The sequence below is a fragment of the Bombina bombina genome, chromosome 8 (assembly GCF_027579735.1).
Source record: "Bombina bombina isolate aBomBom1 chromosome 8, aBomBom1.pri, whole genome shotgun sequence".
In the NCBI taxonomy this organism is placed as follows: domain Eukaryota; kingdom Metazoa; phylum Chordata; class Amphibia; order Anura; family Bombinatoridae; genus Bombina; species Bombina bombina.
The window spans coordinates 14,155,887-14,227,975 of NC_069506.1; the positions used below are offsets into that span (position 1 = coordinate 14,155,887).

At 35.6% G+C, this 72,089-nt stretch overlaps 1 pseudogene; it reads right to left on the reverse strand.

The window, feature by feature from the left end:
- Positions 1 to 19,754: 19,754 nt before the first annotated feature.
- LOC128639344 (uncharacterized) lies at positions 19,755 to 19,896 on the reverse strand (annotated as a pseudogene).
- Positions 19,897 to 72,089: the final 52,193 nt, after the last annotated feature.

Genomic DNA, 72,089 nt, shown 5'->3' on the forward strand with positions numbered 1-72,089 from the left:
ATTATTTGCCATGCTGAGGAAATCATTTTCTCTGTAAGATATATATTGCCCATTTGTGTCTGAATCTTCATACGGACACAGCTGACTTGGAGTTTCTGATCTATATCCAGTGACTCACTATATAACCGTGCTGATTAAATTAGATTAAAATAAAAAGGTGCACTGAGGTAAAGTCAGTGATATATTGATAACCTGAGACTTTTTGTTTAGGTGTACAAATCAAGGGAGAAATGTATCTTATCAGTGGGTTTGTCCAAATATAAATTTCTGAAGCCATATTTTTGTATTATTGTTTAAATACACGAGGAATCAATTTTAGTTTTTATATTGAATCACATTTTTTAATGATAAAAGAAAATACATTATGCATTCATATTTTTTTACTAAAATATCCTACCTTTTTAGTAAATTTTTTGTTTTTTGATTTTATTTGGTTGCATGTGCTATGTGTGTAGTTGTATTAGTGTATGGTGTCTGTGTGTGTGTTTGTATAGTGCATGGTGTCTGTGTGTGTGGATGTGTGCTTTTTTATTGTGTATGGTGTTTGTGTGTGTGCATGTGTGTGTTTGTATTGTGTATGGTATTTGTTTGTGTGTCTGTATTGTGTATGGTGTTTGTGTGTGTGCGTGCATGTGTGTGTTTGTATGGTGTCTGTGTGTGTTTTATAGTATATGGTGTCTGTGTGTGTGCATGTGTTTGTTTGTATTGTGTATGGTTTTTGTGTGTGTGCATGTGTGTTTTGTATTGTGTATGGTGTTTGTGTGTGTGCATTTGTGTGTTTGTATAGTGTATTGTGTATGTGTGTGTATTTGTATAGTTTATGGTGTTGTGTGTGTTTGTATAGTATATGGTGTCTGTGTGTGTGCATGTGTGTTTTTGTATAGTATATGGTGTTTGTGTGTGTGCATGTGTGTGTTTGTATAGTATATGGTGTTTGTGTGTGTGCATGCATAGTATATGGTGTTTGTGTGTGTGCATGTGTGTGTTTGTATAGTGTATGGTGTCTCTGTGTGCATGTGTATGTTTGTATAGTGAATTGTGTTTGTGTGTGTGCATGTGTGTGTTTGTATAGTGTATGGTGTTTGTATAGTGTATGTGTGTGTATTTGTATAGTGTATGCTGTCTGTGTGTGTTTGTATATGGTATGGTGTTTGTGTGTATGTGTGTGTTTGTATAGTGTATGGTGTTTGTGTGTTTGCATGTGTGTGTTTATATAATGTGTGGTGTCTGTGTTTGTATAGTATATGATGTTTGTGTGTGTGCATGTATAGTATATGGTGTTTGTGTGTGTGCATGTGTGTGTTTGTATAGTGTATGGTGTTTGTGTGTGTGTGTGTGTTTGTCTAGTGTAGGGTGCATGTGTGTGTATTTGTATAGTGTATGCTGTCTGTGTGTGTTTGTATATGGTATGGTGTTTGTGTGTATGTGTGTGTATGTGTGTGTTTGTATAGTGTATGGTGTTTGTGTGTGCATGTGTATGTTTGTATAGTGAATGGTGTTTGTGTGTGTGCATATGTGTGTTTGTATAGTGTATGGTGTTTGTGTGTGTGTGTGTGTTTGTCTAGTGTAGGGTGCATGTGTGTGTATTTGTATAGTGTATGCTGTCTGTGTGTGTTTGTATATGGTATGGTGTTTGTGTGTATGTGTGTGTATGTGTGTGTTTGTATAGTGTATGGTGTTTGTGTGTTTGCATGTGTGTGTTTAAATAATGTGTTGTGTCTGTGTGTGGACATGTGTGTTTGTATAGTGTATGGTGTCTCTGTGTGTGTATTTGTATAGTGTATGGTGTCTGTGTGTGCATGTGAGTATTTGTATAGTGTATGGTGTTTGTGTGTGTGTGTGTGCATGTGTGTGTTTCTATTGTGTATGGTGTCTGTGTGTGTTTGTATAGTGTATGCTGTTTGTGTGAACATGTGTTTGTTTGTATAGTGTATGTTGTTTGTGTGTTTGCATGTGTGTGTTTGTATAATGTATGGTGTCTGTATGTGGGCATGTGTGTTTCTATAGTGTATGGTGTTTGTATAGTGTATGGTGTCTCTGTGTGTGTGTATTTGTATAGTGTATGGTGTTTGCGTGTGTGCATGTGTGTATTTGTATAGTGTATTGTTTTTGTGTGTGTGTGCATGTGTGTGTTTCTATTGTGTATGGTGTTTGTGTGTGTTTGTATAGTGTCTCTGCGTGTGTGTATTTGTATAGTGTGTGCTGTCTGTGTGTGTATTTGTATAGTGTATGGTGTTTGTGTGTGATTTTGTGTATGTTTGTATAGTGTATGGTGTTTGTGTTTGTATAGTGTATGGTGTCTGTGTATTTGTTTAGTGTATGGTGTCTGTGTGTGTATTTGTATAGTGTACATTGTCTTTGTATGTGTTTGTATAATGTATGGTGTCTGTGTGTGTGTTTGTATAGTGTATGGTGTCTGTGTGTGTTTTTGTATAGTGTATGGTATCTGTGTGTGTGTGTGTATAGTGAATGGTGTCTGTGTCTGTGCATATTTGTATAGTGTATGGTGTCTGTGTTTATATAGTGTATGGTGTCTGTGTATGCATGTGTGTATTTGTATAGTGTATGGTGTCTGTGTGTGTGTTTGTATAGTGTATGTGTCTGTGTGTGTGTGTATTTGTATATTGTATAGTGTTTGTGTGTGTACATGTGTGTATTTGTATAGTGTATGGTGTTTGTGTGTGTGCAAGTGTGTGTTTATATAGTGTATGATGTGTGTGTGTGTGTTTGTATAGTATATGGTGTTTGTGTGTGCACATACAGTATACAGTATGTGTTTGTATAGTGTATGGTGTTTGTGCATGTGTGTTTGCATAGTGTATGTTGTCTGTGTGTGTGTATTTGTATACTGTATGGTGTGTGTGTGTGTTTGTATAGAGTATGGTGTCTGTGTGTGTGCATGTGCGTATGGTGTGTGTGTGTATTTGTATAGTTTATGGTGTGTGTGTGTGTGTGTGTGTTTTTGTATAGAGTATGGTGTCTGTGTGTGCATGTGTGTGTTTGTATAGTGTATGGTGTTTGTGTGCATGTGTGTCTTTGTATAGTTTATGGTGTTTGTGTGTGTGCATGTGTGTATTTGTATAGAGTATGGTGTCTGTGTGTATTTGTATAGTTTATGGTGTCTGTGTGAGTGTTTGTTTAGTGTATGGTGTTTGTGTGTGTGCATCTGTGTGTTTGTATAGTGTATGGTGTCTGTTGGTGCATTAGGGATGGGTGACACATGTGTTTAAATTCAAATGATAAAACAAATATTATTGTAGAAATTTGATTCATATAATCGAATGTTGATAAGAACGAATATTCTTATATAAATTATTTTATTGAATGTTATTTACAGTTTTCTAATGTCACATTCAAATTCGAACAAACGAACAAATGTATCAAAATTTGTTTTAAATTTTGAATTTTTAGAAACATTCGCCCATGTGTTTGGTGTTTTTGTGTGTGTGTTTGTATAGAGTATGGTGTTTGTGGAGTGTATAGGGGGGTAGTTATCAAGCCGTCAACCTCAAATACGCTGGAATTCCGCAGCGTATTTGTGGTGAGGCTGATTCGCCTTAGTTATCAAAGGCTCGAGACCGGCAAAAGTAGAATTTTGTGACGTAAGCTTCGATCCGCCGGACTCAGTCCGACACAGATCGATTCTTACGTCACTCCAGATGTAGGGGTATGTGGGTGGTGGGTTTTAATGTTGGGGGGGGTTGTATTTTTCTTTTACAGGCAAAAGAGCTGAACTTTGGGGCATGCCCCCACAAAAGGCCCTTTTAAGGGCTGGTAAGGTAAAAGAGCTTTGAACTTTATTTAATTTAGAATAGGGTAGGGCATTTTTTATTTTGGGGGGGTTTGTTATTTTATTAGGGGGCTTAGATTAGGTGTAAGTAGCTTAAAATTGTTGTAATATTTGTAAAATGTTTGTAACTTATTTTTTTATTTTTTGTAACAGCTTTTTTTTGTACTTTAGTTAGTTTATGTAATTGTATTTAATTGTAGTTATTTGTAGGTAGTTTATTTAATTAATTTAATGATAGTGTAGTATTAGGTTTAATTGTAACTTAGGTTAGGATTTATTTTACAGGTAATTTTGTATTTCTTTTAGCTAGGTAGTTATTAAATAGTTAATAACTATTTAATAACTATTCTAACTAGCTAAAATAAATACAAAGTTACCTGTAAAATAAAAATAAATCCTAAGATAGCTACAATATAATTATAATTTATATTGTAGCTATATTAGGGTTTATTTTACAGGTAAGTATTTAGTTTTAAATAGGAATAATTTATTAAAGTATAGTGTAGTGTTAGGTGTAATTGTAACTTAGGTTAGGATTTATTTTACAGGTAAATTTCAGTTTATTTTAGCTAGGTAAGCTATTAAATAGTTAATAACTATTTAATAGCTATTGTACCTAGTTAAAATAAATTGAAAGTTGCCTGTAAAATAAATATAAATCCTAAGATAGCTAGAATATAATTATTATTTATATTGTAGCTATATTAGGGTTTATTTTACAGGTAAGTATTTAGTTTTAAATAGGATTAATTTAGTTAATAATATAAATATTATTTAGATTTATTTAATTAATATTTAAGTTAGGGGGGTGTTAGGGTTAGTGTTAGACTTAGGTTTAGGGGTTAATAATTTTATTACAGTGGCGGCGGTGTAGGGGGGGCAGGATAGGGGTTAATAAATTTATTATAGGTGGCGACGGTGTAGGGGGGGCAGGATAGGGGTTAATAAATTTAATATAGGTGGCGACGGTGTAGGGGGGGCAGATTAGGGGTTAATAAATTTATTATAGGTGGCGACGGTGTAGGGGGGGCAGATTAGGGGTTAATAAATTTATTATAGGTGGCGACTGTGTAGGGGGGGCAGGATAGGGGTTAATAAATTTAATATAGGTTGCGGCGGGTTCAGGGAGCGGCGGTTTAGGGGTTAAACTATTTATTTATTTGCGGCGAGGTGCGGGATCAGCAGGATAGGGGTTAATAACTTTATTATAGAGGGCGACGGTATAGGGGGGGCAGGATAGGGGTTACTAGGTATAATGTAGGTGGCAGCGGTGTCCGGGAGCGGCGGTTTAGGGGTTAATACATTTATAAGACTTGCGGCGGGGTCTAGGAGCGGTGGTTTAGGGGTTAATACATTTATAAGACTTGCGGCAGGGTCTAGGAGCGGCGGTTTAGGGGTTAGTAACTTTATTTAGTTGTGGGGGGCTCCGGGGGCGCCGGTATAGGGGTTAGAGCAGTGCTTAGTGACAGGCTAGCAAGAAAGCTGTCAAACAGCCGAAGAGCAGCGAGATCGGATGAGTGATAACTCTCACAGTCCGCTGCTCATCTCCCCGCGGCTTTTTGACAGCTTTTTTTGATAACTTAGGCGTATTTTTTCAGGTTTTAAATTTTCATTTTTAATACTTAACTTTGTAGTACTTCCAAAAAAATACAGACAATTTAAATGTAATATAATTTCCAGGCATAAAGGTTTTCTACAAACTACCAAAAATGTAAAAAAAAAAATCAAAGTTAGAAGCAACTTTGAGCAGCCTGGCCAACCTCACTCTACTGTATATGATTCTATAAGCATTTGACATCAAGGAAAGGAGACATTCAGACACCTGTAGTATGTGCAATTAAAAAGTCCAGGGCTTATTAGAGATACATACAACAGTACATCAGTCATAGGCATGCTCCAGGCCAAAACAGTCAGCTGATCCGATGTGATTCCTGTGCCTCAAGCAAGCTTCCTCGGAGATCTAGTCTGGTACCATAAGGAGGCATTCAAGAGAGATGGAATTAGGTGTGACCAATCATCATCACTCAGTACATTAATTAATCAGGCCACATCTGGTTAGGCATCGTAGATATATATACACACTAATAATATTTAAAACTTAATAACAAATATTCTATTCAAAACAAAACACAAGTTTACAAAAAAATATTGAATAAGTATAGAATGAAAATGCTATCATGGGAGAGAAAAAAAGGATTTGGCCTATTTCAGCCTACTCAATCATCATGAGTTCCCAGATCCAAGATCATCTGCTGACTTCAACTGGAATGGTGAGTTTTTCACCCAACCTTCAGATGTAATCTATTTGTTTTTCCCTGACCCAACAATGGGCCAGATTGCAAGTGGCACACTATTTAACACTTTTGCTCTAGCATTAGCACAGACAGAAGTAAAGAATAGATATTACAAGTTGAAAGTAAAGTTTTTGCTCTAGCAAAACTCGATGCACGCTAACTTCAGGACTTCAGATATTATCGATTGTGCACTAACCCGACTGGAGATATTAATATTTCACATTCCAATGTTCTTCACATACTGGAAAATGTTGTTTTCATTTTAAATAAATATTTCTGTATGTGTATTGGAATTAGTGAGACATTCCTTGGTTGAGTTGGGGGTTAATTGAAAAACCCCAATCATGGCCCCAGAACTGACCAGTTTACTTTCAAATTGTAATATGTGTGCAAATTAATGCACCTATCTTATTTTAATATTATGCACTAACATTATTGTGCCACTTGTAATATTGCCCATTGTCTTTTACCTTTTGTTTACCATAAACCTCTAAGTCTTTAGTAAATATAGACAGCTTTTGTCTGTTCCTTGTTTCCTTGCCAACTAGTCTGTCATTCAATATTTACAACATAAGTTCCCAGTAGATATTCTCATGGTTAGAGTAACAGACTATTATATGTGCACACCCAACATGTAGACTCATTTTACCTGTCAAATAAATAGAAAAACTCTACTTAAGCCATCTGATGACAATTTATTCCATACATTATATAACTTGCCAAAGACTTTTGTGCATAGAAACAATCTAGCAAATATATAGTTTTCCAATTTATAATTTTCTGTGTATTTTGTGTCAGATTGTACTAATTTTAAGGGGTTAAATTGTTTTGTTTTTTCTATGAATAAAATATTATTTACTGGGAAACCACAAGAGGGGAATTATATAGTTCAGAAAATATATATGGAAATACATGGTTAGTCTCATTCAGTAAAAGAATGGCACTTGAATCTATTGGAATCAATCAATAATTATTTAATTTTATGGTCTAAAAAGCATAAATGTCACTTTTATGCCTACGGCAGGTTTAAATGGAAACATTGGTGGCTGAATAATGAATATCAGCACATTATATAGGTTAGAGTTTCCTTCTTCACTAAAGAAGTAACAAATGAGTATTTTCAAGCAGAATTAGGTATAAAAAAAGGATCAATGCCTAAAATTCAAACATGGGAGAAATATCACTGCATTAAACTGGAGAACAAAATAAGTGCATATAAAACGTTCAGCTTCACAAGTGTAAGACAACAGGAACCATAAACATCATCATATTTTTAGGAGCTAGCATGATTATATATATATATTAACTAAAGGTAGGTCACCAGCGCTAAAACTTCAACAAATCTTGACCAATATGCAGTAAAATTTACTGGTCATAAATTTAATATTACTCTGTATCCACCCCATCTATTTGTATGGGTAAGAGAAACAAATATCCTAATTGGCGGATGGTGTTAATATGTCTAATCGTGCTGCGTGTGATTGATACAGTGAACCCTTAACACTGTTAAAAATTGTAATAGGAAAGAGGAAATCAATACGTGTAAATCTGCGCACAGATAAAATCTTTACATATAGTGTATATCACCATATATCCAATTGTAAGAGTATATACCACTAGTATCTAACTTTAAAAATATATATAAATAGTCCAGTGTTGGATTAGGATGAGAAATAAATGGTGATCTTCTTACCAGATATTACCCCAATCATATGAGTAATGTATGCACTGAAAAGAAAATAGGGACACTTCTCCTGTATTCTCCCTGTGCTGCTCCCTTGGCCTGTGATTCTGTGGATTTTAATCCTAGGTCTGTTCTTAAACCAGGCTGCTGTTTAAGGGGTACTCCAACTCTTTGGTAGAAACGTCCAGCTTTTATTCCTTGTGGCTTTGTATCTTTGTATCCTCCAAGAGTAGGGTTGAGGTAGAAGGTCTCAATGAAATATCATAAAAGGAAAAGAAGAGATCACGTAGCATAACTCTGTATTAAAACGTATTTATTACTGTATTAAATAAAAAGATTTACACTTACATTTATAACCCTCAATCCTTAATGAGGTAAGCATTCAAGCATAAAAACATAGGTGGTTAAGTCCTGTGGAGCCTTTACTGGCCGTTTAAACTGCCTCCAATCTACGGGGTGTGTGTTCAACAGGAATCTTTACAAACCTTCTTTGTATGTTGGTTGTGTAAAAAACAATATAAAGGGTACAGTATTATAGTCCCATATAGTATAGTATAGCCTAATAGGTGTTTATAAACCCATGGTTGGAAATACCATAAAAATCAATCTTTTGTGTAAAATGCAGAAAAATAAAAATACAAACGTTACAAAAAACCCAAAAGTAAATTTTGGTAAAGTGCCACTATTATTTGCCGGTATCGTCAAGATAAGTTCTGTACACCCACTCAAGTTATCCTTAAGCGTTTCAAAGTGTGATCCACTTCTTAGTCAGAGGAAAAATGTGTGTACAGTATACCCGGCATTGGATTTAAAGGATGGCCGAGTGGGTGTATTTTTTCAGTAAGCTTTGGCGTAAGTACGTCATATGGATATATGCTGATATACACTATATGTAAAGATTTTATCTGTGCACGGATTTACACGTATTGATTTCCTCTTTCCTATTACAATATATATATATATATATATATATATATATATATATATATATTCAAAATATATATAAATTAAAGGGGCCTTTATAGTGAAGAAATGCATGCTGTCAATCTCTGCGTTTGATTCCCGCAAAGAGGGTTAAACACATAGAAAGTGCTACTCAGAAGATGAAGAGAACTGCCAATCAGCAGCGTTAGATGCACAGCTGTATTGTTTGACTTGCACTGCTTATTGGGTCAGCATCACTTTCTGCTCTGGACCAACAGTTAGTTCTCTGAGGTTCTTAAGTGGTGCATTACATATGTGTTTAACCCTTTTACAAAAGTTAAGCACATAGATTAGCAAGGTAAATAGTGATAAAATTAAAGGCTCAAACAATGAGATCATGTACTTTTTTCACTATAATGGCAATTTAACACTAAAAAAAGCAAAACAATGTTTAGATGCAGTTTAAATAACTTTTTAAATGTACCTCTATTAAATTTGATTTGTTCCCATGTTATTTTTACAAAATAACACCTAGATTACGAGTTTTGCGTTCGTGCTTTAACGCTGAAAAAAATGGTAATTTCAGCGTTAAAACAGCAACAGCTGTACCGCAAGCCTTTTCGCCTGTAACGCAACGTCAGTCGCACACTCAAAAAATGACGTTATTCCATGGGGTTCCCATAGCGCTGCCATTACAAGTTTTGCAGTGAGGCTAAAAAACTTGCGTTCCAGCCTATACCGACACGATCCGTTAAGCAAACTAAGAGCAGGAGTTATGAGTTTTACGCAACAAAACTGTTAAATAAAACTCATAACTAAACTGTTACAAAGTACACTTACACCCATAAACTACCTATTAACCCCTAAACCAAGGCCCTCCCGCATCACAAATACTTTATTAAAGTTATTAACCCCTAATCTGCCGCTCCCGACATCGCCGCCACTAATAAAATGTATTAACCCCTATTCCACCACTCCCCGACATCGTCGCCACTATACTAAAGTTATTAACCCCTATTCCCCTACACCCCGACATTGTCCAAACAATAATAAATAAACCCCTATTCTGCCGCTCCCCGACATCGTCGCCAATATACTAAAGTTATTAACCCCTATTCCCCCATACCCCGACATTGTCCACACAATAATAAATAAATAAACCCCTATTCTGCCGCTCCCCGACATTGCCGCCACAAAATAAAGTTATTAACCCCTAAACCTTTGGCCTCCCACATCACTACCACTAAATAAACCTATTAACCCCTGAACAGCCAGCCCCCCACATCGCCAAAAACTAAATTAAACTATAAACCCCTAAACCTAACAACCCCCTTACTTTAAATAAAAATTACAAGATCCCTATCTTAAAATAAATAAAAACTTACCTGTGAAATAAAAAAAGTTTAAACTATAAATTAAACTAACATTACTATTAGACTAAAATAAAAATAACTATTAAATAAATTTAATTACTCATTAAAAAATAACACTACTAAAAAAATTAAAAATACTAAATTACAAAATAAAATACTAAATTATAAAAAAATACTAAATTACAAAAAATAACAAACAAAATTATCCAAAGTAAAAACATTTACACCTAATCTAATAGCCCTATCAAAATAAAAAAGACCCCCCTAAAAAGGGCCACTTAAAGGACCTTTTGTAGGGCATTGTCCTAAAGAAATCAGCTCTTTTCCCTGTAAAAAAAATACAAAAAAAATACAAAGACTCCCCCAACAGTAAAACCTACCAACCAACCAACCCCCCAAAATTAAAAACCCAACACTAAAAAAAACCTAATCTACCCATAGCCCTGAAAAGGGCATTTGTATGGGCATTGCCCTTAAAAGGGCATTCAGCTCTTTTTCTTGCCCTTAAAAATGGCATTCAGCTCTTTTAAGACAAGCCCAAACCCTAATCTAAAAGAAAAAAAACACTCAAAAAAACCTCACAGCTGCTGAAGTCCGGCTTGAACGATCTTCATCCCAGTGGCTCTATTTTCATCCAGGCGGCTCCATCTTCATCCAGGCGGCTCCATCTTCATCCATCGAGTGACCGGTATCTTCTTCATCCCTGCGGAGGCGGAGCAGTCGATGCGCAGAGGTCCAGGTGAAAGTCCAAGTTGGAGGTCCAGGTGGAGGTCCATTAATCTGATGTGGGGGTTCTCTTGAGCCAATAGGAATGAGAGCTGCTTAAATCCTATTGGCTGATTTGAACAGCCAATAGGATTTTAGCAGCCCTAATTCCTATTGGCTGGTTTAAATTTTTCATCCAATAGGAATGCAATGGTACCCTCTGTATAAAAGGGGTACTTTGCATTTGAATTCTCAGTGTGCATGAAGAGGACCTCCACATCGGATCGATGGACCTCCACCTGGACCTCCGCCTTGGACCTTCGCCTGGACCTCTGCCTCCGCGCATCGACCGCTCCGCCTCCGCAGGGATGAAGAAGATGCCAGTCCCTCAATGGATGAAGATGGAGCCGCCTGGATGAAGATGGAGCCTTTTTTTTTTTTAGATTAGGGTCTGGGCTTGTCTTAAAAGAGCTGAATGCCCTTTTAAGGACAAGAAAAAGAGATGAATGCCCATGCAAATGCCCTTTTCAGGGCAATGGGTAGATTAGGTTTTTTATTTTTTTTTATTTTTTGTGGGTTTGGGGGGGGGGGGGTGGGGGTTTGTAATGTTAGAGGGGGTTTGTTTTTATTTTTTTTAAAAAGAGCTGATTTCTTTTGGGCAATGCCCTACAAAAGGCCCTTTTAAGGGCTATTGGTATTTTATTATAGATTAGGGTTCTTTTTTTTTTTTTTTTTTTTTTAAACAGGGTATTAGATTAGGTATAATGTTTATTATTTTAAATAATTATTTTGTGCAATGGTTTTTTTTTTCTTTTTGGGATGTTTTTTTTTTTTAGAATAGCCATTTTTTATTTTTAATGGGCAGAAAAATAGCTGAATGCCCATACAAATGCCCTTTTCAGGGCAATGGGTAGATTAGGTTTAACTTTATTTTTTATTTTGTGGGTTTGGGGGGTGGGGGTTTGTATACTGTTAAGGGTTGTTTGCTTTTCTTTTGTAGCAAAAGAGCTGATTTCTTTCGGGCAATGCCCTTCAAAAGGTCCTTTTAAGGGCCCTTGGTAGTTTATTATAGATTAGGGTTTTTTATTTTGGGGTGATATTTTTTTTTTTTAAAACAGGGTATTAGAATAGGAATAATTTTTATTGTTTTGGATAATTTAGTTTATTTTTTGTAATGGTAGTTTTTTATTTTTTGTAATTTTAGTGTTTTTTATTTTTTGTAATGTTAGTTGTTTTTTTTGTAATGTTAGGTTTTAGTGTTAGGCAGCTTAGGTTTTACTTTTATTTCACAAGTAAGTTTGTATTTATTTATTTATTTTTTGTCAAATAATTTTTTTGAGGTTCTCATATAAGCATACAAACAATTATCATCAGCAAGTTATAAAACATAACACAACAACAATTTACAGTATGCGTCCAAAATAAACATACACAGAGATGAACCTCACGTTTTCATAATTTTCTTAGAAATATTACCCTTAATGAGTATTTAAGACCTCTTGGGCCTAAATATCTATATAGAAGTTGCATAGGAAGATGTAATAGCAAAGTAAACAACCAATGTAAACTGAACATAAACAACCTGTTAAATTAAGGATAAAAAAAATCATTGCAAGAATATTACAATTTCTAAATAACCTATAAGGTTGTTAACATAATGAGTATAGGTAATATTGTACTAAAGCCAAGAGTAATACAGTAGACAAACTGCAGTATGAGGCTTACAATATATAGAAAGTAAAAAAGTGTTAGATTAGAGGGAATCTAAGCCACCTAATTCTGGGCATTTAGGGTAAAAGTTACTATTTCTATGGTTGCGGTATAGAAAAGATAAACCTCATAGGTAGTCCACCACCACTAGGAGGCTCATTATATGGAGGGGGGGAGGTGGTTATTTAAATGTGGTAGTTAGAGAGGATCGCTTACTCAAAAATAAAACACGCTACAGCATTACCCTCATAAGCGTATAGGTTACTAGAAGGAAACCACAAGGGGGTTGGTTACATACTAGACTATTGCCCTGTCTGGCATGGTGGACCCTTAAATTCTAAAACCATTTGTTTAGACATGATTTATGTAGCTCAGGTAAAGTATTATATGTAGGTAAACCATAGATGAGAGTAGCAATGTGGGTCCAGCCCACGCTAGTGACATGATAAATGTTTCATAGCAACGCTACGCGTTATCTTACAACAATGGCCATGTCATTAGGTTATTAGGTTTGCACATTATGTCACACATTAAAGAAAAAGAATAACAATACGAACTAGCTTTAGGAACCAACAGAAAACAAATGCAGGGTAATTAGAAGCGCCAAGCGCCACCCAGTTACATTCCTTCCAGACCTCTTAAATTATCAACTGTGGAGTGTAGCGACTAAGAATCATCAGGTTGATACTATAACGCTTGTTGATACCTTCTTGGACTCAGTGTCAATATGCAATGTGGCAGGTGTAAATGAGAACCTACCTGAGCAAGATGCTAGCCAGGTGACACAGTCAGCTTAGGGAATTTCCTATAAAGTAATATAGTTTAATGAGAATTAAATTGTCTCAGAACTAAAATGTAAGCATGTCAATAGTACTTATCTACACTCTTGCATATTTTATATAGTTAAAACTCACCACTCAAGCACGGGCCCTATACCCAAGTAGCAGGTCAGACAGATATATAGGTAGACAAGTATTTTTTTGTGGTAATCTACTTTTTGTTTATAGACAAAGTCCCTGATAAGCCTGTACTAATAAAGGGTCATCCTTAGCTGTAGTGAAGCTTTTGAGATTTGAGATCTAATAGGTCTAGATAAATAAGCTCCTAATCACAGGAAGACCTATGTTATTATTTAAAGTGGTAGTGATTGATAACATAAAGCTCTAAGCTTACTTTTATTCTGCATACAAATATAACTCGCCCCTATTTAAGGAGCTCAATATCTAATGAAGGTAACGAAAAATGCTAACCTTATCCTTAAATAATATTCTACGTAGCGGTGTCCATATTTGACCAAGTAGATGTACTGTGTTACTAAGAAAAAGTAACCAAAAGGGGAGATTAAGACTAAAACAGCCCCACTTGAGTTTCATTTTTAGCAAGGTAGCTGTTTCACCCAAGTGTGTGCAACTAAGGTATTTAGCACGGCAATCAACATGAGTAAAACGCTGCATAAGATAGAGGTACTAAAAAACAAAACTATATATAGCTTATTATAAAATTCTCTATATCAGGAGTTTTTATAGAATTGCAAAAAAAAAAAAGACATTATGAAGGCTGTTGCAATTTTAAAATACACAGTTGTCACAGATAACATTAAGATAATTTTTCAATAAAATATTATACAATAATCCGTACTTGTGTTGTTTCTCTGATACTCATAGCTCTAACATCCCTTGGCTGTTGAGTAGTAGTTATAAGCTGATAAGGCAGATGCTAGTTATATCTTAAGGTTGTCCAATAATTGCAGGATGAGAGTCTTATTGTTAATCACAATTTAATGAAAAGCCTGCAGTTTTCATAGGCGCTGTTCACAATAAAGTCTTACGACATAGTACTCTGCACCATATTATTTTTTTTTGGATAGTTATATCTGAGATCTAATATATCACTCAGCCCTATGGGCACTCATGAACCTGGGAAAATGGTAAGTAGCATATCAATATTCTATATTATATTTTCTCTTGCTGCACAACCATAAATGGAAATTAGACATGTGCGATTCGGTTCGGTTAGATTCGGAAATTCGGCAAATTCGGCAAATTCGGCAATTCGGATCGAACCGAATTTCTGAATTAAAACGTTGCAGAATTTTCAGAATCAAACCGAATCGAAACGATTCGTAAATTCGGATGGCCATTGGGATTACACTAGTATTATACAGTATGTTAGGTTAACACCTAATATACAGTATAATACTAGTCTAATCCCACCTAACACTTACCGAATTTCCGAATCTCCGAACCGAATCAAACTGAATCCAGCCGAATTTCTTCGAATCCGAATGAATCCGAAACGGATCCGAAACGAATCGATTCGAAATTATCCGAATTCGAATCGATCCGAACCGAACTTCGAAAAATTCCGAATCGATCCGAACCTAACCGAATTTTTTCGCCATGCACATGTCTAATGGAAATATTAGAACACATAATTGTTATGTAAGCTTACTGTGCGAGGAAGAGATCCATATGATGTGAACAATAATCAGAATGTGGTTGCAGTAAAGCTGCCACATGGAATAGCACTTACTAAGCTATATAATCTAAATTTATAATCTGTACCACTCAATTTAGTGCCTCAAGATAACATAAAGGAGTGGGACCACAAAGAGCATGTAAAAAAAAGCAGATATAATTACAGTAAACTTAAAATGAAATGCACCTTATTACAAGAGAAAAGTGGCATTTAGTATGTTTACTGAATGTCCATATATTGAGTCAATCTGTATAATAGTCTAAAATAGGAGACGTGGTAAACCCAAAAGGATTAGTGTTAAACTCGGTGGGTGATAGGAGCAAAATCTTCATGATATAGCGTTGGTTAGCCACACATGTATTAACCTACCCCTGTTTTCACAAATTCCACAGTGAGTATATAGAGCAAACCTTCCTCTTTGAGCGTAGATTTGTTACCATCCTCTGCATCATGATGTGTGATGTATTGCAGGCGTGATGGACACCATATCCATTGCACTGGAGGGGTACGTGATCTCTGGTGTCTCTTTTTCTTTGCAGCCTGCTTGGTTTTTGAATGGTACAGTCGCTTCATGTGCTTGTTATGGGCCGCTGGCTTAACGGGCCCCCTTGTTATTGGTGCTCCACTGGGCTTACTATGTGTATCGAAGTGCCCGTTGTTGAATGGCAGACTTCCTCCAAGGAGTCGTAATTTATTGCGTGTGCTCCCTCCGGATAGCTGCATTTCTGGATAATAGGCTCTAAGCATCTCTCTAACCTAGAGAAATGGTCAATCAGGAGCTTCTCTATAGTCCTCCATAAATCCTTCGGGATGCCCTCCATAGTCATTGCGTAGACTTCAGCTCTGTGAGAAGCCCATCAATGAATTGCAAACTGCTTCAGTACTTATAGTATTGATGCGCAATGAGATCAAGCAAGATGGCGCTTCCTTTCCCCTCGACCGTATCTTTTAAAGCCTCAGCGTTCACATTGCAACCTACTTGCGGTCGATTTGTCAGTTCTAGCCTGAAGCTCTATGAACTAAGTCATTGGCCGGTATATTGTAGAGCAGTGTTCATGCGGATATTATGAATTGAGTACCCCTTTGTCTATTTGTTTGCACGGAGCAAAGTGACTATGCAGCCTTCTCCATTGTCGGTCAAACTCCGCCCCCCAGTTTGTATTTATTTTGCCTAGGTAGTTAGTAAATAGTTAATGTATTATTTACTAACTAGTCTAGCAAGTTAAAATAAATACAAACTTACCTGTGAAATAAAAAATAAAACCTAAACTAGCTACAATATTACTATTAGTTATATTGTAGCTAGCTTAGGTTTTATTTTTATTTCACAAGTAAGTTTGTTTTTAGTTTTTATTAGTTAATAATTAATTTAGTTAATTTTAATTAGTTAATAATTGTAACTTTAATTTAGGTCTATTTTAATTATGTTGAAGTTAGGGGGTGTTAGGGTTACGATTAGGTTTAGGGTTAGGTTTAGGGGTTAATATAGATTAATTTAGGTTGTTGCGATGTGTGGGGGCTGGCGGTTTAGGGGTTAATAGGTTTATTTAGTGGTAGTGATGTCGGGGAGTGGCGGAATAGGGGTTAATATCTTTATTATAGTGTGGGTGATGTTGGTGTGTGGGGAAATAGGGGTTAATAACTTTATTATAGTGGTGGTGATATCGGGAGTGGCAGATTAGGGGTTAATAGTTATTTCAGTGGCGGCGATATCGGGAGCGGCAGATTAGAGGTTAATAACATTATGTAGGTGTCGTTGATGTCGGGGGCAGCGGATTAGGGGTGTTTAGACTTGGAGTTTGTTAGGGTTTTAGGTTTAAACATAACTTTTTTTCCCCATAGACATCATTGAGGCTGCGTTACGGAGCTTTTCATTACGTGATCGCAGGTGTTAGATTTTTTTCTAGCACTCTCTCCTCATTGATGTCTATGCGGTAAGCGTGCATGAGCACGTCAAAGCAGCGCTTTTATTTTGTGCGATATGGAGTTCAACGCAACCATATTGCATGCACAAGCCGGCTTTTCAAAAGCTCGTAATGGCAGCTCTATGGAGGGTGAAATAACGCAACTTTTGTTGCATTCGTTTCGCACCCTCTATAGCGCAAAACTTGTAATCTAGGTGTAAATAAATGAATTGTGAAAATGTATTGCAACATTTCTAAATGATGTATAATTAAACATTATCTGGGGAATGAAATTTTGAGTTATGTTTCTGTAAGTCACTCATTTAGGGTTAGATAACAAGTGGTGCTAATGTTAACGGACATGGGATATTAATATATCGCCCACGAGTTAACTTGCACGCGTACTGCATATTGAAAGTAAATGTGACTAAATTTGTGGGGCAAGATTACATATACTGTGTCGCCTGCAAAAGTATCACATATACAGCCACGCATATAAATGCGGCACATATATTTCACCCGTCGGCCACAATTTTTACTCCAATAAGTTAACATAGAACCGCATCTCAAATCAGTATCACATATTCAGCGCAAAGACTTACTCAGCGAAAATGGATACATTTTACTCCATTTTCACCTCATCACTCATAGGCAGGCTTAGCAAACCTTGCGGTGAGTATGTGAGCACCGTAACTCCCGCAACTGCCTGAAAATATTAATTAACACCTAACGCATGCGCAATATCTATCTACCTCCTGAAAATAACTAACACCTGTCAACCGCAAACCCCCACCACAATAACTAATAAAGTACATGAACCCCTAATCCGCCATTAACCCACATCGCAATAAACCTAATAAAGTATACAAACCACTAATCTGCCATTAACCCACATCGCAACAAACCTCATAAAACTATTAACCCCAAATCCGCCAAATCCACACAACACAATAATCCTAATAAATCTATTAACCCCTATTCCACCAACCCCCCACAACGTAAATAACTAATTCAATTACTAAGACCCTTAACCTAACACCCCCAAAATTAACCACAATTGCCTAAAATAAAAAATACTAAATTACAATTAAAATAAAAAGTTAACATTACTTAAAAATAAAAAATCCTACATTTAAATTAATCTAAGATTACAAAAAATAAACCAAATTATCAAAAATAAAAAAGCCCCTCCAAAATAAAACACCCCCCCAATCTAATGCTAAACTACCAATAGCCTTTAAAATGGCCTTTTGTAGAGCATTGCCCTAAGTTAAACAGCTCTTTTCCTTAAAAAAAATACTAAGTCCCCCTCTAACAGTAAACCCCCCACCCACCAAACCCCCAAAATAAGAAAACCTAACACTAGAAAATCCTAAACTACCCATTGCCCCTAAAGGGGCATTTGTATGGGCATTGCCCTTAAAAGGGCATTCAGCTCTTTTACTGCCCTTAAAATGGCATTCAGCTCTTTTAAGAGTGCCCAGAAATCCCTAATCTAAAAAAAAACAAACCCCCCAAAAATTAAAAAAAAAGCCTAAGCCTAACCCCCCAAATAGGTACTCACCGTTCCGGAAGTCCGGCGGAGAAGGTCCTGTTCCAGGCGGTGAAGTCTTCTTCCAAGCGGCCGACATCTTCTTCCAAGCGGGAATCTCTTCCTTCTTCATCCAGGACCAAGCTGGCGTGGAGCGGAGATGAGCAGGACCGGTGGCTGCGGAGCCATGGAGCATGGAGGATCCTCTTCGTACAATCCCTTCCGTACACTGAATAGTGAATTCAAGGTACGCATTTAAATATGGTGTCCCTTGCATTCCTATTGGCTGATTTGATTCTTCATCTCTGCTCCGCGCCGGCTTGGTCCTGGATAAAGAAGGAAAAGATCCCCACTTGGAAGAAGATGTCGGCCGCTTGGAAGAAGAGTTCACTGCCTGGAACAGGACCTTCTCCCCCGGACTTCAGGAAAAGTGAGTACCTAGTTGGGGGGTTAGACTTAGGCTTTTTTTTAATTTTTTGTGGGTTTGTTTATTATAGATTAGGGTTTTTTATTTTGGGGTGATTTTTTTTAAAAACAGGGTATTAGAATAGGAATAATTTTTATTGTTTTGGATAATTTAGTTTGTTATTTTTTGTAATGGTAATTTTTTATTTTTTGTAATGTTAGTTGTTTTTTTTTGTAATGTTAGGTTTTAGTGTTAGGCAGCTTAGGTTTTATTTTATTTTCACAAGTAAATTTGTATTTATTTTAACTAGGTAGTTAGTAAATAGTTAATTTACTATTTACTAACTAGTCTACCAAGTTAAAATAAATACAAACTTACCTGTGAAATAAAAAATAAAACCTAAGCTAGCTACAATATAACTATTAGTTATATTGTAGCTAGCTTAGGTTTTATTTTTATTTCACAGGTAAGTTTGCTTTTAGTTTTAAATAGGTATTAGTTAGTTAATAATTGTGACTTTAATTTAGGTCTATTTTAATTATGTTGAAGTTAGGGGGTGTTAGGGTTACGATTAGGTTTAGGGTTAGGTTTAGGGATTAATATAGATTAATTTAGGTTGTTTCAATGCGGGGGGCTGGCGGTTTAGGGGTTAATATCTTTATTTAGTGGTAGTGATCTTGGGGAGCGGCGGAATAGGGGTTAATATCTTTATTATAGTGTGGGCAATGTTGGTGTGCGGAGGAATAGGGGTTAATAACTTTATTATAGTGGTGGCGATATCGGGAGCGGCAGATAGGGGGTTAATAGTTATTTCAGTGGCGGCGATATTGGGAGCGATAGATTAGAGGTTAATAACATTATGTAGGTGTCGGTGATGTCGGAGGCAGCGGATTAGGGGTGTTTAGACTTGGAGTTTGTTAGGGTTTTAGGTTTTTTTTTTATCTTTTTCAATTTGAGACCCTCCGACAGGCGTGGCCCCGGGAGGAACCCGGGGCCGTGGGGTGCGTTCAAAGTGTCGACGATCAATGTGTCCTGCAATTCACACTTAGCTGCGTTCTTCATCGACGCGTGAGCCGAGTGATCCACCGCCGAGAGTAAGCAAAAAGGTGAGTCACTGCGAACCCCACCCACACATCCCACCCCGACTCCCCTACCGCACCGGAAACAGTGCAGCCAGAGAGCCCCCGGGCTCAAAGCAATTCCTCCGACCCACCCAGACCCGCAAATGGCACACACAATGAGCCATTTTCTCCATATTTTGTATTTAGTGGAGGATTTTAAACTTACTTTTTGCCTCCCCATAATTTTAATAGTTGTTATATATATATATAAAAAAATATATATATATATATATATATATATATATATATATATATAAAAGCAGACTTTTATTTTAGTACTGGCAGACTTTCTGCCAGTACTTAAAATGGGGGTGACAATTATGCGGTGGAGGAGGGAAGAGAGCTGTTTGAGAGGGGTCAGGGAGGGATCAGGGGGAGGGATGTTTCAGGTGGGAGGCTGATCTCGACACTAAAGCTAAAATTAACCCTACAAGCTACCTGGGCATAATAGAAGTGTGGTGCGCAGCGGCATTTAGCGGCCTTATAATTACCAAAAAGCAATGCCAAAGTCATATATGTCTGCCATTTCTGAACAAAGGGGATCCCAGAGAAGAATTTACAACCATTTGTGCCATGATTGCACAAGCTGTTTGTAACTATTTTCAGTGAGAAACCTAAAATTGTGAATAAGTGAATTTTTATTTTATTTGTTCGCATTTGGCGGTGAAATGGTGGCATGAAATATACCAAAATGGGCCTAGATCAATACCTTGGGTTGTCTACTAAAAAAAAATATATAGTTTTGATAGGTAAATATAAAAAAGGCTCTAAATAGATTTAAATATGTTTAAATATAGTGATGACAAAAATGCTAAAAATGCTCTGGTCTTTTGGGAAAGTTTTTGTCTGAAGTGCCTGGTCCTTAAGGGGTTAACATAACTTGCAGCAGAAACTTAATCCAGTCACAGCCGGTTATTAACAGCCACATTCAGTCACAGACAGCTATATGCTGATACAATGCTGCACCTTGCTATTGTGATGTAATAATAACCAAAGTTATATAAAGAGTTGCCAACACAATTCAAAGGGATAAGATGGATTTCATCTGATGGCTGAGATGAGCTGGTGGTGGTTGCTGGCAGGGTCAACCACCCTATGGATTATCAGGAGAACATCTCATGGTAAGGCTCTGTAACATATATGCACACCAGACTCATAACCCTGCAATTTCTCTTTCAGCCCCATACCCACATTAGACCCCTTACCCTGCAACTGTTCTGTCACATCTATACCTGCACAGACATGAACAGGGAAGATATTGTCAGTCTATTTAGTGAAATATTTACAGTTATTAATTAATATCCTGGAGTCTCAGTAACAGGCTGCTGTGCTTGGCACTTTATATTAAAAAGACATAAAACAAGTTGGGATAGAGACAAAATATATTAATATGTACTTTAATTAAATAATTAACCCTTTTTTTTTTTAGTTTCTGAATTGTAAAGCTCTAACTCCCCCCACACATTTCCTTCTATGGCTGTATCTATATCTATTGTTGTTTTGGTAGGGATTATCTGCTGGAGCATGTGGAGTTGGCTTCTCCAGGCAGTTTAGCTGTGTAATTCATTTTGCTTATTTTTGAAAATGTATTTTAAAATACTTGCCAGCATTTTTTTTTTTTTTAAATATAAATCTTTATTGTGAATCATATAATATACATTAAAATGCATTAAAATCATATTGTGTACACAGCTTATTGATAAGTACATCAGACACTTTTACAGTTATAGATTAGTATTTCAAGTCTAGTAATCAAAACATTTAAATATCGTTAGATATGTTATCTTATTAATTTATAATATTCCTTTGTATAATATATTCTGGATTTCTACTCTTAATGATTTAATGTATGGCTCCCATTTCTTAATAAAAGTTTCCTTCCACGGGGGGCGTGTCCTAGCCATTAGCCGGATCAGTCGCATATTTTACAGCTCCAGCAGACTCATGAATAATTCTCAATTTATTCTAGGGGATTTTTAAACTTTGTCCCTGAAACTTTACTTTTCCCCAACTCCTATTACCGGCTGCATTGAGTCATGAGAAAACCGGTGATATATCTTCCTTTCTACCAGACCAACTATGGAGCAGAGGCCTAACCAGCATATCCACCATCTTTCCTCTCCTTATAGTACTACAGGCCATCGTGCTGATCTATTCTATTGGGCAAATTAACCCTGCACAAATCTTATCATGCAAGTCCCAGAAACCACCCTGCTCGCATGGCTCTCAGAACTGAGCGTTTTACTAGACAAGAATTTTGCCCAGCTCTCTAGAGACATTGTGGAATGTTTCGGTGCACATGGGAATCCTTATGGTTCATCGGACGGAGATACGCAAGATCCTACCTTTCCCTTAATAAGCGCGGCGACCAGAAGCTTAGAAAAACCACAAGTTGATATACTACAGATGCCCAGTGGCAAAGATTTGCGGGAGACCTCCACCCAGTTTGTGTATGAGGACGCTGCTGCTATTACTCACAGAGTGGAACAGGGTCACCGCGTTGTAGGAGATCTCCAGAGAATGCAGAGGTATAGCAAAGAATCTCAACGCCAGCCGTCTCTGTTCAAGCCGCAACAATTTGCTCACACTACGCTAGTGCCCAAACAATATTGAGCGCAACCACAGTTGGTCTCTCAGCTAACACTAGCAATCCTGAATCGCTGGGACAAAAGGGAACTCTATCCTCCATACTATAATCCAGCCGAGCACGGAACATCTCAGGAAACATCATACCTCCTAAACCTACGCAAGAGCCTGAGAGCTGGTGTGGGCTAAAGCTATTGCATCATGCTCGATAAGAATTTCAATGATACATCTCAAAAGGGAATATACTGCTTTTTTTGTGTATGCACAAGGACGCCCATTTGATGACCTGGAAGGAACTAGTTTTGCTATTACCATATGACTGTATCCATGGGGCTTCACAACACCAGAAGCATAGAATTACTAATCCATCCTTGTTCTACTGTTTTTTAGAAACAGATTTAGGGAGGCACTTACACTCCACACTGTTAATTTGTTTTCCTCTCTGTTAGTTTTCTATAGTGGATATATATGTGTGACTGATCATATATGACTATATTGCCCTGAATCCCCTAATTTCCCTGCAACTTGTTTATTATAGTGATTATGCATGCGCTAGTTGAAGGCCATAAATGTCAATTTAACTAACTAAGCTAGAAATGCCATACCAATTGCTATCTTGGCTGATACTCTGTCCTACCCAATATAGAGTAGCCCAGTGCCTGGACCCAAGGACTAGGGGTTAATAGATTTGTATAGTACCAATAGTTAAAAATCTTGTCTAGGAGTCTGTCTTTGAGTTTTAATTAGACACCACAATGTAGATAAGTCCCACGGTCAGCACAGTTCTGTTTAGGTTAGGTATATTGTGTGTATAAATTTCTTGCACGGATACAGAGCATATGCAGCGACTGATTCCTATATATTAATTTAAAATGTTCCTTATCTTGAGCCTCCTATACCAAGCTAAAATGCTTTTATTACCTGCACATTTATGATGTTCTTACAGGGTTTATGATATGTGAGATCCTTACTATACTACTATAACTCATACTGCTCTGTCCTTATTTATACTCTAGACTGCCTATATAAAGCCATGCTCACCTGCAACCTCCCTTACCTCACAATAGAAGTATACCTCCCGTTTATATCCACTACCCATGCTTGCCTTTAGATGACATATCCCCTACATTACTATAGGCTAACATTCATCCAGTCTTATACCACTCTCTACAGCTAGCTGTTATCCACTCACATAGGAAGTGGTTCTGTTTCACTTTACCCCAACAGTCATATAGTCTATGCCGCATACTCATTACTAATATATCAGGTAACCCCATCAGCCACTCTCCTATACCCATAGGGACCCATTCTCATCAGAATTGGTTGGCAATCCCACCTGCAAGGAATACTCTACTGTTATAGCCATGAATCCTATGTCCCACATTTATTTATGTCTGGCGGGGCAAGCTCTTTGGCAACCAGGACACTTATGTCCCATTATGGAAACTTGGCCCCTTACATATTAACACCCATAAGCTTTAACATTCTTCTTCATTTTAATACATGCACCTCAGGCAATGATCTAGAGTCCTACACACAGTAGACTTATACACTTAGTACACTAAAGAGTTGTTTCTGTGTCTCAGACGCCTTTTTGCCCATCCTATTGGGTTTATAGGGAACCTAATAATAATACTTCATATTGCAATAATAACACTGTGTCTCGCAACACCAGGACACGCCCCCTCTCTCTCTCCCCCTTTTTTTTTAAACAGAGCGGCTCTTGCCCGCTGAACACCCCCCCCCAAAAAAAAAACGTGTTACTAACCCCCATCTTACCCCAATTGATTCTGATTAGATAAATAACTTTAGAACCTCCATAGTAACTTGGGGACAATTTTTACTCTTTTCAAGTCAAAGGTTATAAAATGAGGTCTCTTTAGTATGTGCTCCAGATAGACATTTTTACCAAATGCAAGGCTTTTTCCTTTTACCCTAGAGGGGTAGTTATCAAGCCGTCAACCTCAAATATGCTGGAATTCCGCAGTGTATTTGTGGCGAGGCTGATTCGCCTTAGTTATCAAAAGCTACAGACCGGCAAAAATAAATATTGATTCCTAAGTGCAGCTTCTGCTATATAATAAACCAACAGGTTAGCTAATTTAAACAATTTATCAAGCTAAGCTACAGAAAGGTCTCTTCTATAGCGGAGACCTGATTAATGTTTAACTGCCATTGTTAGTAAATAGCATAATTAAGGTGCTATTCGATTGTTTCACTGAGTCAGCTTTCTAAAATTGGGGTTCCCTAACCTTGTGGTAGTGCCCCTGACGCGCGTTTCACATAACGCTTAAAGGGAGCATATTAGAGGTGTTGACACTGTGTGGAAAAGCACACTGATAGTCATATTTATAGCAAAATTTCACATTTTTTTTATCAGCTAAACTCGTTGAGAACAGGGGAATAGTCATTATGCTAAGGAGTAGAGGAATGACTCTACCTAAAGATATGTGAGCTGTGCGCAATGTATGTGTTCCGCTGATGTTTTGAACAGAGTTTAGGTCTTATTAATACCTAAAATAAGCTTCCTTATAGAAGTGCCATACTGCCACGGCCGCTAGCAGCACAGCTTGGTGAATAAATGGTATTGATGTTTCTTTTCACATACAGAGAATTATAACATCAAATAGAAATAATTGATTTCCTACAATGGGGCCCATTTATCAAGCTCCGTAAGGAGCTTGTGAGCCCTTGTTTGGGCCCGTGTTTCTGGCGAGTCTTCAGACTCACCAGAAACACAAGTTATGGAGCAGCGGTCTCCGCATTCAGCGATGTCTGTCGGACCTGATCCGCTGTGTCGGATCAGGTCCGACAGACATATGATAAATAGGCCCCTATGTGTGCACATCAATTCCTCTTTCTACAATATCTGTGTACAGCCCACATGAGGCCCATTAAAATATAGTTTACATATCTAGCTATATATCTATCACATATCTTAATTGCGAAATAGGATGAGGAGGGGGCCATAGTAAAATGACAAGAGCGTTCAATACATATTTACCAGCAAAATTAGTGAAAGTCAACTAGGTCCCTTTGCCTATTGGACAAATAACTGTAAGCCTGCTGAGAACTGATTGGAGCAATAGACATCTTTAAAATATTTGGGTTTATAAACGCTGCATTGCTACACATCTAAAATACAAATTAATAGCTAGTATAAATATAAATATATACCCACCCTTGACATCAATATGCATAAAATATCAGTGGACAAATATTAATAAACTATGTTCACAGACATACACTGGTACAATTCTGATTAGGACAAAGAACAGGTAAATAAGTTGAATGCGTTTTTGTTTTTAAACTGTGTGGGCCGGTTGATGAGAAAAGTAGGGGATTCACAGTTAGTATCAGGTCTCTGATATGTTAGATCCCTGGATAAACGGTGAACTTGAGCTCTCAGACCGCATGGTCTTCATAAAAAGTACCGTCTAGTGAAGAAACACATATGTAGAACTTAACAAGCAGTTCTTAAGAACGGGACTGTAGAAGTATTTTCTTACCCCACACCAGCTCTCCACAGCTTAATTCCTATGAGAGCATCACCTAGCTGCTGCTTGTCACAACCGTTCAGATCCGATGAGCATAGCTTCAAAATATGCATTTTTTTCTTTATGCGGTTGTCTCACAAAGAAGGAGAGGCTTACTGGGCACTCGGGTAGACTATGGTTTAGCCTACTCCCTTGTGGCTCAAAAAGCTGACCTGGCTGTGTAGGGAAACATCTCTTTGTTAAGAGCTCAGGGGTAACATGATGCCAGGATGTCTGTAGTAGGTAATGTTCCGATCTGTTAGATAGGTCTTACCCTTAGGTTCCGGATCAATCATACACTCGAGCAGAAGACAGCCTCATATTATTTATTAATGAGAGGTCTTATAGAATATCTACTGCATAGCTGTCCCAAAGAACATAGGTGAAAACACTGTCGTGACTTCAGCTCTAGAGATTATCCAAACTTTAGCTGAAAAGTAAACACAGAAGTGTAAAATACTGTTGATTTGTGATATGTAACTTGGGAAAATCTTTTATTGTCCAGGAGCTTCACTGAGACGTGTCCTGCCGCTTGAGAGTAGGCTCCGCCCTTCAGATCTCATACATTTTATACTCTGCAGCTGGTAAAAAAAGTAATTGGAAAGACATTAAGGGAAAAACAATATTGTAGTATACTGTCCCTTTAAAGGGACAGTTCACCCAAAAAATGGTCTCCCAATTAAATTGTTCCCAATGTTCGTTTTACCTGCTGGAGTGTTAAATTGTTTACAAGTAGCACCTTTACCCCTATTTTGGCCTTTTAAATAGCTGATTTATCCTGTGGTTTCCCAACCTATACTGAAAGTTTTGATACTGGAGTCTCAGATATTGAATAGCCTAAGCAAACACAGCCAGCAGAAGAGATTACACTCTCAGTGGGGGGCAGGATAGTTAAGTAATAAAATTATAATTTTCTATTTTTCTCAATATGTATTGAGCTTTAGTTTTCCAGACAAATATAAGATAAGAAAGCAAGTGTGTGTACATAAAGTGATAACATAATGAGATCTAATATTACCTGAAGCTCAGCCCATTGTAATAGGCTGTGGTTTAAAAGCACAAAACCAGCTACTTCATATACACAAATAAACCTAAAAATGCAATTTCTCATACATTTTATACTCTGCAGCTGGTATAACAAGTCATTGAAAATACATTAATATAAAAACAATTTTATAGTATACTGTCCCTTTAAGTTCAAGCCACTGATACTGCGATTTAAAAAAACAAAAAAACACATTTACATATATTTGCTTATTTAGTATAGCAGATAAAAAACAAACATAAATAATAAAATAAATAAATAAACTAACAAATGAATAAATAAAAGATTGCAGACCTCTATAATTTGTATCCACAAATTTTGGGAAAAATTACTTTTAACTGTAAAGAAATTGCAGTTTAAAAGGGAATTGAAGGTGTTTTATAATTCAGAAGAATTAGCCTTGTATAACTCTGTATTTTTAAGCCAAAGCCCTTTTTTGACTTCTATTTCACAAACAATTTATAATGGTATAAAATGCAGCACACATTGATGAAAAGCTATTTACAAATCTAGCAAAGCCAAATAGCATTTTGTCAGTACTTTCTTTTCTTTCACTTTGCTTAATCCGCATTTTGTAAAATTGCCATCCTAAAACATTTGACGTTTTTCAGCTTTATTTGATATTTGTTGATTTCATTGTCAACCATTTTCTATATAATAGACCTGCTTGTGCAATGTTCCCGTCTGACTATTACTGCAATACTTAGTACTGGCAGGTCAAAATTTAGGGGAAAGGATAGAATTATAATAAAGGAAAAAAAAACCACATAAAATGTGTGTGCAACTGTGTATATATATATATATATATATATATATATATATATATATATATATATATATATATATATATATATATATGTGTGTGTGTGTGTGTGTGTGTGTGTATATATATATATATATATATATATATATATATATATATATATATATGCAATACTCTTGTTATTTTGAGATATGTCTCAAAATAACAAGAGTATTGCATTGAGGTATGATACTTTTTTGTTGGACTAACTATGCATTTATAAGATGAAAAGCTTCAGAAAGCTTGTCATCTTATAAATGTATAGTTAGTCCAATAAAAAAAAAGTATATATATAAAAAAATATATATATATATATATATATATATATAATGCACAAGATTTCCTCTCTTCCTCGGGTCTGAAGCAATACTGATCAATCTGATATAGAAACACATCACATACAACAAATGGATGGGAGGGAGGGGGTGAGATGGGTGTCATGAAAAGCAGAGAATGTGCCTGAAGGAGAAAATTGCTAAGAATAGCCAGAAAGAGTACATAAACAGAGGAGAGTAAATAGGCAAGATGAGAGGAAAAACAAAAGGAAAAAGAAACCAATATAGGACAATAAGGTGAGAGATTATAGAAAGTTATGGTAGTGTGTGAGAAAGCCAGAGTTTACATTAAGTCCTTCATTTCTGGTGTTGAAATGTGTGATCATTTTAACCTCAAATGTCTTTCGTTCAGAGTCATTTAAATTCCCTTTAAGAACTTTAATCCTGAGGTTTAGGATGGAGAGACCAGTCTGGGTAAAGTGACGACCAACAGGGGTACAATATTAATTTTCCTTGTGGTTTTTGATCGAGTGTCTGTGTAGATTCATTCTAAGATGCAGCTTTAGGTCAGTTTCTCCAATGTAGCAACCTCTGTCACACGCTGTACACTGTATCATGTACACCACATTAGCAGATGGGCACGAATAGGATACTTTAATATTGTATTGTATGATGTGTTATTGTGCCTGGCTGTGTTGTTGTCACATATATGTTGACACAGTTTTCAGAATGATTTGTTGCATCGTGCAGTGCCATTCTGTGTAAGCTTCTGTTCTGTGGTTAATTTGCTGCGGACCAACACACAAATTTTATAGTGCAACTATTACCCAGTTTATAGAATTCATATTCACACATAACTATTTCAGTTTTAACAACAATTACTACCTACAAATGACAGGGACAGCGATGGGCACAAAAATGTCACCCCAATATGCTAATCTTTTCATGGCTGACCTAGAATACAGATTCTTATGTACTCACCCCCACAAACCTTATACATATTATAGTTACATTGATGATATTTTCATAATATGGACAGAAGAAAGCCTTTTAGATTTCCATAAATCATTTAATTAATTTCACCCATCAATAAACCTTAAAATGGACTTTTCAAATCATAGTGTGAATTTCTTGGACTGCACAATAACTGTCACCAATGGCATTGTTCATTCATCTATATACAGAAAACCCACAGACAGGTACAGTTACCTCCACGATTCCAGCTTCCATCCCAATCACACCAAACAAGGTATCATCTACAGCCTGGCTATCAGATATCACTGCATTTGCTCTGATACAAAAGACAGAGATCAGCACCTGAGTACACTGTAATTTAGGCAAAAGGTCTACAAGGAAAGCACAATATCTAAAAAAAATAATCAAATCTGCCCTAAAAACACCCCGGGAAAGGCTCCTACAATGCAAAGAAAAGGAAAACAAAACAAGAACCCCTAGTAGTCACTTACAACCCTACTCTGGAAGGAGTACGCAAAATTATTAAAGAGCTACAACCACTAATTTCAGAGGACCCCAGACTCAAAAAAATATTTACTGAACCCCCCCATTCTAGCATTCAAACAACCGCCTAACCTGAGACAGATATTGGTCCACAGCAAATTAACCACATAGCAGAAACTTCCACAGAATGGCACTGCATGATGCAATAAATCACTCTGCAAACTGTGTCAACATATATGTGACAACAACACATCCAGACACAATAACACATCATACAATATTAAAGGATCCTATTCGTGCCCATCTGCTAATGTGGTGTACATGATACAGTGTACATTGTGTGACAGAGGTTGCTACACTGGAGAAACTGGCCTAAAGCTGCATCTCAGAATGAATCTACACAGACACTCGATCAAAAACCACAAGGAAAATGAATATTGTACCCCTGTTGGTCATCACTTCACCCAGACTGGTCAATCCATTCTTAACCTTGGGATTAAAGTTCTTAAAGGGAATTTCAAAGACTCTCATGAACGAAAGACGTTTGAGATGAAAATGATCACACATTTCAACACCAGAAATGAAGGACTTAATGTAGACTCTGGCTTTCTCACACACTACCATAACTTTCTATAATCTCTCATCTTATTGTCCTATATTGGTTTCTTTTTTCCTTTTGTTTTTCCTCTCATCTGGCCTATTTACTCTCCTCTGTTTATTTATTCTTTCTGGCTATTCTCAGCTATTTTCTCCTTCAGACACATTCTCTGCTTTTTATGACACCCCTCTCACCCCCCTTGCTCCCTTCCATTTGTTGTATGTGATGTGTTTCTATATCAGATTGATCAGTATTGCTTTAGACCTGAGGAAGGGAGGAAAACTCTCAAAAGCTTGTCTTTGAAATATTATGTTAGTCCAATAAAAAGGTATCACTGTATACTGCAATATTTTGTTATTTGAGCATCTTATCTACTGGACGAACACAGCTAATCCAATCTTCACTATATATATATATATATATATAGCAGTCTAAGAGCAGCAACAAACAAGGATTTGCCTCAAACAAGAAAGGGATGTTTCAGGGATATATCTCCCCTTCTTCAGAACTTAAAATAACACACAAGTGCAGTGCTTAAATAGAAAAACAAATATCAGTACCTCCCACTTCCTGTTACAAAACAAAATGCCAAACATTACCTCATATACTGTATTGACATACAATTGTATACATTTGAACTGCAAGTTTCAATCCTCCACTTTCGGTTTCATTACATTCAGCTCATGTGGCATAATCGCCTACACACATATAAAATATATGTGTAAAACATATAGCATATAGTGTGCAAAAAAACAAGAGACCGGGTGCTTAGTCTCCATCCAATGGCGTGCCACCGACACTCCCTTCTTGATAGCTTGCCTCACTAAGGGCTGTTCCACTATTGTACACCAATGTTCCTGTTTTCGGTAATTGTATGCAATGTATAAGTTTAAATATGCTCAACAAACCTACTGCACTAGGCTGCATTATATGTATTTGTAATATTATTTTTAAATTCCCTGTTTTTCAAAATAAGATGAGCTCTCTACCGTATATATACAGCATATCTTTGGTGTTTTTTTTGTAACAGGAAGTGGAAGGTACTGCTATTTGTTTGTCTATCTAAAGTGTATTAAGAGTGAGACATATATATATATATATATATATATATATATATATATATACAACCTCATAAAAAACCTGAGTGCACAAATGCTGACCAGCAAATATCAAACATAAGAGTTGTAGTAATGTTAATATAACATAGCCTCAGCATATCAATACTAGAGAAATATATATTATACACAAATCAGCCAGTATGTATACGTGTTTGCCTCTAGAACATTTGTGGCTAACATAAACTTGAAACATATGTATACATTAAGTTACCAGACCCAGATAGTATCCGGATTTCCTACATCAAAAGTCAAGCAAATGTCAATGTAAATGGTAACAAAATATTCAGAGAGCATAGCTGTTAATGATTCTGTAAGGATAGTAGAGCATGAGAATCTCTTAGCAGACCATTTCCAGATAGTTGCAGAAATAGAATAGGCTTCAGAGCAATTAGAGACTGTGAGGGGCTAGTTAAGCTGTCAAACAAATAAACTTTCAGGCAGCCGCAGGTTTCCATAAAAACACATGTCATAGAATAAATAACATGAAAGTTCTCTCTCTTGTATGAACAAAGTTACAATGTAACAAGATAGTTAGGCTGTTGTGTAAATGCTCAGACAGCAAAGGTTGGGAGCTTGCCAACGCAAGTTTCACCCCTATGTGCTCCTACATACAGGGGCTTCGTCAGGGCTAATTTCTTGAATACAGATGCCTTCCTTTATACCTGTCCCCCCTTCTTTTGTGACATCATGATTTACATTTGGTGTATTACATAAAGTTTTAACATAATAAAACAAGTAACAAATATTTACAGGCTCTATGAGTATATGCATGTATATGTGTCTAGAGCATTCACTTCATTATAGAGGCTTAAAAACAAAGAATGCAGAATACTATCTATATCAAAGGTTTTTGTGGTCTCTATTTAAACTGTAAACATTAAATAGATATGTGCATGGAAAAACTCTAATATATTTGAAAAACTGTAATGTCAGATTTAAAATTTAATTTATACTAGAATGTATAAAGGTTCTAAATGTAAGATAGAGGGAGATTCCAATTTCTCATTCAGACCTCTAGGACACTTAATTATTTAAGTATGAATCCAGCCAGTCTCTTTTTGTAGGAGGACTATATCATTATTGCCTCCTCTACCATTTGTAATACCCTTATCAATTGCCATCATTTTTAGGGAAGACGTATCAGAGTGATGGTATGTGGCAAAATGTCTAGCTATTGTAGTATCTATACTGTTTGTTATGTCATCTCTATGTTCTTGAATACAATCTTTTAAGAACCTTTTCATTTTCCCTACATAGAATTTGGGACATGAGCAATGAAGTAGATATACTACCCCCACAGAGCTGCAATTGAAAAAGTATTGAACATCAAATTCTCTATTTCGTCCTGCAGAAAATGTCTTTGATTTATCCATAAAGGGACAGTAGACACATTGTCCACATGGATAATTCCCTTTAACGCCCCCTTTCTTAGCCAATCAGCCTTAGAGGTACTTCTTTTATACATGCTTTTTACCAGTTTATCTTTTAGGTTTGGAGCTTTCCGAACCACCATCAGAGGGAATGGGCCTACATTCTCTTTTATCTTTTCTTCAAAAGTTAAGATATGCCAATGTCTTTGCATGATCATTCTAATTGGTTCCCATTGATTGTTGTAGGTAGATATGATTCTTATTTTATAATTGGATTGGGAATTATCATTCTTTTTATAGAGTATTCCATCCCTCTTTAATTTGAATTTGTTAACCTTAGCCATTGCACCTTCTATACATTATTTTGGAATAGCCTCTATTGATGAATCGCGATTTCATTAGAGTTGCATGTTTCTCATATTTGGCAGTTGAAGAACAGTTTCTTTTAAGCCTAAGAAATTGGCTATAGGGGATCCCTTCTTTTGATGTATAGGGTGACTACTGGTCGCATATAAAATGCTATTGGTAGCTGTCTTTTTTCTGTAGTTCTCAGTGACTATATTGTGATCTTCTATACAGATGAGAACATCAAGGAAAGGAAGAACTTTTTCATTCACCTCATAGGTTAACAAAATATTTGTATTGTTATTGTTCATTTTCTCAATAAATTCTTTTACATCTTCAAAGGGACCATCCCACAGCAAGAGGAGGTTGTCCACATATCTTATCCATAGTGACACATGTTCCTCAAAGATAGTACTATACTTTTCAAAGATTTCCATTTCCGAAGCTCCTAAAAGGAGGCAAGCATAAGTAGGGGCGCACACTGCCCCCATTGTTGTGCTTCTTTTTGTTTAAACGAATGACTGTCAACTAGAAATATGTTATTTTGTAAAACAAATTGGAGCAATGACACAATGAAATCAGTACAATTTTTATACAGAGGTCCTCTTGACTCTAGAAAATGTTCAACAGCTTGGATACCAATTTAACTTATTTCTATTTTACCCCCCACTGTATCATGTGACAGCCATCAGCCAACACAAAATGTATAAATATATATATACTGTAAATTCTTGCACATGCTCAGTAGGAGCTGCTGCCTCGGAAAGTGTAAATATAGAAAGACACATTTAGATAATGGAAGTGAAGTGAAAATTTGTTTCCAATTGCGTGCCCTATCTGAATAATTATAATTTTTTTGTTTTACTTAAAGGGACAGTATAAACCAATTTTCATATAACTGCATGTAATAGACACTGCTATAAAGAAGAATATGCACAGATTACGATCTAAACATCCAGTATAAAGCCTTTTAAAAACTTACTTAGAAGCCCCCAGTTTAGCACTGTTGACGAGGTTAGGCTGGGACATCCAGTGAAAGGGGCTGGGAAATCAGGAGGTTACATCTCCTGGGTAATGATTGGTCACAATGCCTGAATGGCAATATAATATATATATATATATATATATATATATATATATATATATAAAACTTTCCAACTTACTCTTATTGCCACATTGTGCACTTTCAGTGGATACATATGAGTCTGTGATTTGTTGATGACGTTCACTTAATAAAGGGGCAAAACATGAAAGGAAATTTGGAATCTCACAGAAAAAAATCTACTTGTAAGTTCTATGGTGTTGTCTTGTTAATTCCATTTTATATCCCAACCACTAGTCTACAGAGAACTAGAGCCTGACTATCTAACATTTATCAGATTAGAAATGAAAAACCATTCGGACACTCTTAGTGGCTGCTTTGACTGAATTCCTATAGGAAGAATTAATTGAGTTCTCTGGAAAGTGAAAATGGCAGGGGACACTGTTTAAAAATGTTTTTTTTTGCAGCCAATGCAAATGAGGTTAGTCTGTTTCCAGCGTATCTTACAATTGCCTGTATTTGTGTAGGTATGGGTATTTCTATTTGGGAAATAAGTGTATTTTGACACAATCTCAATATCATTTAGTTTGCAAGATAAAATAGCGAGAACTGCAGGATTTTTTATAGTACTATTTTGCTACAAATTTTAAATTTAACAATCTTTTACTGTGTGTTTTTTTTTTCAACACTTCATTTATTTGTTTAATACAAATTCTAAATTATGATTGTAGATAAATGTTGAATCATTATATAATTTAGTACTGGGCAGAGAAACAGGTTTCTGACAAACTAAAAGTATATACTAAAAATATAAACTTTTTTCCTATTTTAATCTTTTTTATATGAAGCAACAGATTTTTCCTGACTGAGATGGATTTGTAGGAAACATATTCCCTCCCCAGGGAGTATCCTGACATTTGTTTTAATTGTACCAATTATTCACTGACTGCATTATGAATTTCTTGAGGGATGCCAGCTTAGAAGTAATTATGAGGCAGTTTGCAATACACTACATTGTATTTGAAAGAATTTGCAATGTATTCTTTTCAGAAAGTGTTGTGCACGTTTCTACACAAAAGGATTACATTTAAAATGAAAGAAAATTACATTGAAAGTCAAATGACTATTTCCCATAGGTTTAATACAGCATATGTCTGATTTATACATATAATTGATTTCATATTTTATTAAGGATACAGTAAAGTCAATATTTAAAGGAACATGATACCCAAATGTTGAAGCTCATGAAAGTGATGCTGCATAGCTGTTAAAAGCTGACTAGAAAATATCACCTGAACATTTCAATGTAAAAAGAAAGATATTTTACCTCAAATTTCCTAAGTATTCACACCCTACTGTTAAGAGACTTCTAAGGGATTGTAAAGTCATAATTAGACATTCCTGATTTAGACAGAGCATACAAGTTTAAACAACTTTCCAATTTACCTATATTATTTAATTTGATTCCTTCTCTTGTTATCCTTTGCTGAAATGTTTATCTTGGAAAGCTCAAGAGCAGCAAAGAACCTAGGTTCTGTATATATATATATATATATATATATACACCGATTGTCATTGGCTCCCTCATGTGTTCAGTTAGAAACCAGTAGTGCATTGCTGCTCTTTAAACAAATGATACCAAGAGAATGAATACAATTTGATAACGGAAGTAAACTGGAACGTTATTTAAAATTGTATGTTCTACCTAAATCATGAAAGAAATGTTTTCGGTTTCATATCCCTTTAAGCAGCCAGTCAGGACACTAGTCCCAGGACTTGCAAGGAAGTGTGCATCTGGCATGTACAGACATAGTCATGTTATTTTCCTATTCAGTTTAAGTAAGTTTACTATTAAATCTCATGAGATTTGAGTAAAATGTCATGAGATCACAGCAAAAGCAAAGCATTACCTTATCACTGCTGATGCTGATTGGCTGTTTTTTTTTTTTTCAACTTGAATCTGGACAGCAGTTGAGGTATAACTGTTCACACAGCACTTACTCTGGTAAACTGAAGGAATTTGGAGGTAAACGATCTTTATTTTTACATAGAGATGCTCAGGTGATATTTCCTTGTCAGCTTTTTACAGTTATGCTGTAAAACCCAAAATTAAAAATATAATAATTTCCAATTACTTCATTCTCTTGGTATCCTTTGTTAAAACACAAATAGGAAGGTGTAGGAGTGTGCATATGACTGGAGAAATATATGGCAGCATTTTTACAAGTAGGTAATACATTTTCAAGAACAGTAGGGGGCAGTATTGTTTTCTGTCTTGCATTGCTTCAAAAATGTGCTTATTACCTATCTAAATATCTCTTTAGCAAAAAATATGATGAGAACAAAATAAATTTGATACCAGAAGAAAATTGAAAACATTTTTTTTTAACTTGTGTGCTCTGTCTGAATCATGACCATTTAAATTATCATTGTTTAGATAAAGCAGGAAATAAAAAAAAATCCAATTTACTTATATTATCAAATGTGTAGCACTTATAGGAGGTCAGGAGCGTGCATGTGTATTTAGAATTCTAATGAAGCATGTAACTTTACAATCTCTAAACATCAGACGGTACTGTGAGTGTGTTTGTCACCATTTTTTAAAAAAAAATGCTTCTGTGGTTAATATCCCTGAAACTCAGAATTGTCACCTGCAGAAAACAGCACAAATTAATTAACCCCCTCCCATCTGGACTTGTTTGTCTACATCGGGAAAAAAGTTCTGATGTAAACAAATAAGTACAAATTGAAATCACACTATTGTTCATGCGGTTGCGTCAGCTGCGTATTTATCTTTTGTGCTGACCTAGGCACTCAAAATTCTGCTGCCCCCCGCAAAGGTTTTAAGCCTTTTTTCCGCTTAATTTTTTTTTTTGGTCAGTGTGTAAAATGTTTATGTTTTGTTTGTTTTTTCATAATAATTCAAAAGAAAATGGGTTAGCAAAACACTTGCATACAGGTGGGTTGAATTGCATGCAGCTCATACCATTTTCTCCTGAGAGAAGGGAGAGAAAAGAAGGGGAGGGGAAAAAGAGAGGGAAAGAAAAGCAGGAAGGGAGGGAGAGATAGAGAGAGAGAGAGAGAGAGAGAGAGAGAAGAGAAAAGTGGGGAGTGAGAGGAGAAAAGGGGGAGGGAAAGAAAGGAGTGAAAGAAGGGAGCAAGGTGGGAGCAAGGGAGGGAGTTGAGAGAAAGAAGGGAGGGAGGGAAATTAGGGAGGGAGGGAAAGAACTGCCCTTTACATGCAACAACATACAGTAATTACCATCATTCAAGTAATGAAACTTTTTAAGTGTCCATTTCCCATTTACTTCATGGGTTCATGAATGCAGAGAAAGCGACGCTATTAGTAGCTAACATACATTAGCACTGAGAGTTTATAATTAGACATCACATGAATGCAGAGAAAGCTATTAGTCACTAACATACATTAGCACTAAGAGTTTATTATTAGACATCACATGAATGCAGAGCTAGCTATTAGTAGCTAACATACATTAGCGCTGAGAGATTATGATTAGACATCACATGAATGCAGAGAAAGCTAGTTATTAGTAGCTAACATACATTAGCGCTGAGAGTTTATGATTAGACATCACATGAATGCAGAGAAAGCTAACTATTAGTAGATAACATACATTAGAACTGAGAGTTTATTATTAGACATCACATGAATGCAGAGACAGCTAGCTATTAGTAGCTAACATACATTAGAACTGAGAGTTTATGATTAGACATCACATGAATGCAGAGCTAGCTATTAGTAGCTAACATACATTAGCACTGAGAGTTTATAATTAGACATCACATGAATGCAGAGAAAGTATTAGTAACTAACATACATTAGCACTGAGAATTTATGATTAGACATCACATGAATGCAGAGAAAGCTATTAGTAGCTAACATACATTAGCACTGAGAGTTTATTATTAGACATCACATGAATGCAGAGAAAGCTATTAGTCACTAACATACATTAGCACTAAGAGTTTATTATTAGACATCACATGAATGCAGAGCTAGCTATTAGTAGCTAACATACATTAGCGCTGAGAGATTATGATTAGACATCACATGAATGCAGAGAAAGCTAGCTATTAGTAGCTAAGATACATTAGCACGGAGAGTTTATAATTAGACATCACATGAATGCAGAGAAAGCTAGCTATTAGTAGCTAACATACATTAGCACTGAGAGTTTATGATTAGACATCACATGAATGCAGAGACAGCTAGCTATTAGTAGCTAACATACATTAGCGCTGAGAGTTTATGATTAGACATCACATGAATGCAGAGACAGCTAGCTATTAGTAGCTAACATACATTAGCACTGAGAGTTTATGATTAGACATCACATGAATGCAGAGACAGCTAGCTATTAGTAGCTAACATACATTAGCACTGAGAGTTTATGATTAGACAGCACATGAAGGCAGAGAAAGCTAGCTATTAGTAGCTAACATACATTAGCACTGAGAGTTTATGATTAGACATCACATGAATGCAGAGACAGCTAGCTATTAGTAGCTAACATACATTAGCACTGAGAGTTTATAATTAGACATCACATGAATGCAGAGAAAGTATTAGTAACTAACATACATTAGCACTGAGAATTTATGATTAGACATCACATGAATGCAGAGAAAGCTATTAGTAGCTAACATACATTAGCACTGAGAGTTTATAATTAGACATCACATGAATGCAGAGAAATCTATTAGTCACTAACATACATTAGCACTAAGAGTTTATTATTAGACATCACATGAATGCAGAGCTAGCTATTAGTAGCTAACATACATTAGCGCTGAGAGATTATGATTAGACATCACATGAATGCAGAGAAAGCTAGCTATTAGTAGCTAACATACATTAGCACTGAGAGTTTATAATTTGACATCACATGAATGCAGAGAAAGCTAGCTATTAGTAGCTAACATACATTAGCACTGAGAGTTTATGATTAGACATCACATGAATGCAGAGACAGCTAGCTATTAGTAGCTAACATACATTAGCGCTGAGAGTTTATGATTAGACATTACATGAAAGCAGAGACAGCTAGCTATTAGTAGCTAACATACATTAGCACTGAGAGTTTATGATTAGACATCACATGAATGCAGAGACAGCTAGCTATTAGTAGCTAACATACATTAGCACTGAGAGTTTATGATTAGACAGCACATGAAGGCAGAGAAAGCTAGCTATTAGTAGCTAACATACATTAGCACTAAGAGTTTATGATTAGACATCACATGAATGCAGAGACAGCTAGCTATTAGTAGCTAACATACATTAGCAATTAGAGTTTATGATTAGACATCACATGAAGGCAGAGAAAGCTATTAGTAGCTAACATACATTAGCACTGAGAGTTTATGATTAGACAGCACATGAAGGCAGAGAAAGCTAGCTATTAGTATCTAACATACATTAGAACTGAGAGTTTATTATTAGACATCACATGAATGCAGAGCTAGCTATTAGTAGCTAACATACATTAGCACTGAGAGTTTATGATTACACATCACATGAAGGCAGAGAAAGCTATTAGTAGCTAACATACATTAGAACTAACAGTTTATTATTAGACATCACATGAATGCAGAGAAAGCTATTAGTAGCTAATATACAATAGAACTGAGAGTTTATTATTAGACATCACATGAATGCAGAGCTAGCTATTAGTAGCTAACATACATTAGCGCTGAGAGTTTATGATTAGACATCACATGAATGCAGAGAAAGCTATTAGTGGCTAACATACATTAGAACTAAGAGTTTATTATTAGACATCACATGAATGCAGAGCTAGCTATTAGTAACTAGCATACATTAGAACTGAGAGTTTATTATTAGACATCACATGAATGCAGAGAAAGCTAGCTATTAGTAGCTAACATACATTAGAGCTGAGAGTTTATGATTAGACATCACATGAATGCAGAGAAATCTAGCTATTAGTAGGTAACATACATTAGCACTGAGAGTTTTTGATTAGACATCACATGAATGCAGAGTAAGCCAGCTATTAGTAGCTAGAATACATTAGCACTGACAGTTTATGATTAGACATCACATGAATGCAGAGAAAGCTAGCTATTAGTAGCTAACATACATTAGCGCTGAGAGTTTATGATTAGACATCACATGAATGCAGAGAAAGCTATTAGTAGCTAACATACATTAGCACTGAGAGTTTATGATTAGGCATCACATGAATGCATAGAAAGCTAATTATTAGTAGCTAACATACATTAGCACTGAGAGTTTATGATTAGACATCACATGAATGCAGAGACAGCTAGCTATCAGTAGCTAACATACATTAGCGCTGAGAGTTTATGATTAGACATCACATAAATGAAGAGAAAGCTATTAGTAACTATCATACATTAGCACTGAGAGTTTATGATTAGACATCACATGAATGCAGAGAAAGCTAGCGATTAGTAGCTAACATACATTAGCGCTGAGAGTTTATAATTAGACATCACATGAATGCAGAGAAAGCTAGCTATTAGTAGATAACATACATTAGCGATGAGAGTTTATAATTAGACATCACATGAATGCAGAGAAAGCTAGCTATTACTAGCTAACATACATTAGCCATGAGAGTTTATAATTAGACATCACATGAATGCAGAGAAAGCTAGCTATTAGTAACTAACATACATTAGCGCTGAGAGTTTATAATTAGACATCACATGAATGCAGAGAAAGCTAGCTATTAGTAACTAACATACATTAGCGCTGAGAGTTTATGATTAGACATCACATGAATGCAGAGAATGCTAGGTATTAGTAGCTAACATACATTAGCGCGGAGAGTTTATGATTAGACATCACATGAATGCAGAGAATGCTAGGTATTAGTAGCTAACATACATTAGCGCTGAGAGTTTATGATTAGTCATCACATGAATGCAGAGAAAGCTAGCTATTAGTAACTAACATACATTAGAACTGAGAGTTTATTATTAGACATCACATGAATGCAGAGACAGCTAGCTATTAGTAGCTAACATACATTAGAACTGAGAGTTTATGATTAGACATCACATGAATGCAGAGCTAGCTATTAGTAGCTAACATACATTAGCACTGAGAGTTTATAATTAGACATCACATGAATGCAGAGAAAGTATTAGTAACTAACATACATTAGCACTGAGAATTTATGATTAGACATCACATGAATGCAGAGAAAGCTATTAGTAGCTAACATACATTAGCACTGAGAGTTTATAATTAGACATCACATGAATGCAGAGAAAGCTATTAGTCACTAACATACATTAGCACTAAGAGTTTATTATTAGACATCACATGAATGCAGAGCTAGCTATTAGTAGCTAACATACATTAGCAATGAGAGTTTATGATTAGACATCACATGAATGCAGAGCTAGCTATTAGTAGCTAACATACATTAGAACTGAGAGTTTATTATTAGACATCACATGAATGCAGAGCTAGCTATTAGTAGCTAACATACATTAGCGCTGAGAGTTTATGATAAGACATCAAATGAATGCAGAGAAAGCTATTAGTGGCTAACATACATTAGAACTAAGAGTTTATTATTAGACATCACATGAATGCAGAGCTAGCTATTAGTAGCTAACATACATTAGCGCTGAGAGTTTATGATTAGAGATCACATGAATGCAGAGAAAGCTATTAGTAACTAGCATACATTAGAACTGAGAGTTTATTATTAGACATCACATGAATGCAGAGAAAGTTAGCTATTAGTAGCTAACATACATTAGTGCTGAGAGTTTATGATTAGACATCACATGAATGCAGAGAAAGCTAGCTATTAGTAGCTAACATAAATTAGAGCTGAGAGTTTATGATTAGACATCACATGAATGCAGAGAAATCTAGCTATTAGTAGGTAACATACATTAGCACTGAGAGTTTTTGATTAGACATCACATGAATGCAGAGTAAGCCAGCTATTAGTAGCTAGAATACATTAGCACTGACAGTTTATGATTAGACATCACATGAATGCAGAGAAAGCTAGCTATTAGTAACTAACATACATTAGCGCTGAGAGTTTATGATTAGACATCACATGAATGCAGAGAAAGCTAGCTATTAGTAGCTAACATACATTAGCGCTGAGAGTTTATGATTAGACATCACATGAATGCAGAGAAAGCTATTAGTAGCTAACATACATTAGCACTGAGAGTTTATGATTAGACATCACATGAATGCATAGAAAGCTAATTATTAGTAGCTAACATACATTAGCACTGAGAGTTTATGATTAGACATCACATGAATGCAGAGACAGCTAGCTATCAGTAGCTAACATACATTAGCGCTGAGAGTTTATGATTAGACATCACATAAATGAAGAGAAAGCTATTAGTAACTATCATACATTAGCACTGAGAGTTTATGATTAGACATCACATGAATGCAGAGAAAGCTAGCGATTAGTAGCTAACATACATTAGCGCTGAGAGTTTATAATTAGACATCACATGAATGCAGAGAAAGCTAGCTATTAGTAGATAACATACATTAGCGATGAGAGTTTATAATTAGACATCACATAATTGCAGAGAAAGCTAGCTATTACTAGCTAACATACATTAGCCATGAGAGTTTATAATTAGACATCACATGAATGCAGAGAAAGCTAGCTATTAGTAACTAACATACATTAGCGCTGAGAGTTTATAATTAGACATCACATGAATGCAGAGAAAGCTAGCTATTAGTAACTAACATACATTAGCGCTGAGAGTTTATGATTAGACATCACATGAATGCAGAGAATGCTAGGTATTAGTAGCTAACATACATTAGCGCTGAGAGTTTATGATTAGACATCACATGAATGCAGAGAATGCTAGGTATTAGTAGCTAACATACATTAGCGCTGAGAGTTTATGATTAGTCATCACATGAATGCAGAGAAAGCTAGCTATTAGTAACTAACATACATTAGCGCTGAGAGTTTATGATTAGACATCACATGAATGCAGAGAATGCTAGGTATTAGTAGCTAACATACATTAGCGCTGAGAGTTTATGATTAGACATCACATGATTGCAGAGAATGCTAGGTATTAGTAGCTAACATACATTAGCACTGAGAGTTTATGATTAGACATCACATGAATGCAGAGAAAGCTAGCTATTAGTAACTAACACACATTAGCGCTGAGAGTTTATGATTAGACATCACATGAATGCAGAGAATGCTAGGTATTAGTAGCTAACATACATTAGCACTAAGAGTTTATGATTAGACATCACAAGTTGATCTAAGCAGTGCACAGATGCATCCAGTCTGTTAGTTAATAAGACCTGCAATAAACTCTGCGCTCGCAGACCCACCACAACTAATAAGAGGAGGCAGCATATCGGCACAAGGTCTTCTCCTCCAGCCTCACCTTGGAAGCCTATCCTCGGTCAAGTTTCTCATGCTTGCACTGCAAAAATGCCAGCGGCTCTAAATGAAGCAACGGTTTAAAGGAACACTGCATGTAAAGAGCAAACTTAATCAGCGCACGTGACTTGTCTTCTATGTAATAGCCTGTATCGCTCACTGTACTGTGTGTTGGCATTTATCCGAAGGGCCTAGTAGAATATGGCTATAACAGAGCAAGATCATTAGACAGAAGTTCATTGTTATCCTGTAAGATCAAAAAAGGGACGGAAAATACAAGCCATCAGGGACAACCTTTATTTGTCACACAATATAATTCCAACTTTAAGGCAGTCAATAGAATTATAAAAAAACATTGGCATATCTTGCTCAGAGACCCCGTACTAAAAAAAGTGCTGGCCCCTCAACCCAAGATAGTATATAGGAGGGCGCCAACCCTGAAACAAAAATTAGCACCCAGTAAGATAGTTATGACAAAAAAATACAACAAACATAAGAAAAATGGACCCAGAAGTCAGGATCACACAAATGGGAGTATCAGTAACAATATTGGGTCATATAGATGTGGACATAGACGGTGCCATATGTGCAAGTTCATTACACATGGAAAAAAATCCATAATATCACATGCAACAGGGGAAAACCACCAGATTAGAGAACACCTAACATGTAATTCTGGTTATGTAATTTATGCACTCACTTGTGCGTGTGGGGTACAGTACATTGGACGTACCTCTAGGAAGATACGACTGAGGTGGGGAGAACACAAACGTAATATAATCAAACATTCATCTAAACATAGTGTTTCAAGGCACTATTGCATCAATAGTAGGACAGGAAAATGCCAATTCAGTATTACACCTTTGGAGAGCATTCCCAGTAGTCACCAGTATAATAGATTCACGCGTCTAAGACAAAGGGAAACTTATTGGATATTTAAATTCCAAACATTATTTCCAACAGGGCTAAATGAAGTCATTGATTCTATGGCTTTTGTCTAGCGCTCTGGTAGACATATAGGTTATACGTACTTTAACAGAGACTAAAATAGGGCTGTTCCCATAGTTGGCTTTGTTACCCTATTAGGGAGGTTAGCCCCACTAGTGTTCATGTTTTGATAGATATCCAATAGTGGGCATATCCGAACTACAAATCAATTAAACACTTAGATTTACATTACTCTCACACACACTTTTTTTTTTTGGGTAGAACACTTGTACCTGTATTGGTACAATTTAAATTATATTACCATTACCCGTTTTAAGGGTGTATTTACACTCAATATATATATATATTTATTAATTTCTAGCCACCCATTATTATATGGTGGTAGTATTCGCACGAGTAGGAGGTCACCTCCAAGTTTTATTTTAATTCACTTTCATCTCACATATATTGCATCTTTTGAGGCATTGGATGCATTAGTATGTGCAAATTTGTTGCATCTATTGAGGCATTGGATGCATCAATATGTGCAAATTTTTGACGATATTTATTCACATACATATCACTTTTAAGGTTGTGGATGCAATCATACGAATAAATACATAGCACATTCATGGACACTAATATCACTGTACACGCCATGACACTTCGTTTTTAATTATAACTTTGAAACCCTTCACTTACATTATTATTTTATCCACATTATGTTCATATTCACACATTTGTATACATATCCCGCATTGACTACATTCTATGGAAGGATAGCTCCTTTTCAAACTGACACTACTCGGGGTCCGGCATAATAGAGCATGGTGTTTATTATTATTTCTTTTAAGTGACCAATAATGATCCTCGCCTCAATATTGTATCCGGTATTGGGACCAATGGGATACATTGTTTACAATCACCATGGAACATCCTATCATAGTGTAGCAACTAATACACTCCCTTGGTGGGCGTTTACTGTAGGTCAACACCGACGTCAGTAAAGATCAGGGGCACGCCTGCTATTAGCTTTTCTATTGGTAGCCCCACACACTAGCAATAACTGACGAATAAGTTTGATTGACAGTCATATGGACGAATCATAAGCACTAAGCACAGGTGTTTACTAACACACTTTGAGTGACGGCTAGGACGCCCAATCAAAACATAGATTTGACGAATTTTCGTTATTATCAAATATCGGTCAGCATTTTATGATCATATGCCGAAATAGTTACATATACATATACAAATTCAAAGAAGCAGCCAGGTATTCAGTCATATCACAAGTCATTGTACTCTTATCGTAGTATTTTTATCATTACAGAAACATAGGGGCTGACCCATACTTGTTTGAGGGACATTGATTGGTTTATGGCTTGCTAATTGTTGGGGGAGGGATGTGGGTGTTTTAGAGTAGCATAGCCCTATTTAAGGAGTGAAAATTTGTGATTAAAAACATGCCTGATGAAACAGTTGTAACTGAGAAACGCGTCGCATGTATTCCTGATGTACCAGCTGTTTTTAACACTGTGATGAGTGGAATAACTTTTTTAATATGTTTTAAATAAATCCATTTTTTATTATACATCCACTCTCAGTGTTATTTTGGTACCACCTTGCTATGCTACTATAGAGTTCCTGCACTCTGACACCCACGAACCAGCCTTTCCACCCGGTTACAGCCAGCTGGATTGCTGCTAAAATCCAGCCTGCCTCTATAGGCACAAGTGAGTGCCTTCAATAAATGTGAGTACATTGTGTTAGAGTGGGCTATTAGCACTCATTGTACCACCATTAACTGCACCATAGGCGCCTCTATCCTTGCTTACATTTTTAGATCTTCTTCCATCGGATGCTGATAGAGAGCTGCCACCTTTTGCTGCCTTTCACAGCCAGCTGGATTGCTGTTAAAACCCAGCCTGCGTCTACCGGCACAACTGAGTGCCTCCTCCTATTGTGAGTACCTAGTGTTCACATAAGTTTGATATTTTGAAATACCTTTTGATCTGCACCATTGGCGCCTCTTTCTTGTTATTTTATCTTAATAGAGAGAGGATACGGCAGATTTGCTGCCCATCCCAAATCTGCTGCCCTAGGCACCGGCCTTGTTGGCCTAGGCCATAATATGCCCCTGTGTTGCGTGATTCATTGATGGGATCGTGGCTTAAATGTTTCTTGTTTAATGGATTTTGCACTTTTGTTAGCAATTTGCTTCTATGATTTGCTTTCTTCTCTTGGAATCCTTTGTTGAAAGACATACATTGTAGATTAACACAATAGAAATTGTATTTGTATTTCACAACTGTGAAGCCTGGATAGGGAACAGACAAACTAAGATAACTTTTAGGTGTGCTTGGTGGCAGCCACGGGGCACCCGTAGGTTTCTACAGGACTCTAAACCAGGGCTCCTTTAAGGTGCCAGTGGCTCCAGGGCATCAGGATTTGTTAAACACTGGTATAAATTATCTCTTAAAGGACAGTTTTGCATAAACAGCACTGTTATATTTATATATTTTTTACCTCTGTGATTACCTTGTATCTAAGCCTTTGCAGACTGCCCCTTATTTTAGTTTTTTTTACAGACTTGTATATTAGCCAATAATTGCTGACTCATAAATAACTCCATGGGAGTGACCACAATGGAACACATGAACTTCTAGCTGCAAAAAACTGTCAAAATGCACTGAGATAAGAGGCAGCCTTTAATGGCTTAGGAAATAGCATATGAGCCTACCTTTTTTTTAGCTTTCAGAAAAGAATACCAAGAGAACAAAGCAAAATTTATGATAAAAGTAAATTGGAAAGTTGTTTAAATTACAGGCCCTGTCTGAATCATGAAAGATTAATTTTAAATTGACTGTGTCTTTAAAAAAATACCTCTATAGCTTCTGAGTTCTTGAGATGGAGATTCTAAGTATTTTGAGCTTAATAACTGCGATAAGTGAGTTACGCTAATGTTTATCCCTGAACAAGTGTACACGGATTTCACCCACAAAACTCTGAAAACGTGTATGTTATATACAAATATTAAAATAGAATTTTTTACATTATAAAAAGTTATAATTATGTGTCTGATCCTACTAGGCAAACTTTCCTGCTTCTTTTATCTTTCAGAAAACAAGAAGGTGCTTTCCTACACTGCCATATGTAGGTCTGGAAATATTATTTAAATAAAAGCTAAATCGCAATCACCTAGATTACAAATTTTGCGCTATAGAGGGAGCGAAACGAATGCAACAAAAGTTGCGTTATTTCACCCTCCATAGCGCTGCCATTACGAGTTTTAGAAAAGCCGCCTTGTGCGTGGGATATGGTTGTGTTAGGCTCCATACCGCACAACATACAATCGTTGCTTTGACGTGCTTGTGCACGTTTTCCCCATAGACATCAACTGCGATCGCGGAATGAAAAGCTCTGTAACGCAGCCCCATTGATGTATATGGGGGAAAAAAGTTATGTTTAAACCAGACACCCTAACATAAACCCCAAGTCTTAACACCCATAATCCGCCGCCACCTACATAATTTTATTTACTAATAATCTGCCTCTCCTGATATCGCTGCCACCTCAATAAATTTATTAACCCCCTATTCCGCCACTCCCTGACATCGCTGCCACTTAATAAAGTTATTAACCCTTAAAGCTCTGGCCTCCCACATCACTGCCACTAAATAAACCTATTAACCCCTAAACCACCAGCCCCCACTACACAACAACAACCTAACCCTAACCCTAAACCTAACACCTCCTAACTTTAACATGATTAAAATAGCCAATAGGATTTAAGCAGCTCTCATTCCTATTGGCTGATTTGAATCAGCCAATAGGAATGAGAGCTGCTTAAATCTTATTGGCTGATTTAAACAGCCAATAGGATTTTAGCACCTCTAATTCCTATTGGCCGATTTAAATTTTTCAGCCAATAGGAATGCAATGGTACCCCAGTATAAAAGGGTTACCTTGCATTTGAATCCTCTGTGTGCAGCGGACAATCGCATGAAGAGAACTTCCACATCGGATCGATGGACCTCCACCTCCGTGCATCGACCGCTCCGCCTTCGCAGGGATAAAGAAAATGCCAGTCCTTCGATGGATGGAGCTGCCTGGTTGAAGATGGAGCCGCCTGGATGAAGATGGAGCCGCTGTGATGAAGATCTTTTAAGCCGACTTCAGCAACTGTGAGTACCTAAAGAGGGGTTAGTGTTAGGTTTTTAAGTTTTTTTGGGGTGTTTTTTTTTAAGATTAGGATTTGGAGTTATCTTACAAGAGCTGAATGCCCTTTTAGGGGAAGAAAAAGAGCTGAATGCCCTTTTAAGGGCAATGGGTAGCTTTTTTTTTTTTTTTTTTACAGGTAAAAGAGCTCATTTCTTTAGGGCAATGCCCTACAAAAGGCCCTTTTAAGGGCTATTGGTAGTTTATTGTAGGCTAGCTTTTTTTTATTATTGGGTTGGCTTTTTATTTTGATAGGACTATTAAATTAGATGTAATTGTTTTTATTTTTGAAAATTTTGTATATTATTTTTTGTAATTTAGTATTTTTTTATTTTTTGTAATTTAGTATTTTTTTGTAATTTAGTATTTTTTATTTTTTGTAATTGTAGATTTTTATTTTTGTAGTGTTAAGTTTATTTAATGATTAATTGCATTTATTTAATTGATAGTTATTTTAATTTTAGTATAGTAGTTATGTTAGTTTAATTTATAGTTTAAACTTAGGTTTTTTTAATTTCACAGGTAAGTTTTTATTTATTTTAAGATAGAGATTTTCCAATTTTAATTTAAAGTTGTGGGGTTGTTAGGTTTAGGGGTTAATAGTTTAATTTAGTTTTTGTGGATGTGGGGGCTGGCGGTTTAGGGGTTAATAGGTTTATTTAGTGGTAGTGATGTGGGAGGCCAGAGGTTTAGGGGTTAACAACTTTATTTAGTGGCGGCTATGTCGGGGAGTGGCAGAATAGGGGTTAATATCTATATTATAGTGGTGACGCTGTTGGGGAGCTATGGAATAGGGGTTAATAAATTTTTAGTGGCGGCGATGTCGGTAATGACAGATTAGGGGTTAATAACTTTAAAATAGTGTTTGCGATGCGGGAGGACCTCAGTTTAGGGGTTAATAGGTAGTTTATGGATGTTTAATGTACTTTGTAACACTTTAGTTATGAGTTTTATGTAACAGTTTTGTAGCGTACATTTATAACTACTGGTCTCAGATGGCGAAACAGATCATGTCGGTATAGGCTGTAATGCAAGCTTTTTAGCCTCACCGCACAACCTGTAATACAGGCGCTATGGAAATCCCATGCAAAAACGTCATACAGGACTGACGTTGCGTTACAGGCTAAAAGGCGTGCGGAACAGCTATACTAACAAGACTCATAATGGCTGTTATTACAGGTGCTGTGTTGCTGTTTTAACGCTGAAATTGTCATTTTTTTAGCGTTAAGACACAAACGCAAAACTTGTAATCTAGGTAATAAGTAGCTACAATTATTGAGTTATATAAAGTAATTTTTAGACTCATATTCTTAGTGATTGTTTTTATTTTATCATTACTGGCATAGCAAATAATGCTTATTAAAGGAACAGTGTAGTCAGAAAGTTTATTGTATTCAAAGGAACTGCAGGAACACCCTATTTTCTATCGTCAGAACAATCATCAGTATGTGTTACATTTGCCCCTCCTCCTCTGACATACACATATCAATATATACAACTTAAACTGAAAGTGGCATTTTAAATAAAAATAACCTACTACTATATAATTAAATTTTCCAAAAGCTTAAGGGACAGTCTACACCAGAATTTTTATTTTTTTAAACGATAGATAATCCCTTTATTATCCATTCCCCAGTTTTGCATAACTAACACAGTTATATTAATATAATTTTTACCTCTGTGATTACCTTGTATTTAAGCCTCTGCAGACTGCCCCCTTACCTCTGTGCTTTTCACAGACATGCAGTTTAGCCAACCTGTGCAGACTCCTAAATAACTCCACCGGAGTGAGCACAATGTTATCTATATGACACACATGAACTAACACTGTCTAACTGTGGAAAACTTTCAAAATGCTCTGAGCTAAGAGGCCGATTCAACGGTTTAGAAATCAGTTTGAGCCTAGCTAGGTTTAGCTTTTCAAACATATTACAAAGGGAATAAAGAAAATGTAATGATAAGAGTAAATTGGAAAGTTGTTTAAAATGTCATGCCCTATCTGAATCATGAAAGTTTAATTTTGACTAGACTGTCCCTTTAGCTACACTTGTGCTTCTTTAAACGCATGTAAAAACGCATATTAAACTTAGACAGGTGTTTTTTAAATACAATAACGCCTGGGTACAACAATACATATATAAATAGAAAGATAAATGGTTAATGTTACAGAGAGACATTCGTTCTCTGATTCTTAAATTCAAATATTCATGCGACAAAGTTATAATATGTTCCCTGATCTGCGCGTTGAATGTGGCGTGATATTGTTCAATTGTTTTTAAACAAATATGGTTGCCAATTAAACTTCCACATCTAAAGTGTCAAAGCAGACAGATTAGAGAAGCAAAACAGGTTGATGCTTTGATAAATGGGGCCCTTAGCCTTCATGCGTCAGACAGAGCATGCAATTTAAAAAAACGTTATAACTTCTATTATCAAATGCGCTTTGTTCTCCTGGTAATATTTGTTGAAGAGTAAACCTAGGTAGCTAGAAAGAACACACATGGATTTAGTACTCTATAACATCAGTGTTTTTTTACATTGTTGGAAACACTGCTGCCATAAAGACATGTGTATACTTCTTAGGGTCTATGAGACTACCTAGGTTTACTCTTTAATAAAGGATATCAAGAGAATGAAGCAAAATTGAAGTTAATGTAATTATTTTAATTGCCTGCTCTATTAAAACCATGCAAGTTTGGGGTTGCCGTTTTCCTTGTTCAGAGGAGAATTGCCTGGTATTTCGGGCAGGACTGACCATGTCGGCGGGATCAGACTGATAAACTACAGAGAAAATCTCCTCTGTGAAAAGCACAATTGGGCTGATAGAGGCTACTCCCAGGTGGCAACCGGACCATAGAACAAGCTATTGAGCTGTTACTCGTTCCTGGCAGACTGCTTCTCTTTCTGTTTTGCAAGTTTAATTTTGACTGTACTATCCCTTTAAACATAGAAAATAAAATATAAATAATCGGAACTGCTTTCGCTGAAGAACACCCATCAATTATCAGCCAATTTTATGGGTTAACTGTGATAAGACCCAATGATACTCTTTGTCATTGCACAACATTCTATTAGACGCTGCAGTACCATAATATATACTTATATGTATCTAGCTCTGGCAGAACAGTTTGTAATTGTAACTTGGCAAAGGTGAAAATGAAAGGGAGCAGATATATAAAAATGCAAAATATAGTGTAACATGCTGAATTATGTAAAACTATGCAAAATCATGTCTAGCAAAAGGCTATCTATATATTGGAAGACCAAGGTCATCGTGGTTTGCAATAATTCCATTCTGCCTTTCTTCTGTATCTAATCAGTATGCCAGAGCAAGCCTGTTCTAAATAGGAGGTTGTTAGAACTAAAAATATGTACAAACCTAGTCTGCTTTTGCTAAAAGCAACATTTCACTTGTGTTCATCCCAAGGGAATATGTGTCATATAGTTACATATAATGCAAGTACCAATTCAAGGAACTCACTTTAAAAACAATGTCATTTTTATTGTTGTTTCACTCACAGTGACTTACAATGTGACTTGAATGCTATATGGTGGGATGTTATAAAAAAGGGCAATAGATGATTCATCTAAAATATTAAAGGGGAAAAAAGAATTTTTTTAATGGATATTTAAAAAAAAAAAAAAAACACTCAGTGAAAAGCGATGCTGTTATAGCTCATGCATTGTAATTACTTAAAGCAAAGCAAAAAATAAAAATAAAAATGTTGGTTACATTTGTCCATTTTTAAAACGTGTTGAATATTTATCAAAATTTCAACTTCTGCTTTGATACATACAAATATTAAATCTTGTTGCATTTGGTGTGATAAATGAATAATAATAATGTGAACATTTAATATTGAAATTATATATATATATATATATATATATATATATATACTATATATACACATACCAAACAGAAAAGCTGGCACTCGCCAGCAGATACTCAGTAATGTTTAAAAGCAAAACTTGGGGAAGCCAGTTACATTTGGTGCCAAAGGATCAAGCACAGGACCACGTCAAGGGTTCCCCCTTCCTGGGACCCTAAACCAGAACCCACAAAATGCATACTTTCAAACAAACCAAACCAACTGGGAACCTCCCAGGGTGACACAGGCTTTTGTAATCTCTCCTATGTAAATACAAAACACAGGAATAGACCGCACTCACAGACTGCACTGGGTACACATCCACTGTTAACTCCACAGCCCTGAACACTGACAGACAGCTGCAGTGAACAAGTGAGCATGCTCACGAAACGCGTCTGCGTTGTTTCCTGACCCACCTGTGTTTTTATCTGTGAGCTTTACTGGGCCGGTGAGCCCATATATGTTTTTACGAAGTGCACAATAAAATTGGATTTTACTTTACTCGTGAGTCTACAGACTATTATTGTGGTGCGCCCAACCCTGGAGGAATTTGTACTTACTTTGGATTTGTTGGCAGGCTTGTCCTGGGCTGCACAGCAAGACAGCTGTTTGAACTACACGCACACCCACTCTCCAAAACCGGGATCTCCACCCCCTCAAGCGTCATCATCATGTCTTAATGTAAATATTTCATATACACATTTTTAAACACACATACACATATTTAGACATATATATATATATATATATATATATATATATATATATCAATAAACACACCATAGCCCTTTCCAATCAAACACCTTGTCATATACCATATACATTTTAACCCTTACAAAAAAATATATATATATATGATTCATTTTAATCACAAAGTGTATATATGAGTGTAACATTTTATTTAAATTTACTTATGTTGTGCTCAGTACAACTTTTTTTAACCACTTACACTTTACACTAGGGGGCCGATTTAAGAAGCAGCGAATGCAGCTGTTTCCACGTGAGCCTTCAGGTTGATTGACACCCCCCTGCTGGTGGCCTATTGGCCGCGAGTCTGCAGGGGGCGGTGTTGCACCAGCAGCTCTTGTGAGCTGCTGGTGCAATGCTGAATACGGCGAGCGTATTGCTCGCCGTATTCAGTGAGGTCTGTCAGACCTGATCCGCACTGTCCGACAGACCTTGATAAATAGAGGCCTATGGCTTAATAAAGTTCAGGAAGGCATGTTCTGGCAAAAAAGTACAAGTGGGCAATACAAAGGCTTAATAAAGTTCAGGCAAAAAATCAGACACATACTAGCAATAAAGTACACAAGGGCAATACAAACAATAGTAATAAACAAGCAGAAAGGTTTGCATTCAGGAATCAATTAGAAATAAGTACACTCAGTAGTAAACTGCAACAAGGGGGCAATATCCCACGTGTGCTGTCAGTCTAAATAGACACATGACCGTGACAAGCAAAGGGAAGTGTGAAGAAATGACGCCGCCCACCATTGCATCGAAACAATCCAAGTTACTAGGTCCCAGCTTGAGACTTAAAGGGACATAAAACAAGTTGGGATACAGACAGAATATAATAATATGTATTTTAATTACTTTACCTGCAAATTTGTACTGCAGTACCTCACCATTAACCCTTTAATTTAAGTGTCCGAATTGTACAGCTCTAACTCCCCACACACAATTCCTTTTGTTGTTGCACTAGTCGATAAACCTGCCCAGAGGGCAGTCTAATTATTTTTTAAACTACAGATGTAGAAACAACATATTTTGTAACTCTTCTTTTATATAAATATTTAAGCTACAGGTGTAGCAATACTATAATTTTAATGGACTACTGTCTTAAATATATCAAAAATATTTTCTATATGATATAGCCACACTCTAATTAGACAAACTACTGTCCTAAATAAATACAAAATTTATTCTCTTTAAATTTTATCTACAGTTATTAATTTCCCTTGTTCTTGTCCGTCTATGACCTTAACTTTTACATCTGCAGAGCTTTTTACATATAACTGTCTATGGCTAAAAACTGGCTCTGGCAAATAGATGCCAACTTTTTCTAAAGTTTGTCCATGAGCTTTGTTAATGGTCATAGCGAATGATAATTTAACTGCGAATTGTTTTATTTTTAATATAAAAGGAAGTTTAGTATTGCTTGGGGCTAAATCTATTCCGGGAATGAAAAAATTTTGCCCTTCAGCTGTACCTGTTAATACTTGTGCAATAATTAAATTTTCACGCAATGCTTTCACAACTAATCTGGTGCCATTACAAAGACCTCTTTTGGTGTTAAGATTACGCAAAAGCAAAATAATGTTACCATTTTTTAGATTGAGTTTATGAACTGGCATTCCAGAAGGTGCCAATTCATTTCAAAACTCAACTGGGTAGTTATCCCTATCTTCCTGTGATTCCTCATCAATGGAATCTGTACTTAAGTAAGTAGAGGTTTCACCTTCTAACAAACTCAGTACTTCCTCATTGATTTTATCAACATCACTATTTTTTGGACATAAAATGGCCATTTTTGAAAATGGCCATTTTTAACTCTTCACCAAAAATCTCCTTTACAATGGAGTCTTTGCTTATCATTTGGGATGGAATTTCAAAGATGTCTTCATGCAAACCATGCTCATTTGTCAGTAGTCCATCTCCAAGCTTTAAAAGCCAAGAGCTAAAATCTGGATCAACAGATCTGACATTATTAGTCAGCTTCAAAAGTTTGAACTTATGCCAGAGTGGATTAAATGTTATACTGGCTTCAACTATAGCTGCTCTATATATATTATATATAATATAAGCAAAATATGTGCATGAGGTAACCCACGTTTTTGAAATTCAATTACATGAACTTTGGCAGCTGGTTTACCCAAAACATGTTTCTTTGTGATATCATCAAGAAGTTCTTGAAGTTTTAAATGAAAAACTCTTGCCACTAAATCAGGTCGAAATTCAACTGCTTTACCTTCTTTCAGATTTAAAACAATTTCTGACCATTTTAGGTTACACGTCGTAGTTATAAAAAAATCAGGCTTCCCATACTTTCTTACAATAGCCATGGCATCTTGGTAATTCTGTACCATGTTTCTGGGACTACCTTGGAATGTAGATGAAAGTTTAACTGCTTTGCCTGGAAGTAAGCTCGGCTCTGCAGCTACATTTTGAAGATGGTGCATGAGACCTGTATACTTTTCAACCCTTAATTTGGACTGATTTTGTCTAACATAGTTTAAATGATTACCTTCTGTTTTAACATATGCATCTACAAAGTACTGCTGAGTCAATTTCCCAGCACTCAGAAATGGATTAAACTCGTGACGGATGGAAAGTATATACCCATTAAATTGCATTTGTGTGACCCTTTCTCTTGGCTTTGCTAAGGATTGAGTTCTTATATTTCTAACAGTAGTAGGGTTATAATTAAGTTTCATTTTAGGTCACCAACTTTGATCCCCAAAAGGGAAAAGAAGTGGATACAATATTGGTTCCAAATTTGGATCTAAAAAAACTTATCCTTTTCTGGCCATTTTTGAAAACTTAAAAGCATCAGAATCTTTTAACTCTTCACCAAAAATCTCCTTTACAATGGAGTCTTTGCTTATCATTTGGGATGGAATTTCAAAGATGTCTTCATGCAAACCATGCTCATTTGTCAGTAGTCCATCTCCAAGCTTTAAAAGCCAAGAGCTAAAATCTGGATCAACAGATCTAACATTATTAGTCGGCTTCAAAAGTTTGAACTTATGCCAGAGTGGATTAAATTTTATACTGGCTTCAACTATAGCTGCTCTACTTCCGTGTGCAACAACAGGAAGAGTTTGTCTAAAATCACCTCCGAGCAGAATAGTTTTGCCTCCAAATGGTTTGTTGTTGTTCATCAACTCTTGAAGGAGTTTGTCGAAACATCTAAGTGCATCACTAGAAGACATGGTTGATTCATCCCAAATAATTATCTTTGCACTACGGATCAATTGTGCATCATTAGAGGTTTGCCTCATGGAAGATGTTGAAGTATCCACCAGAGACAACTTAAACTGTGAATGGAAAGTTTGTTCACCTTCCAGCAAATTTGCTGCAATACCTCTTGAAGCAACTGGTAATGCTACCTCACTATTTCCTCTAATTGTCCTCAACAGAGTCTTGTACAGGTAAGTTTTTTCACTACCACCTGGACCATCAAGGAAATAACACCTTTGTTGTAAACTGTCATTTTACAATGTAGCAATTATTTCTTCAAAACTTTCTCTTTGAAGGTCATTAAAAGATGCCTTCATTTGAACTCCAGTATAACTTTCAAAAGAAGCATCATAGAGATTTCTGGGATTTACAGGTAAATTGTTTGGAGGATTTGGTAAACCAAAATCTTGACAATTTTTTCCATGAGCAATTAATATATCCTGAATATCTCTTAGAGCATAATTTAAACAATTTTGACACTCTGATGTGTGACCTGAGTTTCTTGAAAAGTCTTAAAAAAAAATTCTTTGTACTTTTCAAAAAGCTCTTTAACATTTGGTGGAGAATGGAGATGCTAAAGCACAAATATGAACAAAAAGCTCTCTAAGCAGTCGAGGCATCATTTCACTTGCAGCTTCATGAAGAGTTAAATCCCAAGATTGATCATCTTCAAAAAGACAACGTTTTTTTTGAGCTGCTTCTTTAAATGTGTGAAATTGAACACCATAAACGGTACGAATATCTTCAAAAGAAGTTGCTCCTTTAACATGAAGTAAAAGCAAGCGTAAACAAAATCTCTCAACATCTGAAATGAAGCTTACAGAGTACATACGACCAATAGTGTTATTTGCTCGATCTTGTACTCTTTTTTTTCCATATTGTTGTCTTTTGATGGAAAACAAAATGCTGAGGTATATCAGTGTAAAGATATACATAAGCTGACAAATCTTATTGTTTAATTTAAACCAAGCAGTCAAAGTTGTGTCTCTATAATGTGTTCTTTCTACTGCAGTTTCAATATTGTCTTCAGTAAAATATACTGACTGTTTTCCAGGAAGGTGAACTTATAATCGCACAATCGTATGCGTTTGATGGTGCATAGGAAAGCCAAAAAGCTGCCATGCTGCTTCTGGAGCACTAACATATCTTGAATCCATAAATGAACTTATCTCATCATGAAGAAGAGTTTCATGTTCTTTAATTGCAATATTTGCACAGTCATGCCCTTTATAAATATATTTTAAATATGTACTTTACACTTTTTATGGAAGCACAGCTTTCAATATTAATATTGCAGTTGTATTTTAATGTCAAGTATGGATTGTATGGGACAACCCAAGAGTTATCTATTTTTTTAGCATTTATTTCAATTGAAAGACTTTTTTTGCTTCTCTTGTAATGTGGATAAACATCTTCATTGATTAAAGTTTCTTCTTGGAAAGATTTTGGAAATTGCTTAGAGCAAACCCCATCAACCATACATGGAGATCATAGATTATGCTCCCCGCAGGGCCCATGTATCATGTGTTTGGTAACAATTGCATGTAACCGTGGATTGACTTCAATGTCAGGTATTTCAGCATGAATAAAGCTATCAATAACTTGTGCATTTTTAGGCTTATCTTGTGCACATAATATAAGCAAAATATGTGCATGAGGTAACCCACATTTTTGAAATTCAATTACATGAACTTTGGCAGCTGGTTTACCCAAAACATGTTTCTTTGTGATATCATCAAGAAGTTCTTGAAGTTTTAAATGAAAAACTCTTGCCACTAAATCAGGACTAAATTCAACTGCTTGACCTTGTTTCAGATTTAAAACAATTTCTGACCATTTTGGGTTACATGTCATAGTTATAAAAAAATCAGGCTTCCCATACTTTCTTACACATAGCCATGGCATCTTGGTAATTATGTACCATGTTTCTGGGATTACCTTGGAATGTAGATGGAAGTATAACTGCTTTGCCTGGAAGTAAGCCCGGCTCTGCAGCTACATTTTGAAGATGATGCATGAGACCTGTATACTTTTCAACCCTTAATTTGTGACTGATTTTGTCTTACATAGTTTAAACGATTACCTTCTGTTTTAACATATGCATCTACAAAGTACTGCTGAGTCAATTTCCCAGCACTCAGAAATGGATTAAACTCGTGATGGATGGAAAGTATATACCCATTAAATTGCATTTGTGTGACCTTTCTCTTGGCTTTGCTAAGGATTGAGTTCTTATATTTCTAACAGTAGTAGGGTTATAATTAAGTTTCATTGTAGGTGACCAACTTTGATCCCCAAAAGGGAAAAGAAGTGGATACAACATTGGTTCCAAATTTGGATCTAAAAAACGTATCCTTTCTGGGGTTTTTTTTTCATTGTTTGTAGTTCGACAATGAAAAATAAGATCTCGCTCAAGAGGAGGTTCACCATCTACATTTTGGAAAATAATAGCTACCTCATTGCACCGAGGAGCATTATATCTACGTTGATCGTATTTGCGTTCTTGTACTATTGCCATGGTCACAGTTGCAGGTGTAACACCATTTCGAGATGCATCTTCTAAACATTCTTGTTCTACTTCATATACCATTTTACATGCTTCTGCAAAAGGATTGTTTAAAGCCATAAAAGAACTCAACTCATTCATTTATTCAGGGTTGCAATTTGTATTTTCATCAATCTTAAGGCGCTGTTGTGCAGCCTCACCTGGATCAAGTACAGTTGTGCAAACGTTCTATTATCCTAATTGGAAGGATGAAGTTATCCAGTTCTGTGATATATTTGTCCATTAATTCTAAAACAGTTAGGGCCATAACCGGGAGGAGGAGCAATATTCGCCCCCATTGAAGCCAATGCTAATGAATTATTAAAAGATCTAATATTTTTGTATTTTTTTTTTTTTAATGGTTATGACTTCCTGTCATTAAACTTTCTATTAAAGGAGCAACTTTTAATAGCTTCAATATTTACTTTTCGTTTGCTGCAGCATTGACTAAATAATTTGTCTAATGGCTGCTCTTTTGCAAAATGTACAGCATCACAGTTGCTGCATACAACATTTAGCTCTCCACAGTTATGAAGATCAAATGAATCATCGTATCTCACAAGTGCTGCAATGTGTTGAGTATGTTTTGCCAAATTTGTACGATTAATTTTTACATAACTTACACTGTTTCCTTTTATGTTCCCTTTCCATATTGCTTATGCTAAGCTGTTTTTGTGTTTCTGATTGTTCATTTTCTGAACGTTCTTTTCTATGAGCAGAAGCATTTTTTTGTTGTTCTTTATGTCTACGATTTTCTGTCATATTTGCTCTCTCTTTTCTTTTCTGAACTGTTTTGCTTCCCTTAAATGGGCCCTTTCTTCATCATTTGTTTTATTTTTATTTATTCTATCGCTCTCATTTTGTCTCTTTTTTGCATCAGATTGTTCTTTTAAAGATAACTTTCTTTTAGGGGGCATGTTTTTTTTTAATTATTTTTTTAATTTTTTGATATATATATTGAAGCTACAATATATATATCCAACAGGTATACTGACAACCTTATCTGTAGGGACTGTTGTCCTAAATATATGCCAAATATAATATATGTAATAAGGCTACAGATGTAGTAACTATATTTTTTTGTTATAATGTTACAGATATAGCAACACTTTATTTAGCTTCTTTCATCTATATATATAAATTAATCTACAGGTGTATTATACATATATTTATATGTATATAACCTACAGGTGTAACGACACCCTTATTTGAATGGACTGCTGTCCTAAATCTATTGAAAATATGTAACTTCTAATAAAGCCACAGGATATATAATTAAGCTAACAAAGTAGCAAAAATGTTATAGTGCAAACTGCTCTAATCTATATATAAATATTTCTACAAATGTAGTGACAGCCCTTTTTATATTCAACTGTCCTATATATATATATATATATATATATATATATATATATATATATATATATATATATATATATATATATATATATAGGACTGTTGAATATATATAATAAATATACCAGTTTAGCCAAATCCTATTTGCCAAACTTACACCTACATGTGTAATGCCACCCTTATTTGAATGGACTACTGTCTTAAATATACTAAAAATATGTAATTTCTAATAAAACAGAATATATTATAAAGCTACCAAAGTTGTCAAAACTGCTTTAATCTATATATAAATTTTTCTACAGGTGTAGTGACAGCCTTTTTGATGTTCAACTGTCCTATATATATAATAAATATACCAGTTTAGCCAAACCCTATTTGCCAAACTGGCAAAATGTATATTTATATAACCAACAGGTATAGTGACAACCTTATCTGGATGGACTGTTGTCCTAAATATATTCCAAATATAATATAGATAATAAGGCTACTGATGTAGCAATAATATTTATTTTTGTTATAATGATATTGTTAAAGCAACACTTTTACTAGCTATGCTGCTTTCATCTATATTTATATATACTGTATATATATATATAAATTCATCTACAGGTGATTTATAAATATATATATAACCTACAGGTGTAACGACACCCTTATTTGAATGAACTACTGTCTTAAATAGACTAAAAATATGAAATTTCTAATAAAACAACATAATATATAATAAATCTACCAAAGTAGCAAAAATGTATTGTGAAAACTGCTTTAATCTATATATAAATATTTCTACAGTTGTAGTGACAGACTTTTTTATGTTCAACTGTCCTATATATATAATAAATATACCAGTTTAGCCAAACCCTCGGCTAGATTACGAGTTTTGCGCTAAGCTGAAAAAGCAGCGTTAACAGGTCCTAACGCTGCTTTTTCACTACCGCTGCTATTACAAGTCTTGCAGGTTTAGGGGCACCGCACACTTCTTTGGCCTTACCACAAAACGACTTACGTAAGCTTCGTAAACCCTTTTTTCTATGGGACTTCCATAGCGCCGGTATTACGAGTCTGTCCTGGGAGGCCAAAACGTGAGCGGTACTCCCTCTACCTCCAAGATTCGTAACGCATTCTAAAGTCAGTAGCATAAAACTCATAACTAAAGTGCTAAAAAGTACACTAACACCCATAAACTACCTATTAACCCCAAAAACCGAGGCCCTCCTGCATCGCAAACACTATAATACAATTTTTAACAGCTAATCTGCTGCTCCGGACATCGCCGCCACAAGAATAAACATATTAACCCCTAAACCGCCGCACTCCTGCCTCGCAAACACTAGTTAAATATTATTAACCCCTAATCTGCCGCCCCTAACATCGCGCCAACTACATTATACTTATTAACCCCTAATCTGCCGTCCCCAACGTCACCGCCACTATATTAAAGTGAATGTAAACTCACTGTCACCTCACATCCTTATGTTGTGAATCTCGCAAAATAAAGGATAGTTTAATTCATCATTTTTTTATTAATGCATAACAAATACGAATATAACTGTATTTATCAATATTTTTCTTACTTTATTCCTCCGCCCGCCATCTTGTCCCGCATTTCTCAGGTGATTGACCGTTCCTTAAACAAATAATTGATTGCACCCCGTGGCGTCCAGCCCCTTTTTTTCTACGTCATGCAATGTAACTGCGCATGCGTTCCCTGCAGATTCATGATTGACAAGCAATGAGATTGCAATAAAAATTGCCATGCATGCGCAATGTAATTTTCTTTGCGGATAACTATTCTCAATGGATCAGGGAACGCATGCGCATATTAAATATTAATTTAAAACGTATGCGCAAATGGAGTTCTCGCCGTCGTGAAGGGGGTTTCAGGACTATGTAAAGGAGCAGGCAGGACAGCTCTATACGCAATGTATTTTGAATACAGGAAGTCCAGGATGGGAGAAGTTATCCTTCAAAAACGGAGATAAGTTCTTATATAAATAATTTTTCTTTTGCAACTTTAGAAATGATTAGTTTAAGTAATTTTATGAATAAAAACATTGCGGTTTCAATGAGAAGTGTATTGAGAATTGGTAGTGTAGATTAAAAAGCTTAAAATTTACATTCACTTTAAATATATTAACCCCTAAATCTAAGTCTAACCCTAACTCTAACACCCCCTAACTTAAATATAATTTAAATAAATCTAAATAAAATTACTATCATTAACTACATTATTCCTATATAAAACTAACACTAGATTCGAGAGAAAAAACTGTCACTCAATATCGGCAGTATGGTGGGCGGAATATACAGGTGAAACGGAGCAGATTGAAAATGATAAAAATAAAACTTTTTATTGTTTTAACATATAATTTGATAAATGAATATCATACTGAATTTAGGTAACCTATTGAAAATTTATAACCAAAACGCCAGACTTGACCTTCACTTTGAAATAAATACAAAGTTGCCTGTAAAATAAAAATAAACCCTAAGCTAGCTACAATGTAACTATTAGTTATATTGTAGCTGGCTTAGGGTTTATTTTATTGGTAAGTATTTAGTTTTAAATAGAAATTATTTAGGTAATGATAGTAATTTTATTTAGATTTATTTTAAATATATTTCAATTAGGAGGTGTTAGGGTTAGGGTCACTTCTTGCCTTTTGACGCCGGTTTTGTAAAAAAAACCGTAATACCAGCGCTGCAGGTAAGTGAGCGGTGAGAAAAAACTGCTCATTAGCACCGCATAGCTCCTAATGCAAAACTCGTAATCTCGCCGCCTATTTGCCAAACTTATTGAAAACGCCAACAGATATAGTGACAACCTTATGGGAATGGACTTTTGTCCATTAAATATATGCAAAATATATTAAATATAATAAGGCTACAGATGTAGCAACAAAATTAATTTATGTTTTAATGTTACAGATATTGCAACACTTTATCTAGCAATGCTGCTTTTATCTATCTATCTATCTATCTATCTATCTATCTATCTATCATCTATATATATAAAGTAATCTACTGGTGTTGCAACACCTTTTTTAAAGAAACATATTTCCTAAATAATATACAGATGTTGCAAACCCCTATTTGCAATATCTTATATTTTTCTTATCTATAGTTGAATGTATAACTTTTTTTAAAAATTAAAAATTGTATAAAAAAAAATAGTATACCTTTTAATTAAAGAGTCTACTTTATATTACTATATATATTAATTATTATAATATAGATGTTGTATCCAACTGAGCTAGTTATGTAGCAACAGACTTTTTTTTTTACTACTTTCATTTTTTAATAAGCTTTATAACATTATTTAGCATCTGTTATTTAGCTTTCTATAAAGCTTATGAGGTAAAATGTGTCCAATCTTTCTTTTTTTTTTTTGAACAACTTAAGCTTTGAAAAAAGCTGTTAAAAATAAAAAACAATAGGCTTATCTTTAGTTTTTTTAAAAGCTCTTTGGTTGTAATAACTAATAATGCTAAAAAAATTAAAATACAATGTTCCGCTATTAATCTAACTGATCTCTCTCTACAACAACTCTCCTCACAGACTGCTTTTTCCTAACTGCTTCAGATAATATTTTAACTCATTTAAATTGACTAACCGGCGCGAGGAAGGGGCGTGGTTAGTCGTGAGCGACACAAACAATTTGCCGCGAGCGAGAGGCATGGCTTTCCACAAACGTGCAGTGTTTGATTGACACTGATCTATATGTTAATTCCTATGCTCATAATATATTTTCGGAAGTTGCGATCGGCAATTTCCGTAACTCCGTCCACACATAATTTATACTGTAACAATGCATAGTTACTGTATCAATAATGTAGACACTGAAAAAATAAGCATTAATAAAAATCATGTATACTTATACATTCACTTCCTTTCAAGTGTCAATATGTACATTATATATATATATATTTTACAAATGCTTGTTATAGTAGTGTCAGTGTCTACATTATTTATACAGTCACTATGCATTGTGACTGTATAAATAATGTCTACACTGAGGCGCCTCCCAATAATAAACCTAACACTTCTTTAACTATATTTCCGCCATCCCAAAAAAATCGCAAGTAAAACTAAAATTAATAACTCCTTAACCGTCAACCACCCACATCGCAATAAACCTAATTACCCTATTAACCTCTTAACCATCAACCACCCACATTGCAATAAACCTAATTACCCTATTAACCCCTAAACCACAAAAACCCCATATCGCAATAAACCTTAGATTAGGGATGGGCAGTAAAAGAGCTAAATGCCCTTTTAAGGGCAATGCCCAAACAAATGCCCTTTTCAGGGCAATGCGTAGTTTCTATATTTCGTGCGGGCATGTTTTTTTTTTTTAATACTTGATCCGGGTGGTTATTTTATTTTTTTTATACTTGATGCGGGAGGTTATTTTTTTTTTAATACTTGATGCGGGCGGTTAGTTTTTGCTTTTGTAATGCTACGTTTGCCTTCGCTGCATCCACCGGGGTGGATTCCGAAAATGGCAGGATTCTTTCACCACCCTGTCATTTTCGGAATTCACCTGAATGCAGCTTTGCTGCATCCAGGTGATTTCTTTTGTCATCGCGCTGCCAACATTCCATTGAGGATGCGTGCACAACTGCTGAGGGCAACGGACATTACAAACGCAATTATAGTATAGATATTTATCCACCATTGATTTGATAGAATGCAAGACTTTAACACTCATTATCTGCTGGAGCATGTCTAGAAGCAAATAAGCAATGCCTGTGTTTATGATGTTAATCATTGATAAGGGGGGATCGGTCTACTCCAGAAAGCACAGTTATGTAAGTAATTTTGCTTCTTTTTGAACATGATTTTAAAATACTTGCCAGCAATTTTTAAACAATTGTTTTATGCAAACTATTTTGACTTAATTAGTCCTTTTAGAATATGCACAGATCTCAACATGTTTTATGGCACTTTGTTTGGATCCTATTGTATTAAGAAACGTGGCCCTGGTGTACTCTGCACAGTGACTGTTTGATCAGAACAGTAGCTCATAGCAAACAAGGACAAATAGACATATTAAGGATGGTTTTAAGAGGTGTGTCCAGAGACTGCAAAACAATGAAAATGTTGCCAACAAAATTACACAATCAAAGGCATTTAAAGCCTGTATTTATTATGCAGATTCTGTGCTTAAAGGGACACTGAACCCAATTTTTTTCTTTCATGATTCCGATAGAGCAGCAATTTTAAGCAACTTTCCAATTTACTCCTTTTATCAAATTTTCTTAATTCTCTTGGTATCTTTATTTGAAAAGCAAGAATGTAAGTTTAGATGCTGGCCCATTTTTGGTGAACAACCTTTGTTTTTCTTGCTGATTGGTGGATAAATTCAACAACCAATAAACAAGTGCTGTCCAGAGTGCTGAACCAAAAATTGCTTAGATGCCTTCTTTTTCAAATAAAGATAGCAAGAGAACAAAGAAAAATTAATAATAGGAATAAATTAGAAAGTTGTTTAAAATTGCATGCACTATCGGAATCATGAAAGAAATAAATTTGGTTCAGTGTCCCTTTAATTGTTTATATATACTATGAACAAAAAAAAAAAAATCAGTTCACCTATTCACTTAATATTAAAAACTACAGGATTATTTTTTTGAGTATTGCATAATCTGAGAACTTTGAGTGCCTGGTCTTTAAAGATGTGATACAACAGGTTACTATAATTGTGCTGATTAGGTGGTTATGCATAAGACATTCTCTGCCAGCCAGGTCCACAGAGTATAAACTCAGCAAAAACAAAGCAGAGTAATTTATCATCACCAAATTTTAATGACGTGTGATGCAGTTTCAGGCCAGGATGCATTTGCTTTGTACTAGAGAAGTAGTTCAATCAGAATCCTTATAAAAATGATTAAGTGCTTTTATAATGCAGTACTAAAGGCCATCTGTTACAGTCATTTATTCAAGTCAGAATGAAGTATTCATTGATTTGTGTTGTCTGGAAAATAAAAGGATTAAAGCCATGGTGAAAAAAAACTACAGATCATAATTAATGTCTGATTTATTCCATCAGTTAGATGTCCTAATACAACCTTGAGTAATATAGGACTTCCAAATACTGTGTCAGCACGCTTGAGGAGTCATGTGACTGAGTAAGTTCTGCTTCTTTAGTAAATCTGTATGGAAATTATTATGGGTAATACTTAGCTTAGTGATTAGCAACAATAAACCCATTTGTATTTAGATATGGTAAAACAATCATGCCTTTAAGTTAAGCCAACAGTGTTAGGGCATTAGGCCACCAACCAGTAAGGTGCAGCACAGAAGGAAGGATGGATGGTATGTACGAAGGGAAGGTGAATCATGAAATATATAGATAGCAAAACCACATGGAAAGAGACTGTACAATAGCTGTGTCAGTAACTGACCCTGTCTGGCCTTCATCCCCACTCTCAAGCGTCATTGTGCTTCTCCATATTTGTCAACCACTTTGTTCTGGCTCTGAGTTTTGCTTTTGTCCTTATCAGATAATCATCTAGTATCATTTCACCCTGCAATTGGTCATGTGTTCTTATTCAGTCTTTAAAATCCCACTTCCTCCAGCTTCTAACTGCCAGATTATTGTGGTTCCTGTGATTTGTAATCAAGACCCCCCCCCCATAAACTGTTTTGAAGTGTTCTGTCTTGTTAGTTTATTGCACTTCTTTCTCCAGTTATGGACTTGTTATTGACCTTGCACTATTCTGCTACTGCCTCTTCCAGCTTCAATTTTTGGTCATAGTCACAACACCTCTTCTGGCTGGCATGAAGCATCATTACATACAAAAGGATATTTTGACTTTATTTTTTGTGTGTTGTTTCCAGCTATCAAAGTAAAGTTACATGAAAATTGCCCCATGCAGTAATGTTATTTGTAGACCCTCTATGTTATGTCCCTTCAATGTAAACTTTATTCATTAAATCATGGACGGTTGTAGTCCACAGCCCAAAAAAATAAACAGGAGACTTCTACATCTATCAGCATGCAATGGTAGAAGCTGACCAATCACATCTCAGGTCAGCTATCACTGTAAGTCATTTCCTCTGCCTCCAATCTGTGCACTGTGAAATGGAGATTTCTTTTGGAGACACAAATATGCAGGTTAGTAATGCGGTTCTATGCAAAGTGATGAGGCATTCAGTAGCAGAGAGGAAGTTAATGGGACAGTCTAGTAAATGTCTACTCAATGTGATTTTATACAGCTTTCCAATTTACTTTTATCATCAAATTTGCTTTGTTCTTGTGGTATTCTTTGTTGAAAGCTAAACCTAGATAGGCTCATATGCTAATTTCTAAACCCTTGAATGACGCCTCTTATCTTTGTGCATTTTTTCCAGTTTCCCGTGTAGTTATTTATGAGCCAGCACTGATTGGCTAAAATTAATGTCTGTCAAAAGAACTGAGATAAGGGGCAGTCTGCAGAGGCTTAGATACAAGGTCATTACAGAGGTAAAAAAGTACATTAATATAACAGTATTGGTTATGAAAAACTGGGAAATGCTGATAATAAAGGGATAATCTATCTTTTTAATCAATAAACAATTTAAAGTAGACTGCCCCTTTAAAGAAACTTGTAAGTTGCTTAACATTTTTATATAAACTTAAGGGTTTTTAATAAAAAAACATTTTTAATGTTATCAGTTTGAAAATAGAAGCTTTTGTAGTGTTAAATAAAGTAATTTTATGATATAAATCAGAGGAGCACTAGTTGCAGCCTATTCTAAATAAGCTGCATGTGATAAAAATATTCATTGGGACCGAATTATCAAGCTCCGAATGAGCTTGATGCCCTTGTTTCCGCACGAGCCTTTAGGCTCGTTGGAAGCAGCAGTTATGAAGCAGAGGTCTAAAGACTGCTGCTCCATAACTGGTCTGCTGCCTCTGAGACTGCAGACATCAATCCGCCCGATTCTACACCCCCTGCTAGTGGCCAATCGATTGGCCGCAAATCTGCAGGGAGCAGCATTGCACAAGCAGTTCACAAGAACTGCTTCTGCAATGATAAATGCTGACAGCGTATGCTGTCTGCATTTATCGATGTGAGGCACTTTCATAAATCGGTCCCATTGTCTTATAAATTTACTCATTGAGTATAGAACAATCCAAAACTTTATTCTCAGTAAATATAAAACCAGTTCCATATATACACAAGTTGTAGGCAAGTTTCAGCTTATTAGTCATACTCATAAACTGAGATGAAGAGCTTACAACGTCCATTTAAACACCGTCATAACCAATTAAAATCAAATACAACCTTTATGAATGCTTTAGGACTCCTTTATTGTCACTCTTCATTTAAGCTACTATGCTTTCCTAGATATAGATACTATGCAACTGTCTAGAAAGGAAACATTAATAAGAGACAACTTTAACCATTCAAGTTTATTTTATTATTACTATTATTATGCAAGTGTCTATTACAGATAAATTGCTCAAAATGTAGCCATCTTAGTAAATAGTATTAAAAATAGAAAACATTGTCTGTGCCCTGTACATGTCTCTAGTTAACTTCTTGAGAGTTACATTTTATAACAGACATACATTTCTAAACAAATGTCTGATTTCTATATTAAAACTATAAAAAAACAACAACTTATTATGGTTATGAAAATGGCAGAATATTCTACCCCACCAACTTAAAACCTCACCAGGTGCTACTGCATTTCAGTGTAAAATCAATAAAAACCCAAGGCAAAAACAGTTGACATACAAAAATAACTAACCACAGAAGAGAATCTTACATTTATATGATTGTGATCTAGTTTTAGTTCAGCTTTTTATTTGATGGACTGTGTTTTTTGTTACTAAAAGATAAACTAACCTCAGTTTCACAGTTCTTGTTTACACCAAAGTGCATAGCAATATCTTCTTCTCTATAGATACTGTAATTATTAACTTGTACAGTGCTGCACAGTAATATCATGCACAATGCACAGGATTGCCTTGCAGCAGTCAGCAGGTTGCTCCATATTTCAGTGCATTGATTTCCACGTATACTTCATGGTAAACACTCACCAAAGGCACTTTTTTGTAATTGCCTGTATTCAGCAAAGCTGCTGTTCTGTCAATGAAGAAAATTGGGCAATAAACTTAAAAAGTCCTTTACTTTCACTGCGCAATTATGACCACTGAGCAAAAGATAGACAGAATATCCCATTTTAACAGTTTGAAACAACCTTTATAAGAGTATAGCTTGGAAACTATGTCAAGGGTATATCATAAAGAGCGCAATTTGCAGCGAGAAAATGGTAATGGTTTATAGAAGAGAGCACAATTTATTTTTTAACCCACAAAATTATGAAATAAAATAAAATAACTCCAGATATATTATATTCCAGATTGTAGATACACAAAATATAGATCATCGAGAAACCTACCATTTTATTTCTACTGATGTAAATAAATGATATATAATTAGGATACATATCTTAAGGGGATATGTATCAAAGAGTAATATTTGTGTATTTAAATATGTTTATATTTTGTTTTCTAATATATATATTTATTTTTATTTTTTTTATTTGTATATATATTTATTTTTATAAAAAAAAGTGATCTTAACCATATTTTACTTGGGACATGCAATTTACAGCATTCACCTCTCTTCAGCATTGGATATATTCCTACAAAAGGGTAACACAAATAAATTTGCAAATCTGTGTGCAAATACAGAATATTTAAAGCTAAAAAGAGCTGAATGCCACAGAATGCCACCATTTTTGGCAATCGTTTAATAAACAAATGCCGAATTGAACATCTTTATATCTTACCTTGCAAAATAAGCTTAAAGAGCCATAAAAAGTCATGTGATTATTGTGCTGTTGCTTGCCAGAACATATGTGTTTAACCCCTGAAAAGCTTTGTGTTTGTTACAAAAGATGGGTCACATGCCAGGCACAAATAATGTAAAAGCTCTAAAGGGCAGAGCTGCTATAAAATAGTCTAAAACACATAATAAAGAAAAGTAAATAGCACAATAAACTAGGACTTTGCAAAACTGTTATAACAGATGAATATTTTATAATCCCTGTGAGACTACAAATAAAGTGAGCTACTAAAACTCAGCGACAAACAATGCTTTATTAATAAAGAAATAGAACTTTCTAAACAGGTTGTTAGGTTGTCTACAGGATATAAATATTTAGATGAAGGAAAAGCATTTTGTCAGCATATGTTGTTTACCCAAACTTACGCTACGCCTGTTCGTGTGCATTCAAATTGTGATAAACATTTTATTTGTTATAAACCTGTAAAATGATTCAAACAAAAACAACTGCCAGTGTAGTTCAACAAGATAACAGTTTAACACCAGCTAGAGATCTTCTCTTTTTCTTTATATTTTATACAATTACAATAAAACCCTTTTACATTTATTTATTTTTTAAAGACATTACACTTGCTCTTATTTTGCAGTTACAGTATTCCTTCTTTTGCTGTGCGTGCCAAGCGTTGCAGTCTTCTATGGCAGCCACTGAGGTATTTATATTTATCTTGTTATTGTTTAAAAAGATAGCTAATGCCTTTACTACCCATCCCCCAGCTTTGCAAAAGCTATATTAACATATTTTCTAACCTTTAAACCTCTAAATTTCTTCTGCGAACCGGCAAAGGACACATCCTTGGTTGTTGGGGAGAAAACACACAGTGACATTATCACATGTTGCTTGTTTTATTTTAACTTTTGTACGTATATTTTTGTCACTTGCGCTGATACAAGTGTTTAGTAAAAACGTTTACTCTTCGAGAGGCTCTTTTGTCTATTTTTCCTTTTTTCAGTATCGCATCAGAGGGGAGTCAACAGAGACCCTTCGTTTACAGAGAGCAGCATCCAATTACGCCTGCGCACATTACGGTTTTGGAGATAAGACCACTTACACCTGTGGAACTTGCATGTCTATTTTTTAAAAGCTCCACCCACCGGTGGACATTATTTGAGGCAAACATTCCATCATAAGGTCCGTGGTCAGATTTTATCTTAAGAGACTACTGGGATTTGCCTGCCCCTTTCGAAACAGGTTCTTTGGTCCGGGACTCTGTGTGTATTTTATACTGTTTTTGCACCACGTATACCATTTTATTCTTTTGGGTCTCACTATACAGGACCTTGTTACATGTACCACGATACTGTATTTATGGTATAGGGAAGCGCTACTGTTTGTTTGATTTTCTGGTTATATTAACGTACTTTATGACCTTTAAACCTCTAAATTTCTGTCTGTTTCTAAGTCCCTAAAAACAGCTCCGTGATCACATGCTTTAGTATTTGCTTTTCACAACAGGGGAAGCTAGTTCATGTGAGACATATAGATAGCATTGAGCTGACGCCCGTGGGTTCTAACAACAGCACTAATTGGCTTAATCGCAAGTCAATTGATAAAGTCATGTGATAAGGGGGCAGTCAGAAGATTCTTAGAAACAAGGTAATCACAGAGGTAAAAAGTATATTAATATAACCATGTTTTCTGTGCAAAACTGGGGAATCAGTAATAAAGGGATTATCTATCTTTTAAAACAATAAAAAAAATTGAGTTGACTGTCCCTTTAATGACATACAATACTATTTTCTTTTTGTTTTCCTGGTTTAAAAATAACTTTTATTTAATTTATGGGACATGAAACACAAAATGTTTAATTCTTGATTCAGATAGAGCATACATTTTTAA